Source organism: Mchenga conophoros, linkage group LG12 (assembly GCF_057382185.1).
Source record: "Mchenga conophoros isolate Kocher_MC1m ecotype Shallow Benthic linkage group LG12, M_conophoros_male_GT1.1, whole genome shotgun sequence".
Taxonomy (NCBI): domain Eukaryota; kingdom Metazoa; phylum Chordata; class Actinopteri; order Cichliformes; family Cichlidae; genus Mchenga; species Mchenga conophoros.
Genome location: NC_140537.1, coordinates 29525320 through 29597408, shown reverse-complemented (window position 1 = coordinate 29597408; position 72089 = coordinate 29525320). Strand labels below are relative to the sequence as shown.

The 72089-nt window shown below is 38.3% G+C and overlaps 3 protein-coding genes across 6 annotated transcripts in view; 1 reads left to right on the top strand and 2 right to left on the bottom strand.

Moving 5' to 3' along the window:
* aacs (acetoacetyl-CoA synthetase) overlaps positions 1-26709 on the bottom strand; it is a 49516-nt gene extending 22807 nt beyond the window's left edge. Inside the window, exons 1-10 of the mRNA XM_085295127.1 lie at positions 26401-26709; positions 25281-25384; positions 24479-24599; positions 23397-23510; positions 15807-15904; positions 15104-15218; positions 13210-13291; positions 12976-13129; positions 10506-10586; positions 9651-9775 (exon numbers count right to left, since the gene is read on the bottom strand). Coding sequence (XP_085151253.1) covers positions 9651-9775; positions 10506-10586; positions 12976-13129; positions 13210-13291; positions 15104-15218; positions 15807-15904; positions 23397-23510; positions 24479-24599; positions 25281-25384; positions 26401-26539 — 1133 coding nt within the window. The 5' untranslated portion in view covers positions 26540-26709. The remainder of the gene's footprint in view (positions 1-9650; positions 9776-10505; positions 10587-12975; positions 13130-13209; positions 13292-15103; positions 15219-15806; positions 15905-23396; positions 23511-24478; positions 24600-25280; positions 25385-26400) is intronic.
* Positions 26710-30993: 4284 nt separating this feature from the next.
* On the top strand, positions 30994-58939 carry gak (cyclin G associated kinase). Of its 2 annotated transcripts, none has more exons than XM_085295123.1 (29): positions 30994-31343; positions 35635-35696; positions 36531-36590; positions 36998-37112; positions 37534-37676; positions 37890-38015; positions 41023-41112; positions 41279-41414; positions 41867-41979; positions 43739-43817; positions 45776-45893; positions 48790-48839; positions 48979-49127; positions 49359-49481; positions 49591-49724; positions 49830-50024; positions 50136-50253; positions 50344-50423; positions 50598-50791; positions 50977-51138; positions 51261-51427; positions 51570-51831; positions 51928-52122; positions 52241-52378; positions 52494-52580; positions 52681-52947; positions 53339-53487; positions 54660-54836; positions 55021-58939. In XM_085295123.1, exons 1-29 carry the CDS (start codon positions 31202-31204, stop codon positions 55120-55122), a joined length of 3933 nt encoding a protein of 1310 aa, XP_085151249.1. In that variant the 5' UTR covers positions 30994-31201; the 3' UTR covers positions 55123-58939. The 2 variants fall into 2 exon arrangements, with proteins under 2 accessions (XP_085151249.1, XP_085151248.1); XM_085295122.1 differs by having other exon boundaries at positions 52494-52592.
* Positions 58100-71100, bottom strand: LOC146562886 (uncharacterized). Of its 3 annotated transcripts, XM_085295125.1 has the most exons (13): positions 70968-71100; positions 70818-70873; positions 68098-68529; positions 62774-62821; positions 61750-61794; positions 61177-61551; positions 60899-60931; positions 60697-60747; positions 60470-60574; positions 59525-59623; positions 59300-59413; positions 59039-59138; positions 58100-58939 (listed from the first exon to the last, which is right to left on the bottom strand). In XM_085295125.1, exons 2-12 carry the CDS (start codon positions 70860-70862, stop codon positions 59076-59078), a joined length of 1410 nt encoding a protein of 469 aa, XP_085151251.1. In that variant the 5' UTR covers positions 70863-70873; positions 70968-71100; the 3' UTR covers positions 58100-58939; positions 59039-59075. The 3 variants fall into 3 exon arrangements, with proteins under 3 accessions (XP_085151251.1, XP_085151250.1, XP_085151252.1); XM_085295124.1 differs by having other exon boundaries at positions 70818-71089; XM_085295126.1 differs by lacking the exon at positions 60470-60574 and having other exon boundaries at positions 70818-71089.
* Positions 71101-72089: the final 989 nt, after the last annotated feature.

Sequence of the window (72089 nt, the reverse complement as noted above, 5' to 3'; positions counted from 1 at the left end):
CAGTTTGCCAGAAGTAGCGAGTGTTCTCATATACTTTGAGAAGAAAAAGGAAAAAAAAGAAGAAAGAATTTGCGTCAGTGTTGCCAACACTGACAGTCATTGCAAAAGGCCTCCTACATACATGTACTATATTCTGCATTGTGACAGCAGGAACTCCAAACAACAGAACCAAGCTAGCAGACTTTATGAGTGGGGGTGGCATAAATATTGTTGCCAAGTTTCACTGCAATCTGGCTGGCTATTTTGGAAAGATGCTGCTGGACAAAGTGATGGATGAATAAGTGATAGATTCACAAAGCTGCCAATGATCCTTGTGACATCACAATCTTTACCATCACTGGGATATTCCTGAGTGTGTCAAACACAATTAAACATATCCTGTTTTAGTTCTTGGATGCTTTTGATTAATATCTTTAAACAAGAGACGCGGTGAACAACTGCAAATATTAAGAGAAGCATTTTTAAATTCTCAAGGAGTTTTGTATATAAAACCCTCACAAATCTGTGACACCTGTTACACCAACAGGCCAGTAGTCACTGTCAATGATGAGGATATATACATCCTGGACAGGGAGGAACGCTGATTTGAGCAAGGAGTCAAGGAGGACATTTACGTGAAAAGGGAAAGACCATCTCTGAATCGAGGAGGGGGCGTAAGGGTACATCTTTCACCACCTTACAATGCTGTTATTGCAGTAATTCACCAACTCTCTATGAATGGTACTCATGGCAATTGATCAATGGTCATTGACCAGTGGCCATGACAATTTTCAGATTATTGATCATGAAACGGACCTCATGGCCCATTGTTAGTCAGTGGTGCTAGTTTCAGTCATTATGTAAATGTAATGTTTAAAAGGTTGGGAAAACCTGCAATGAAAATGAAGAAGTCACTTGGATGAGTGACGAAATGTTTCTCACACTGAAAATGCTGCATCCAGATGAAGAGAATCAATTTTTGGGGGTCTCTGAATTCTAAAAATGTGACACTTTAGATATTAAATAGTATGAAGATTATTTAGATACAAAAACATTGTACATCGTTTTAAACCAACATTTCTTGGTTAAAAAAAAAAAAGGTTAAGCTTATCTTCTTCGTAACATTTGCCAGATTGTTTGCAAGTACTCTACTCTTTATGGGTTTCAAAACATTTTTCAGTTGTCCCATGAAATCCATTGCCAAGAAACACAGGCATGAGTGCAATAAAGCCCTTATATATCTGTATTAACATCACTGTACATTACTTTTAAGGCAACGGTCAAGTAACTTCTGAATACAATATTTGTGATACTTGAAAGACCTGCCAGTCTGCTTAAGACTTTGGTGCTGAGACTGAACTGTAACATGGCTTCACTTGTTGCCCTGAATCTATGCAGACAAGGCATAATTTCATTGTATCTGCTCTGAATGCAAAAACATAAAAAGGGCAACAGTTATTCAGCAGACCTTTGCCCTTAATCCCATGTGCTCCAGTGGAGCTGCTCAGTAGTCTGGTTGGACAAGGAAGCTCCCAGCGGGGGAGTGTGTGCCACTGTGTAAATGTAAAGGAAGGTGATGTTAAAACAGCTTGTGTGCTCATCCTTCTAGACAGATAACATTTTAAAAAGGAAAGAAAGGGGGAAAAAAAACTGGCATGGACAACTTTCAACTGGGTAAATACAAAAGAGAGCTGAAAAAAAAAAAAGACAAATTGCTTCTTTTTTAGATGTTTCGCAAGAAAATTGTTCAGATGAGAATGTAACAACACAACGGTTGCTCACAACAATTCTGGGAAAAATAATTTTAGAAAGTTTTGTCTGCGTGAATTGATGTCACCCTGACAGCTGACAACAGTTGGGAAACGTGGATGGTAAGAAGCGACAAAACGTCACTTTTGTGTTCCCCTGCAGTTTTAATTTTAAAACAAAGGGCCTTTTCAAGCCTGTCTGTAAATGGGTTTATTTGTGTCTCAGTCTATGTCTTGCTGTCTTTTTAAGTTATTTTTGTTGACATTAAATCAATCAAATTTCATCCATCGCTATGGTAACCATTTATGTCAATCATAAAAAGGGCTGTCTCTATAAGAACAAACAAAACAACAGCTTGATGAACAATAATCAGGAATTGTTTTGCAGTGCAAGATCTCCTTTGCTCTCGGTGGCTCGTTTTGATTAGTGGTGATAGGGGTAAATGAAGAGAGTGAGGATTTGATAACGGTCTCAAGATGCAACATGAAGTATGATTACGCAACTGTTGTCAGTGCTCTTACTGCCAACTCACACTGAATCAAGTGTTTTATCTTGTTTTACCTTGTGAGTCTAATGTTATATCACACTATGTGTAACATTAAATGTTAAACCTATCTGACGTGATCAGACCTAACCAGACTTGGATGGCCATTTTCTGCAAATCCGGGAAAGAAGAACTGGGACCAGTAACAATGGTTTATGACATTCATACAAAAACTGTGTTTCACTCTTGTCGTCCTGAAAGCATGCCAGTGTTCAGTGTTTTGTGGACCACCCATTTGGCACAGCTATAATACCTCAAGGGCACCAACTGTACATGATGGAAAACCAAAATGAATGCTAAATTTTCAAAAGGTCCTTCTCCACCAGCATTTGATTTAAGATGGAAACTTACAAGACTTTGGGAAGACAACAGAGGAACGTAAAGTATAGAAAGTACAAAAGTAGAACTATAGTGTCTAAAGTGCCTACGCCTTAGACGTGTGCTTTCAAGCTGTACTTCTCATTCACTTACAGTGTGGTTCATAATAAGGTAATAATATATTTCATGATATTAGAAATCTAAGAAGATTCAAACAGAAGAAAATATTAGAAAACAACATACTTTATAATACTTATGTATTATTTTGTCAGTATTTAATTAAGTTCTTTTAAAAATCGATTTTTTAAATTCATAGAATCTGTACTTCATCAAATGAATTTACAAAATAATTTCCAGTGAAATACACTGCAAATGTATCAAATCCTTTAAATATTAAATATAGTGTGCTTGTTTTAGTGTAAAGGAAAAAAGAAGAAGATCACACACCAAGCAATTTAGACATATCGATAGACTAATGGACGTTTTTTCTGCATTTTGCATGCAGACCCTTTTTTGTTCTCTAAACCTACATACAGACAGTCATTATCCATCCTACCTATCATCTCTGATCCGCATATGAAATTTTTGGTTTCTGGCTACCATGGAAACAGTCTCTCTATTCTGATTGGAGGCAGGTGGCCAGGTGTAGCTGCTAATTGGGTGCTTAGGATGGAGGGTGGAGGAGAAGCTGTGAGTCTCTGTTTGTCAGAGTGTGTGACAGCATGTGCAAATATACCCGTGTCTGTTTCAGGGAAGACATGTTACTGGACGCTACTAAGTCAATAAAAGACACTCAGGAGCAATCAGACACAAGAGCACCTCTGAGCAATTATCATGGTAATGTGTCCCTACGCGTGTCGTGATGTAGCAATTGAAGCTCCACTTGTCAGTGGAGTTTACAAATTATTCTCACACTTGTTCTCCATCACAGTAAGTTGTTTGAATATGTTAGAGATATGAAGCATTGTCCTCTTCGCATGTGCGTTAGACTAGAAAGAACAATGAGTAACTCCTGTTTGACAGTACATTTGTTTATTCAAATGTGAAACTTTAGTGTAATTGCTATAGTTTACACTCTAAAGCTGCTAAATCAACATAACCTGGTAACCTGGATTTCAAAATTAAAGTCGTGACATTCTTTATAAGGTAAATATTGCATTTTGGATGTAAAAGAATTGTTAATTATGTTAATTAATTATGTTAAAGATTTGAAGATACCAGAAAATCCCATTACAGATAAGCTTTGAGTGCTCAAATACAGTAGAAAGCTCTGTGTACGAACTATTTACCATGTACGATAGATAGATGGATCCAGCTTGAAGAAGTGGATATTTTAATTGTTAAGCCCACATGTCTAAAACTGTAGCTGAGCTGGCAAGATGCAATCTGTTAAACTGTCTGTACTGTACTGAATCTCTTCCAAAGAATAAAATTAATAAATAACTGAGAATTTCATCTGGCAGTAATTAAAGATAAGACTTCCACACGGCAGTCGTTGGCACAAGCGTGGAGGAGGAGTTTTCCTGGACATAGTAGTTCAAAACATAATGAACAAAAGATTGAAGGGAAAACCCTTGAATAAATCTTGTGGCCACTTCATACATAGAACCCATTGAATAGAATTTTTTTTTGGCTCTCCTCAGAAATAATGCTAATTCAGTTTTCACTCTGGCTGGTAAATCAACTAAAGTATGACACCTTACTGTAATACATTTAGTGACTGACTTTCTTCCTTGAAAGACTTGGAATGCCTTCCATTCAATTAAATGTTTGTATTTCTTGCTTGTCTGAATGTTTTACTTTAGAGATGACATCCAAATGAACATTTTCCATCACTGGGTCCTTTTAGGTATTCAGATCCCTTCATGGCTTTTGGCAGTTTTTACCACTGCCTAAGTAAATACAGCTTTCTGCTTTTCATCAAAGCCCCATTGTGACCCATTACTAGTGGTAATTTTCCCTTCCAAGCTCTAAAAATTCTTGAATTTTATTTCATTTCATGACCATTGATATTCTGATCGGTTAGTAACCCAGCTGCATAACTGCACACCTAGAAAGTTTGATTGCAATCAGAGTATTACCTTTGGATTAAGATAGCAAATGTGATACTAGGCTATGAAGATCTATACTTGGCAAAAGATCTTAGAGCTATTTGTGTGTGTGTGTGTGTGTGTGTGTGTGTGTGTGTGTGTGTGTGTGTCACTGCCACAACTAAAAGATAACATGAATAGCTTTTTAATAAGAATTTAAATGTCTCTGATATTTGCCTGAATCCCAACACTGAAATTAACTCAGAAGCAGAAAGAGAAGACTTCTAAAAATACTATTATCTCTAATGAAGCTTACAGGATGTTTCTGAGGGACAGCTGCAGGGAAGAAAAGAGGAGACATGAAAACATAATACTCTTTTAATAATATTGTGCGGTGGAATTCAGAACTAGTCTTCCAGCCTTGTCAACCCTTTCCAGTTTATCTGGATGTTGCCTAGCAACACAAACAGAAATTTAGAGGCCCAGAAACAATTTCATGACATTTAAAATAGGAGACTGAGATCAAAATTGAAGCGAATTAATGACAGATATTTTTATGTGATTTATATGTGGCATTTTGTGGACTGGATTGCAACAATGTGGTCTCGAAGTATTGGTGGTAGATTTTTTTCTGCCTCATAACCATAACAATTTACTTGTACACAAAGTACAAGTAAATCAATATGTGCAACCAATTAAAATAAACATCTCTACAGAGATGCTCCACAAACCTCAGCCTCCCCTCACCTTTTTTTTTTCTTTCCACATCATAAACACAGCAAATGTGCTCCAACTGCTAATCTTTTCCTATAATTTAAAATTATTTTATTCAGCATAAATTCAGCTGTTAAATCATTATCATGAAACACTAACCAATAAAACTCAAGGCAAAATGGGGATGCTTCAGTGTATGTTCCACACTTCCTGGGGCTCTAGCAGATTTAGTCCCAATTAAAATGTCCACCTTGAATTGAGAAGATCAATCTGTGAAAAAATTCATGTCAGTCTTTCCCAGAGGATTTTTGTTTTAAACATAGCACTAGAAACTTGCTAATAGCGCTGACATCAGCTCTTAGCTGATCTTCACACAGTTTAAAAGGTTCTATCCATCTTTCTGTCATGGTGGTAGTCTTTCATTAAATTACGTGGGTATTTTTGCTAACCGCACTCTTACCTTGCTCATTGAATCGTTCCATGACATACAGGGCCATAAGCATCTGGACAATTCTACTTTTTTGTCATTTTGCTTCTTTTTTCCCCAGAACTGTGCGGACACTTTTAGATGTTTTCTGGCAAATTATAATCTGCTCTTCTTGTTCTTGACTGTAACCAGTGGTTTGCACTCTATTTATAGCCATTAAGACATCTCTTGATTGTAGACTCTGACAATGATACGCTTCAGAGTACCAGTATTCTTGATTTCGGTTTTCTTAATAAAGGAAATAATTCTGCGATTATCTGCTTTAGTTGTGTTTCTGTAGTCTTTCGGGCCTTTTGCCGTTAAAATTTTTCTATCTCTCTGATTTATTTATTTTAGGTTTTAACCTACAGTAATAAGAGCCTTCTTTAATTGCATCAATCTCTTTAAACCTAATTTCCAGTATGCTACAAATTCTGCACTTTTGAGTCAACTCCAGATCTTTTATCGGTTTAATTTGTGATGGAATAATGAGGGCACAGGCCTCATCTGGCAATGAAGCTGCTTGTGTGTCAATTGTCCAGTTACAACTATGAACAAATATGGCTGCAATTTCTAAACAGCTAATGCAATACATTTGTTAAAGCTCCTGAATTAAAACTGAAAATCTGACATCTTGAATGTTTAACTTAAAGATTATAGATCCTAATATATCCAATCATTGAAATGACTACTAACAATGAAATTTGGTGTCAGGACCTACATACTGATCCTGTTAATAGTTTCTGCAGGAGTACTTTTTCTTGGCACTTGAGCTACTCCCCATGTGTCAAAATGTTCTCCCCATTATTCCAATTCTTGCTGAAGGCAATATGCCATCTCTGAAGATGGGTCTGCTACCTTAAAGGGTTTTGCTTTTGCTGACCACAGTACATTTCTTTTTCAACTACAGCCTGGCTGAGCATATAAAATAACGCACAGTTACAGTCAGGAACCCCACATAACAAAATATATGACTGTTGCTCGAAATTGTGCAATTGCTCAAAAATGCTAAATACAGGCTAGTAAATATAAGCGACATTGTTTTTTAATTAAATGCAATTCACAATCCATGTAGATGGACTGCTACTAAGTATAAGAAAAGCAAATATTTCTGGTGTAATAATAAACCATTAAGTGTTACTGGGCATTTCTTTGGGGCAAGTTACATAATACAGTTTACTCTATCATCTTTATCATCTCTATCTTTCACTTTTTGAACACTTTCTAACTATAATCTCAATTCTTTAAAATTGTGGCAGTAGGTTATTACAGAGAGACCATTATCATATATTATTTTTAATGAATAAATTACTGTATTCAGAATCTATCAAAAATACTCAATATCAGTTTTGTTTCCAGTGGATGATCAAATATACTGCTGGTCAAAATAGCATATCATACTACTGCTGGAAACTTGTATATTGTATTTTGCAGGCAATTATCCCCTGCTATTTTCCACTTTCTCACAGACCATTATGCCATGTCCTAAAACTAGCATTTTAATTGGAAATGCTATGAGTATATCTACTGGAGCAGAGCACTTGCATAGCTTTTGAGAAGATCTACATAGCAAACAATGAGGAAAAATATGTGCTGACCATCTTCTCTATCATATTTGAATCAATTAATTGCTTCTCTGCATGCATACACTTGAATCCTTGGTCTTTATCCCTTCTGCAGTCAAATGATAACAGGGGTTTAAGGTTGTGCTGGTGGATGATGATGTCAGGGAGTAACACGGGTCAAAGCGATTGGCAACTGCTTGCCAATTTATGCATTAAATTAATACAAATATTATAAGATCCATAATAAATTTCCTCTGCCTTGCTGTAGTTTCATGTTGCATATCTACAAATAACTGACACGTGCAACACAGATGTATCTCTGTGTGCACAGACACTCGCACACACCTTCTCAACTTCATGCCCAGACTTCTGCATGCCTTCAAATTAAGTTTTAGAGTGGAGCAACAACACCGATCAATAAACATCACCATCATCATTATAATCATCAAATGAGAGAGAAACAGAAGGATATTTCTGACTGCTCGTTTAATTTTTAAATTGGAGTGTAATGTGTGTAGATTTGCAGATACATTTGTTTATCACTTCTTAGCCCCGCACCATTTTTTTTTTTCATAAAAAAACCAAAACAAACTCTGCTTCAGCATCAGAGTACAATGCAGAGTGGAGGACAGACAGATGAGATATTTTACACAGAAAAAAATAAGTTGACAATGTAGTCAATTAGATCTAAGGGAAAAGTAAAGAGCGTGCATAAAAAGGCTAAAGGTGTTACCCTAATGAGTGTATGTTAACCTCTCTGACGCCGATCCTATTGGTTATCGCTGATGTCACAGGGCAACGACAGAAGAACTGAACTACGAAGCAGATCATCCAGTTCTACAGAGGATCAATACCCAGTTTAACATTTAGTATTTTTGATTCTAATAGTGGTGGTGGGAGGTGTGTTTAGGACATTTACCAAGATAGAGGATTTGCTGGAAATATTGACATTGTAGACTAGACAGTTTTAACAACGTCAAACTCTCGAATCCCAGTAGCAAACTCACCTTTAAATCTTGTTTTAAATTATCAATTTATCTTGTGGAAGCAAATTTAGAGTGGGAAAAAAAAAAAACATTGAATCTCTGAATTTGATAAATCTTGACGAGCTTCTAAACCATGTTTCCAATGTGGGCATGACATTCAAAAATGAAATGAAATTCCTGTCTTAATATGATCCACATTGTGCATCCTTTGAGGTGAACGTCCTCTGAATTGAATACCCAGATCCAGGTTTCGGTATCTGCGTTTGTCTTGCATGGGTTTTTAGGTTCATCCAAATGAACATCACCATCAATCTCCACATCAAAAAGCTTAAAGGACTGCTGACCCTGCTGACTTGGAACAGCCTGTTCAGCTGAGCGCAACACTTCACTGTGCACTTTCAAAATGACAGCAAGGCAGCTCATTTGTGACGATCAATAATGGAGTTCGGGGTGTCTTTTGTAAGTTTGAGCTGGTTTCTTTTTGAGATATGTGAAACTATAATTATGTTTGGTCCAAATACCGATACATCACATGGTAAAACTGTCACATAGCTGCTGCCTGGTGGCTTGTGACATGACAAGTTTTGGGAAATATTAAAAACCTGTTTGTTTTTTGTTTTTCAAACATATTTTTTTATTCATATAAATTTGTTTAAAATATTCCAAAAATATAACAGTTATCTCAATTACCACTATATGTTCCCTTCATTTCTTCCATTTCCTCCTTTACAAACAATCCTTCGTTTTGAGATGATTTTCCTTTATCTCTTCTAATTTCATAAGTAATAAGTTATATTAATTGTTAAATATTAATGCTGATGTTAAATATTGTGTGAACATTTACAAGGGTCCCAAAAAACAAAACTGTATGATTTTCTCTGTATTCTTAAGATCTATTTTCTCAGCACTATACAGTTAAAGGAAAACTCACTTGTTCTTATCCCTTATTAAGAATGCTGTGTTTCCCAGACTTCAGGTCCAGTAAAGCTACAATAGATGTCAGTACGATCTATTAAGAATTTGGAGTGTCCATTTTTTAGACAATTAAGGCACAATGGTTTATCATTTCAGCCCTGGTGCCAAAACCTAAAGCTTCACTTACTAAAGTACAGTCTCAGCAGGTCAAAACATTGAAAACGCTAAGAAATATAAACAAAAATGTTAAAAACAACTTATATAATAAGTACAAAGAGCATATCCTCTTTCAGCACAGTTAGCCACTGTCATTTCCTTTTTTATCCTCCCCATGCGTGCATGCATGCATGCGTGCGTGCGTGCGTGCGTGTGCGGCTAACTCACCCCAACTGGTCTGTCAGGTTCCACAGTACATTGGGAGTCGGCATTAGTGGTGAACCATCATACAAAACAACAGAGGCTCCCACTGCCAGTGCAGATACCAGCCAGTTCCACATCATCCAGCCAGTCTAAGACCACACATGCAAACACAGTGGTCAGTTTATCTGGTATAAAACACCTTTCGTCTTAACACGGATAAAGCAGAGTGTAGCAAAATGGACATCTGCAGCAGACTGTGATTCACCTGATTATTTTTCTCATTTTACTGCATGCTGAGATACTGCTTTGGCACCTGTCTTCACATGCGAATAAAGTGAATTTTGGTTCTGCTGCACAAAAACTGTCAGTGAAGAGACTTTTACAAAACCGCTGAAACTGCTGAAACTCAGTAAATTAATCAGTTTAAAGAAAATGTCTCAAGAAGTTTAATTTATTTTACGCCGGTATTGCCAAACATTTGATGAGTTGTTGCTTTTCATGATGTTTATCTTCTGACTTGCTCTAAATAATTATCATTTGTCCTTCTGACTGCTTTTTAGGAATAAAATACGCTATTTAGATACATCGACTAAAGATTGTTATGTATATATTTCAACAGATTACTTGAATCCAATAGCTGGAACTTCACTGAAATTTAAGTTGGTGCACGCTTGGACACCACATCAAAAAAAAAACTGTCAGATTTTCACATAATCCAATGAATACTTTAAAAAAAAAAACATGAGTAAAAGAAAGTAATCTCAGACTTTTCAACCCGACTTGCACATGAAAAGTTAAACTTTTAAACATTACACACCAGCTGGTATTTGAAAATATTCAAACCATGAGTGTGTCACTTTGAACAGGTTGTGAGCTTACCGTAGTGTAGTAAATGATGACATCACAGCTGGTCATATTGCCATGGAGAATGTGTTCTTTCAGGTGCTGGATGAGAGAGCCCTAAAAAGACAACAAGTATTAGAGACTAACGAGTAATCTAATGATCTAATGGTCGATTTATCTCATTATTATCTGTGAGTAAAGTTTAGTTCATTTGAGCTGACACAAATTTGACACGTGTCACTCATATTTAAAAAATTCTATGCAACAGTTCTGACAAGGCCTCGACACATGACACTTTATTTTTAGACTAAAAGGGAAGTTTGTGGTTAAGTGTTACAGTCTCCAGCACATCACAGCTGGGTACATTATTATTGCTGGTGAAGGGTACGCAAGTATCTGACCGTGTATTTCGGTTTTGAGCCCATCCTTACATAGATACAGGTGCTCCAAGTATTCGTGTGTTTGTGTGTGCATATAGTCTTTAGCTGGACTCAGCTGCCATACCCATCCTTTGGTGCGTGCCATCTTGTTACTGACAGCATGTTAACAGAGCCGTAACAAAGCAGAAAGCACAACAGTACCCAGGCTAATTGGCTGAGCCAGAGAGGACTGCCAGCGTCACAGTACGAAATGTTTTCACCAACGCATTACTGTCCAATTATCGGCTGCAAGGGGAGAAAGGGGGGGTGGGGGCAAAGGAAAGAGAAGGGGACAGAGCGAGAGACAATAAGGGAAAGAAAGAAAAGGAAGCTATACTGTAGGAGAGAGAAGGGAAAGCAGAGGGAAACTAACCTGATGAGGATCTTAAAAGAAGAACTAAGAAAAAGGAATGCAAGTTTAGAGCATAAAACCAATGTGAAAGGAAGGTGAGAGACTAAAAGCCAAGTTGGAAGCAGCAAAAGGACGAAAGGAAAAAAACTGGGTGCAGAGAGGCAAAGTATGAGCCCATTAAAAATGTAATTGAATTTTTTTCTTTTTTAAGAACCACACAGCTGTGTCTCAGGTGGTAGAGCGGGTCATCTACTAATCGGAAGGTCAGTGGTTTGATCCCCGGCTGTCAAGTTGGCCTTGGGCAAAATACCAAACCCTAAATTGCTCTTGATGCACCCATCAGGATGTGAGTGTGTGCATGACAGGTAAAAGCCTTTAAAGAATAAAGTGCTGTTGGAATGTGGCTTGTAGTGTACCTGAGCCCTCGGTAAGAAACCTTTCACATTCTCTCAGAGTATGCTTTCCATTTCTTCTGGTTCATATGCTGAGCCTAACTCACTGTTGTATTCTTATGTCGCAATTATTTTATTACAAGATAACGGAAAAAGTCCTAAAAAAATTCTGTTTTTGGGGGGAGACTTCCCTCAGACAGACAGAGTGCAAGACCAACTGTTTAGTGAAAATGCATGAATGCATTTGTTTGAGTGGGTTAAACCTTTTGAAATGGTGAGTGCTCCAGCTTTCCAAGTCCAGTGGTCTTTTTGAAATCAAATATTCTTCTCACACTAGCCCTACCTCTGATGTGGTATGTTGCAGGGAAATGTCATTCATGCACTCTCTGGAGAGCAAGTAACCTTTTTTAGGATCTGCTGATGGAGGTCTGCTGCCACCTTGTGTTGGGAAGCGGAATGAAACGACAGACCACTTCAGCAGATGTCTTACTGGAGCTGCTTTGTTAGGATGCTAAAAGTGATCTCAGTAAGATGTTCAACAGCATTAAAAAATAATAAATTGGATTAATGCCCTTTCAAAAAAGAACAATACATATAAGACTATGAAGTAATCTGCACTCACACAATGAATATCATAACATTAATAAGCCTTCATATTTTGCCAAGTCATAAAAACAGTTTTTTCTCATATTAAGCAGGATGTGTGTAATCGCGGACATTTTATTTCTATAGCACACATCACAAATCATCCAGCAACTAAATGATTTTTTTTTAATTCTGTTTTAAAGTTTAACAGCATAAATGAGAAATGCTTTCAATGTTGACAAGATGGAAATCCAGCAATCCATAATCTCATGACAACTGGGCATCAATCTGCAATCTGCTGACTGATGCGCTGATGTTTGACTAATGATGATGTGATGTTTTACTGAACAAATGCTTCCTTAAGATTTTCCCTATTTGTCTTCTTGAAAACATTAATCTAGTCTTTTAGAGAGGATCAGACTCTTTACACATGGGTCAGCCCAGGAGAGCTTTGCAAACAGATGTGACCAGAGTGGGTTTTTTCTAAGTAAGTGAGACAGCTGCCTCTGCCTCTACCCCTTGTGGAGCATTAACAAAGCATGAGCTACAAAAACAGCAATTATGTTTTATGTTATACAAGGACAAACAAGCATACACAGCAACCCATGGGCTTTAATCAGTGATGGCATTGTGATTTTTTTTATTATATAGTTATCAGCAGTGTGCTTGTGTTTATGTATGTGAAAAATACTGTGTATTTGTGTATTTAAACTAAAGACTTTTAATTCAGAGCAAGTGCAAGCCATTGTGTTTCTTACCCCAGCAGAGTGGACCATACATTTAGGAGCTCCTGTGGTTCCAGAGGAATACATGATAAAAAGAGGATGATTGAAGGGAAGCTGCTCAAATTCCAACTGAGGGAACTGGTCACCCTCGCCACGCCCAGATGCCAAAAAGTCATCCATAAATACACTGTGAAAAAATAGACGTAGAGCATGTCTCTTTTTGTTTCTCAGTTTAAAAACAGTGTAATTATATTTACAGACACACACCTGTTGGGGATTTTGGAAAGGTCAGTTTCATGTTTGGTGCGAGCGTAAGGAATCACAATGACTTTCTGCAAGTCTGGCAAACCTAGAAGAAAGAGCGAAAAAGGCTAATGTTTTATATTCTCTTTAATCCTCAAACATAGTTAAAGCCAGCAAGTTGCGCAGAAATTCTGATTTGTAACTACTGTCAGTAAACATACATACATACATACATACATACATACAGTGGGGCAAAAAAGTATTTAGTCAGCCACCGATTGTGCAAGTTCCCCCACTTAAAATGATGACAGAGGTCAGTAATTTGCACCAGAGGTACACTTCAACTGTGAGAGACAGAATGTGAAAAAAAAAAATCCATGAATCCACATGGTAGGATTTGTAAAGCATTTATTCGTAAATCAGGGTGGAAAATAAGTATTTGGTCACCTCAAACAAGGAAAACCTCTGGCTCTCACAGACCTGTAACGTCTTCTGTAAGAAGCTTTTCTGTCCCCCACTCGTTACCTGTATGAATGGCACCTGTTTGAACTCATCATCTGTATAAAAGACACCTGTCCACAGCCTCAAACAGTCAGACTCCAAACTCCGCCATGGCCAAGACCAAAGAGCTTTCGAAGGACACCAGGAAAAGTATTGTAGACCTGCACCAGACTGGGAAGAGTGAATCTACAATAGGCAAGCAGCTTGGTGTGAAAAAAATCAACTGTGGGAGCAATCATCAGAAAATGGAAGACATACAAGACCACTGATAATCTCCCTCGATCTGGGGCTCCACGCAAGATCTCATCCCGTGGGGTCAAAATGATCATGAGAACGGTGAGCAAAGATCCCAGAACCACACGGGGGGACCTGGTGAATGACCTGCAGAGAGCTGGGACCAAAGTAACAAAGGTCACCCTCAGTAACACACTACAACGGCAGGGAATCAAATCCCGCAGTGCCAGACGTGTTCCGCTGCTGAAGCCAGTGCATGTCCAGGCCCGTCTGAAGTTTGCCAGAGAGCACATGGATGATACAGCAGAGGATTGGGAGAATGTCATGTGGTCAGATGAAACCAAAGTAGAACTTTTTGGTATAAACTCAACTCGTCGTGTTTGGAGGAAGAAGAATACTGAGTTGCATCCCAAGAACACCATACCTACTGTGAAGCATGGGGGTGGAAACATCATGCTATGGGGCTGTTTTTCTGCCAAGGGGACAGGACGACTGATCCGTGTTAAGGACAGAATGAATGGGGCCATGTATCGTGAGATTTTGAGCCAAAACCTCCTTCCATCAGTGAGAACTTTGAAGATGAAACGAGGCTGGGTCTTCCAACATGACAATGATCCAAAACACACCGCCCAGGCAACAAAGGAGTGGCTCCGTAAGAAGCATTTGAAAGTCCTGGAGTGGCCTAGCCAGTCTCCAGACCTCAACCCCATAGAAAATCTGTGGCGGGAGTTGAAAGTCCGTGTTGCTCGGCGACAGCCCCAAAACATCACTGCTCTCGAGAAGATCTGCATGGAGGAATGGGCCAAAATACCAGCTACTGTGTGTGCAAACCTGGTAAAGACCTATAGTAAACGTTTGACCTCTGTTATTGCCAACAAAGGTTATGTTACAAAGTATTGAGTTCTATTTTTGTTATTGACCAAATACTTATTTTCCACCCTGATTTACGAATAAATTCTTTACAAATCCTACCATGTGAATTCATGGATTTTTTTTTCACATTCTGTCTCTCACAGTTGAAGTGTACCTCTGGTGCAAATTACTGACCTCTGTCATCATTTTAGGTGGGGGAACTTGCACAATCGGTGGCTGACTAAATACTTTTTTGCCCCACTGTACATACATGTATATATATATATACATAATTTGCTGGTAAATGTCTTTCTCCAATATGAAAACCAACCTTTCACAACACTAATTAGCTTTTCCATGTGGTCGTGTGTTTTCCCATTGTACACTACAGCAGCAACAGAGAAGATCAGTTTAGGCTGAATTTGAGAAAACCTGTCAAGGACACCCTGAAAAAAAGAGAAGGACAGAGTTCAAATTTAGGAATTTAACAAATATACATAAAACCCTTATTTCTGAGAAAAACACACACCTTCCAGAGAAAAAACAAACATATAAACAAACAAACAACCCCCCTAGAATAATAATGGAATACAATAATAAAATAGAATAATAACATACATAATAAAATAAAAACATTTTATAACAAAAAGGAAACAAGAGTAGAGCAGAATCCAAATCCACAGGTTTGTTTCATGGTTGCAATGGTAATTCTCGGATCTGCCAGTAGGGGGAGTAGAAGCTCAAAAAATACCGAGACCAAAGGCAAAAAAAGACTTTTGGGAAAGAAATCTCAAAGGCAAGGTTTACTTCCCGATCCTCCAATAAGAGCAGATGAAAGACCAAGAGGAAATATAATACAACAACCCTAATACTGCTACAGGTATACTACTACCTAACTTACATCCACAAATATATAAACTACATCTAAGATGTCAGATTAAATACAGCTGGTTTATTACAGCTTTAATACAGCAGAGGGGAATAAAAGTCTGACTCAAATATATATAAATTAAGAAATAAAGGAAAGTCCTTACATTGACTCCAAAGTCAACAGATGTTGAGCTCCAAATAGCTCCGATGCTGGCTGCTGCTAACATTGCCTCCACTGCGTGGATACCATTGGGTAGGTAGCCTAACACGGGAAGAGAGAGGATGATAATACAGTTCAGTGCAGAATTTTAAATGAAGGTTTCCTTATTAAAAAATTTGCATCAATATGATGACTTTTAAAAATATAAAGATATAGAAAAGTAGTAAAAGTACACAGTGAACACTTCAGAGACAGAATGCACATAGATTAATCTGATTTCAAAGCAGCAAAAATTAGCTTTGTTTGTCAAGCTCTGTAGTCATATGCTATCCAAAATTAGTACAATAAAACAGCTGGTCTTTTGTAGTCTTATCTGTAGTCATACTGAAAAACTTCACAGTCAGTTCACATAAATGACACACTTAAATGACAGAATATTGGAAAACATCAAAGAAATGAAGAAGAAACACGTGTAGAGAGAGAGACAGTGAAATAAAACAATCTGGATACAAAGAAGAGCGAGGAAATACTCTGGCATATTTCATTCTGAACAAGTTGAACTGAGACCATAACTACTGTCTTGCAGTGACATATTCCCAGATCAATAAGTGAAATGGTGACTAAGTCAAGCCCACAGAGAATAATTAAAGAAGAAATAATTAATTTTGTGTTTTTGGGACAATCCCACTGTAAACTGTTCAAATTAACTTCCCTCCAGCCTCCAGTCATCATAAAAGTTCAGAAAATTACCAAATCTACTGCATTTGATTTTTGGTGATCAATGTTTCATTTGAGCAGGAAAAAAGCTAGATCATTATGACATGCATGACAAAGTAGCAATAAACACATGACTGGAGCTACCATGCTACCTTTAAACATAGAGCTGTTCATAATGTGTCTTATCTAAACTAATAAAACAACTGGTAGTTCCTGCTAGACAAGCTGACTGGTCAAAGACAAATAGCAACTATATTGATAATCTCCATGTATAAATTGATTTTTATGGTTGTTATGCATACTCTTGCTGCAACAAGGATGCTGATACTGCCTGATAACATCTTGGGCTGACAGATCACCACCCTGCTACGTTGGCTCCTAGACTAATATCTCCTTACCTTAGCCGGGAGCAAATTACGTCACGGATCATATTCTTACTACAAAATCCTGTTTGACGACCTCTGTGGCTGTTATTATGAAAGACTACTTTGTTACACTGTGAGAGTATTGCTTACGCATCAGTGTAACACACTGCCCTACCTGTTTATTCATGCATGCTAAGCTGTCAAGTATACGTGCATGTTGGCAATGAATTAGAGACAAATTTCTCCTCATGTTGACAATAAGCACTTTAGTGTGATGCAGTTGTTTAACCACACTGGATACTAGGATTCGATGATGCTTTCTTTTCTAAAACAAAAGAATTATTTAAGTAAATACCTGGGTAAAACTGAAAACTATATACTGAATACAGCCTGCAAGGTTTTAAATAAGCTGGGAATTGCTGAGTGAAGTGATTCCCGTTTTTAAGTTTTGTAGATAAGTGCTTTTTAAATTCATTTTATTGCATCAAAGCTTTTTGACTTTGTCAGGAGTCTCAAATTAAACTTTATTTAAACAAAACAAAAAAAGAAAAGAACAATTTCATTAAATTATAAAATCCTCTGGTGAAAATTAGGATATTTGTGTTGTCGGTTTTGAACCAGTTATAATATAACACTATAAAAAAAAAATCAAAGTGCTAAAACTGAAATCATGAACACACTCTGAGCTCACCAACACTGTCAGAGAGAAGTTAGGGGCTTCTCTATTTACCTGTTTGTCTCCTTCCCTGAACAAACAGCCCCCTTTATCCCCACTGCCTCACTGAAAATCTCCAGATGGAAATGTACAGATATGTAATGTACGGACCAACTCAGTTTAGTTGGTGACTTGCAGAGTACAAATCTCCAGGCTGTAGCATACAAAAATAAGAAGATTTACAACAAATCAAGCTCTGGATCATATCTTCTGCATCAACAGCAATATGGATGACCCTCTTTCTGAGCAGGACGACGATTTAGATAAATATAGATACATCTGATAAGGAGGTAACAGGTGCTGAAGCTGCTCCTGCTTCTGCTGAAACATACAAATCCAAGTGGTTATATCTTTTGGATCCAGTACCTCCTGGCTTACATGGCAGGGCAACATGTAAGCCAGGAGGTACATGTACCCCTGGGTAATGCCAGGGGTACAAATGACCCCTGGCATTACCCAGTTTGCTGTGACAAGAATAAGTGACACCAAGACATGTTTTGATCGGTTTATGCTATTGTCACCAAAGAAAGTCACCACTGCTATCACAGACCTTGAAGGAAAAAAAGTCAATGGCGACATTTAGAATGACAGTGATGATGAATAAAAGGGCTGTGCGATATGACCAAAATCTCATATCCCGATATGAGACATTTATCGTCCTGACAACGATATAAATCACAAAAATGTAACATTTTCTGTAAATTCTGTGAATCTCGGGCAGCTCGACTTGCATGAAGTGTTTCCAGATGGGCGTCGTGTAGCTGGAGTCGAGTGTTTTAACTGATGCATGATGAAACTACACATTTTTAGACATAGGTTGTAACGGCCGCCGTTTTCTTTGTGAGTATTTATTACACGGTGTACTGTGGCGAAAGGCCTGTTCTAACGTTTGAGTCTATTTTTTTAGCACTTGACGGCTCTTTTTTGCTTCTCATCCGTAAATTCTCTGCATACTCATTCACCGGATTCAGTTTATTTTGAAAAGTCTCAACAGGATCTTGAGCTTTATAGTGAAAGGTTTACGTGGAAAACAAACAAGCGGACGGCGGAGCCACGCGATGGTTTTACCATCATTGTTGCTAACGACAACACGTAAAAACAGGTGCTTGTCCGTCTGTAGTGTGGTTATATTAAATATAAGAAAGAAAGAACTTTAAGAAATGAATATAGCCACTACAGTTACGATCAAAACGATGAAAAGATATTGCTGTAAACAGTTTATTTGCAACAACACGAAACTAACGATAGCGTGCTAGGAAACGATAGACATCATCCGATATATATCGTTATATCGAACAGCCCTACCTGAAGCCCTATACTGGTGTTCCTTTTGATGGAATGTACAGATCCAGCAACGACACCACTGATAATCACTGGGAAACATCAACAGGCAGAACTATCTGGTCTTTAAGTTTGAGTTCATGAGCTGTTTCCGGATCCAAACTCCGCTTCAGGTCCCAAAGTCAAACAAACACTGCAGCATCACTGAGAGTTAAAAACTGTTTTTCACCTTTAATAAAAATGATCAGTGAGGCTGCTCCACCAGGTGTAACGATCAAGTTTAACATCCAGGCATCCTCGAAAACAGAATTTCTGAAATTTAACGGAGTTAGACGTTAGCAGGGAGTTGGATCGCTAGTTTTCACCCAAACATAACATACAATGATCTGACTGAGGGATTTCTTAAAAATTTAAAACGTACAGCTCTGATATTGTTTCCAGCATAAATGAAGATAAAAAACTAAACAACGGTGACGTTCTGTAGGGCTACCAAAGTTGAGGTAGCTGGTCTATAATGATGTGCTACATGGTGGATAGCTACACAGCTATGGTAAGCATTCATATAAACACAGTGAAGCATGAGGATGAACACTAACTTTTTTCCATTCAGTAAAAGTTAACGTGAGGGTTCCCGATGGTTAGGGACAAATGTAATTGCATGGCAGGAAAAAGATGCTGTAAACGGACTAAAATTTAGTCGGGAGAACAACTGAGATAATCCATCCACAAGACGAGGTTAGTCATTCATTTACTGCTGCATGGGCTGGGCTGTAGTTACATGGTAAGGTTTTAAAAACTGAGCTTTAAAATGAATAGTGGTAATAAAAACCGAGAGAGGCCAACAATGATTACTGCCTTTTTTTAGGGGCTTGTTCAGATTAAATAGAACAAGATACAGAGCATTAAAACATGTTAAAAACACAACAGCCTTAATAAACAGAGTAGTTTGGACCCAGAAGCAGTGTTCATACATCATCACTTAAAGACCAAATTTTCCAGGCAACAATATCACTTCAGACCTTTAGAATAATATCAAGCGTCCTCAGATTTTACAACAACAGCAACATCTGACAAGCTTGCTCACATTAGGGATATACGGAAGAGATGGATCCAGCTCCTTTCACTGATGTTCAACCCAAGGCCAGAGGTGACAGTAGATGAATATTTTGCCCCTTTCCATGGAAAATGCTCCTTCTGGCAATAAATGCTCAGCAAGTCAGGAGAATATGACATAATGTGATGCAATCAAAAACCAGCTATGCATGGAATTGAAGAGGACTGGAAGTTTTGGAAAAGGCAAACCTGCGAGTGGCATTCCTTGAGAAAATGAAAGGAAAACGTCTAGTCCTTGATATGACTACTGGACTGCAGGGGTCACAATATCACATGTAACAATTTGTTTGCCATCTATGATGTTGGACAAGAACTTCTCAGGAGGAAACGTACCATGGTGAGCAAAATAAAAACACAACCAAGCAAATAGATTTTAATCTGAGCTGCCCCCTGAAATTTTGCAGGTAAAGGACACCACTCCACTTTCTTCAACATGTGTTTTTATAGACACCAACACTGGTGTTTAATATTGTCCAAAACAAAACATTTTTTAAAAAAAATAGAAACACTTTTTTTAAAAACCCTTTTCTTGAAGTAAATACGCACGAGTCAAAATTGATCTGTAAAACCAGAGACGTTACTACAATTAACAATAATAAAATAAAAATAAATAAAACAAATTTTATTTTAGAGATGTGATCTAATACTTCTCAGTAGTAGTAAGGTAACAAAAGAACCTTTTGTTTTTTTAATATTAATATTAGTATTAAAACCAACCAAATTAAAACCAAACTATTCTTGGACAAGGAAGTCTAACAGGGTAGCCAATAGCAATTTTTTTTAAACCTTCTGTTTGTTTTAGCTTAATACATAAATGCAACTACACTGCAATTGCTAGAACTGAAACACACTTATTCTCCGTATACTTAGTTTAGTTTTAGTATGTGTTTAAATAACACAAAAATCAAAAGAAGTAGCGGCTGAATGGTGGTCATGCAAGACAGGGGCTTCTTAACAGAGTGTAGGATTATGCTGAAGTTAAAGCGACCAAGGAGAGCAATGAAAAGCACATGAAAGGGAGAATACGTGTGTGTGTGTGTGTGTGTGTGTGTGTGTGTGTGTGTGTGTGTGTGTGTGTGTGTGTGTGTGTGTGTGTGTGTGTGTGTGCGCGCGCGCGCGTTTGGCCCAGGGTCCACTATAAAGCATGCCAGGCTTCATCAGCTAAGTGCTTATATATCTCCTGGATTACAGACACTGACAAGACATTTCAGTCACAACTTGGGGGACAAGGACATTTCTGTCTTAAACACTTTGAACACACACACACACACACACTCTTGTTTAGACATGCGAGGAAAGTAATTGGAATAAAGGAGAAAAAAGGAATGATGTAGCTGGTCTCTCTCCTTTTCCCTGTTTCTCTAGCCCCCCTCTGCCTTTCTCCATCCTTCTCGTCTTTCTAATGAGATTCCCATAGAGAACAGGTCATTTAGCTAATGGATCTCCCTACCGCAATATTCGTCTTCCTTCTGAACACACATAGCCAGAACCTTTCATATACACCCTGACCGTTCCTCAACAGGACCAGCTCAGAAACCAAACAATAAGCTCATAAACAGTCTTAGAGATTTACCACATTGTTGCCTTGTAACAAAAGCAGAAACCCCTCCTTGATTTATTTTATGACTTTGGATTCTAGCACCCTACTGATGATGGTCAGAATATTTTGTTACACATACTAAGATCTGAAAAATCCTAGCATAACTGAACTCCCTGATAATACCACAGTATAGACATGTTAATAGACACTCATTTCCATGACATCTACCAGTCTGCCACATCCCAAACATCCCAAAGGTGCTCTATTGGACTGAGATCTGATCTGATGGTGAATAGAGTGAATTTACTGTTATATTCAGACAGTCTTAGATTTTTGAGCTTTGTAATATGGTACATTATCCTTCTGGAAGCAACCATCATATAATGGGTACGCTGTGGCCATAAAGGGATGGACACAGTCAGCAACAATACTCAGATATGTTCTGACATTTAAACAATCTTCTATTGTCCAATTTTTCTGAGCCCATGCACACTGTAGCCTCAGTTTCTTATTCTTAGCTTCCTTCTTAGACAGGAGTGGGACCTACTGTGGTCTTCTCTTGCTGTAGCCAAGCTGCTTCAAGGTTCCACGTTTTTACAGATGCTCTTCTGCATATCTTTGTTGAAATGAGTGATTATTTGACTTGCTTTGCCATCAGCTTGAAGCAATCTGACCAGTCTCCTCTGACCTCTCTCATGAACAAAGCATTTTCACCCACAGAAGTGACGCTCACTGGATGTTCCCTTTTCCCCCCCTTTTCTATGAAGACCATTCTCTTTGAGATGGTTGTGTGGGTGAATCCCAGGAGATCAGCAGGTTCTGAAATACTCAGACATTCTCAGGAATACCTTTTGGCACTAGCAACCACGCCATGTTCAAAGTCACTTAAAACAACTTTCTTCCCATATCTGATGCTCAGTTTGAACTTCAGCAGGCTGCCCTGGCCATGCCTACGTGCTGAAAAGCACGGAGTTGCTCCAGTGTGATTGGGAGATTGATTAGATATTTGGTTTAATAAGCAGTTGAACAGATGTACCTAAGAAAATGGCAAGTGCCGTGTCATTGTTGGATTTTTGTTACATACCACATAATGAAACACAGACAGTGACTGATAAGGCTCAGTGTAGCGAACCATGCTTCACCTTTAAAGTATGAACCCACTGCAGGTGAAGAAATGACGAACAATTCAAAAACTTTATGGTGGCAAAAAAAAACCAAAACAAAACAAAAGGTAGTCTCATTATTTAATGATACTCATCTGGATCTTGTAAATGTAATTTTTTTAATTAATCATAAGTACTACAACAGCTATAATCAGACTGGAATGATGCTGATAATAAGTTCGCCACACACCAAGTCCACAGTCTGTGCTTGAAAACTCCAACGTATCTAATCGCCAGATAGCCCAGTGTATGTTTCCGCAGCCAGCAGCAGTGATACAGACAAACTTGCAAAAGAAACCCAGATTGTAAAAAATAAAATACTTAATTTAAAAAAATGACTTGAGAGATGTAAACAACTGCATTACAACTTTTAAGATTACTGTTCACTGGAAGGTTGAACTCTTAACTCTATATGAACAAACTTAATGGTGGTGGCTGAAAAAAACCAAGCACCTCCCTATACAAATATGAACTTTGAAAAAATAAATGGTGCCATTCAGAAAGAGGCTGCAACCTGAGCCAAAACAGCCAGCCAACCTTCCCAGTGAGTACATGGAACACACTGACAGAGAAGTAAGGGATGAAGTGAAGAGGTTGTAAAGGACAGGAGTTAAATGGAAACAAACTAATACATCACAGTGAACTAATTTATGAGCTATCAACCAGTGTGTGGCTACCAGGCTTTAAACACGAGACTCACCTACGACCCTGTCTCCAGTCTGGACTCCCATCTTCCTCATGGCTGCAGCAAACAATGCCACATCACGCCTCAGTTCTCCAAAAGTCACCTTCACAATTTCCTCATTTGCCTCCTCTGATAGACAAAAACACAAAGTAAATTTAAGACACCTACACAGAAACAAAAATACATTTTTGTAACATCCAAAAAGTTAATATGCAAATCAGTAAACAGGAATTTAATCACTTGATTTTTGATATTGTTGCAATAAAGTTGCAAGAGGAGTGGTGCACATATTGCAGGTTTATCAGCTTCAAAAGCCTTTTTCTACCACTGGTTGAGTTTAAGCACTAAAACTATTTGGTTAGGTTTAGCCTCTTACAACTGCTTGGTTAGGGTAGAACAAGAAGATCACATGCCCCTTTGCACCTGTTATCCTTCTCATTCAAAAAAAAGTTGGTAGTGACTGCCCAGTGTATCTGATGTCACAACCTGGCATCTCGCACATTCCAGAAAATTGAGTTATATGGGTAAGATAAGATTTTTAAGAAAGAAAGAAAGAGCAACATCATCCAGTACCACAGACAGGAAGAGTCCTCTTATCTCTCCAAGTAATAGTTTACTGACATTTAGAGGCTGCACAGCATTGTGACCAATGGGGCTTCTTATAATTGTGTTACAGCTCCTGAGGGAGCTTGCACACAGGAGCAAGGGCCCACTTCGCCTCATATATATATGCACACATAGCAATAAAAGCAGACCTATCCATTAGTACCTGACAGAGAACCGTTAATCTAATAACAAAGTGACGTATGAAGCTTCATGCACAACAACGCATCAATCCTGTGCCCAACTACCCTCCCAACTCTCCACAAAAAAAGCTCAAACACACACGAAAATCAAATAAATCACTAAGTAATTACAATCTGTGTGATACGGTGCCTTGTGGTGTCATTTTAAAAATTCCCATTAACATGTGTGGAGTTGGCGCCAGGATTAGGGAAGTTATCCCCCATTAAAGCATCATAAATCCCGGTGCAGAACTGTCCTTTTTAATTTCTTATACCTTCATCAGCATAATATACTCTTAAGTATATACATACTTGCAGCGTAGAGAGCCACTTTGTCATGGTCTGCATGTTTGAGCAGGTTCTCAGCGTAGTTGAGCCGAGCTCCTTTAAACCACTCGGGAACATCTGAGATGCGTTTGGATACATCCACCACCTGATAAAAACACACGGAGGGGAGCGACACATCAGAGAAGCTCTGATGCTTTCTATCTTTCTCGTGAAATTGTCCAGACAATAATGTTTCACAACTGCTATGCTCTCCTTTTCTGTTTTTTTACTGTATTTGCAACAAAATTTAAGAATTGCGGACAAAATTTAAAAAGTAAGATAAACAATTTCCTAGAAAACTCCAAGGCAACACTGGGATATAACAGTGCAGCCCACAGTGCAAGACTGTAACAAAACGTTTGATTGACTGGCTAATTGCTTGCCTGTCCTCTATTTATTGTCTGCTTAGACAAAAGAGTGAAGAGGAAACATTAACCATGTGTACAGAAGGGGCGTGTGAACTACACACTACGGTGTGAGACACTATTTATTACCTCACACACCCACGTCAGAGGGTATATCCTGGAACTAAGCAGCATTAAGACGATGAAACAGGAAATTATATAATTATCATAATTTAAAATCACTGAACCTTACTTCAATTCTAGTTGGGTTTTCAGTTTAGCATGACCATTATATTGATGTACAGTAAAATATCAAATATTATATGTTTTAGTGACCTAAACTGTTTAGAAATGTAGTCTTTGGCTTTAAAACTGGGATAAGAAATACACACATGTTTCTATTCCCATTTTTAGGTTATGCCATACATGAAGGTTGGACTCACCTCTTCATATGGCTTTGAGCTCACGACTCCACAAAAGCGCCAAACCTCTCCCCAGAACTCTGGGTAGGAGTCCACTGACCACTGGTACAGGTCACTGTAGTTGGCTAGAAGACAAAAGATTCGTCATTATTTGAGAACAAAAGTTTCCAATTATTATTGTATTATTGTAGAGATAAGAGGAAACGTTAGTGTAAGCACCCCTTAGGCTTAGACCAACTGAAACATGTTGATATGAAACATTTTGGTATCTCTTCTTTCCTAAATCCTTACTCAAAATAAAATTGCAATTTATCTGGGAAAACCTTCAGCAGAGAGAAGTGGTCCTTATTCCTGAAAACTAGATCTTTTTATTTACAGGAAAGGTTTTGCTGTCCATGAGATCTACTTAATCACTGTAGGAATACTGTAAGGATCAGAACACCTGGTGAAATTAGGAACACCAGATTAAGGAAAATAGAAATCTGGATATCAGCACGTTGAAAATAGGATGATACTATTTTTATTGTTTCAATTACACATTCCTTCCGGCTATCTACACTGATGTATCAGTCCTATCCTCGTCTCCTCTCTACTTATTCATTAGCCGGCTGACCGTGTTTTTCAGCATTCCTTTAATCCTGTTTCTTTAAAATGTCACGGTACTAGAAAGACCATTGAAACAGGCCGCTCTCTTCCATCCTGGCAGCTCTGCAGGCGCAGTCTTTCAGTTCCGAGCTGGAAGTAATTCAAACACCACAGGCTTGTAAACGGCTAATAATTACTGAACAGGGAGTGTCAGAGTGGTTGTAGGTCATCCTTAATAAAACTCTTCTAAGACAATAAATTCGTAGATTTGTTTATGCTGATTCACCGCCTATACATGTTCTTTACATGTGTTCAAATGGCAATAAGCTAGCTTGAAATGCTCCACGCAAGCCATCACTACACTGTGCCGATTGTGAGGTAACGTACTGCCTTTAAAACATGAACTGACACATAGCAAAAGGGAGAGATGCTGCTCGTTTCTGTTTTTCTATCTGGCTGAGTTATGCAGCTTCGTAGGCTCAATAATCCGACTTGTATTCTCTCCAGCACACCTACTCTGGAGCCTGTCTGGCTCCCTCCCTCTGACCCCACTCACCCAGATTAAGCCCGTAGTCCTGGTTGACCTGTATCCTAAACTTATCCATCTGTGTGTTCCTCTTAGAATCCGGGTACCACAGAACCTTGCTCTCCATATCCATAATTTTCTCACTCTTTCCTTCCGTGTCTTTGGACATCTTTGTCAAGTCCCTTTGTCGCCTGTTAACAACGAGTTAAAACTAGTCCCGAGCGTCGTATAAAAGCTAAGTGCTCCTGAGGTGACTGCTCTGGGTAAATTAGATCACAGGCTAACCTCTCAGATTGAATGGCACCACACTCCAGTGCGTGACAGTAGCTACGCTCACTGTCAGCGGAGAGCGTGGGGCTGCCTAGGAAAACTGAGAGGCCACGCCCCGGCGTCGTCACGTAGCAGGGCAAGTTCGGTTCAAGATCGACTTTGGTTGACAAGTGTTTGATAGTGTTACGAAGAATGCAAGCAACAGTTCCTAATTCGTTTCTTTCAGACGTCACAATAGGCATATATGCACACTTTTAATCCTATCTTAAATAAATAACGATGATTCTGAAGAAGGAGGCCTTACACCTGACCAAAATATTATATTTTTCATCAATACATGTTAAATAAAATGTTGATATGATGCAAATATGCAACAGTAACAAGCAAATTCTGAGCAATATATTGGTGATCACCTGTAACACATCATCATTGACTGACTGTATTTATCAGATTGCCACGGTCCTTCTGCTGTTGTTCATGCTTAATCATTTACATTATTGTGTTGATATTTTTTAATGATGTTTGCAGACAAAATGTTGATACTTAATGAGATGATCAAGGAGGCCGAAGAAAACCATGAGAGGTGGAGGTATGCACTGGAGAGGAGAGGAATTTAAGTCACCTTTAGACAGCCAGTCAAAGATCCAAGGATTAAAATTGGTAGAAAACTTATCTTAAAGCCATTAATTCCACCATTCAAAGCAGTAGACAGCGCTGAAGAGGGATACTGAAGAGACAATGGGCAGGGTGGAAGATGAGTGTCAAGGGGGATTTGTGATAGAAGGATAGCACCAAGGGTGAAATGGAAAGTTAACAAGACAGTACTGAGACCTGCTATGGTGTACTGTTTGGAGAAAGTGTCGCTAACAAAACGACAGGAGGTAGAGCTGGAGGTGGCAGAGATGAAGATGTTAAAATTTTGTTGGCTGTGTGCAAGACTGAGAGAATTGAGTATGTTAGAGGGACAGCTCGGGTTGAGCAGTTTGGAGTTGGAGAGGTAAAGCTGACCACCACCACTGGCCCTTTATGCCTCTTTTCATTAAAAGTTATCATTCTTTAACCCGCGCACAAAAGCTGCAGTTGCAGAAATCTTGAACATCTCCCGCACGCAAAGCGAAGGCTTTCGATTGGTCCTCAGCGCACTGGCTCCACATCAGCCGACAGATCGCTCTATGTGGGAGGCGCATAGCTGTCAACGGACTGGCTTCTAGGCGTCAAGGGAAGGCTGTCTTTTAGGTTCACGATGTGGTTTCAAAAGCATTTGAACCAGTCAAAGAGCAAGAATGTTGGGGTCCGGTTTGAGGGGTGTGCCCAATTAGAATCGAGAAATAACGACACTCCTTATTGCGTGGTGGTGTCATCCAACCTTGTTTTCATTAAGTGATGGAAAAGCTACTATATAGTTGTATCATGTCCTGACTGTTCTAGTCTAGATTACATAATATACCAATAGTTTTTTTTCTGTTACTATATTAATACTAATTTGTATATTGATATTAATCCCCAAGCCCAAAATGAATTGTAATCCACTGATGTCAATCTATAGCCTTAAAATATCCATGTACACATGATAGTGAGCATGAAGTCAAAATCTCTAGTTCCCTAGCTTTGGAGTCCAGATTATAATACCAAAGGCCTCATGGCCATTCTACCTGGAGCCAACAAAGACAATAAAATACTTGAGGAGCTCTGAATAGCCCCAGTGTGTCTTTTGATTTGTTGCATTTATATCTCAGTCTCTTAGCAACATGCCTTGAGTATACCTTGATAAAAGGCAAAAACAAATAGGGAAGGACAACGAATGTGTCCTTGTGTGTGTGTGAATACATATGTGTTTATAAGTCTGGTTAAAGGACGTGTTGCTGAATTTACACATTTTGAGAAGCATGGATATTCATTTTTTCCATGGCAGTTTACAATTAGCAAATGGAAATTTTCACATACTTTGTCCATGCAGGCCTGGTTAGGTTTGGATAGATGTGCGCTTTAAAACTGCATCTTGTATTTACTTGGGTTGTCTTTGTCTAATATTGAAATTTGTTTATTGATCTGAAACATGTAAGTGTGACAAATATGCAAAACAAAAAACCAAAAGAAAAATTCTTTTAAAAATCAGGAAGGAGGGAAACTTTTCACAGAACTGTATAAGACTTAGATTCAGCTTGCATTGTGGTTGTATAGAAATGTATTCGTAAACCTACAAAGTGCTTTATTCACATGGGGAAAGTACATGAATCAAAGCAACAGCATAACTTATACAAACATTCTGTGATCAGGGGTTGCTATTCAGTTGAACATATTACTGGTTTGGGAGCTTGACTGTAGTAGAATTAAATGCATAAATGTCACTGCATTTGGAGACGGTTGTATTTAGATGTAACTTTTTCAATATTTTCCTAATAGATTGAAAAACTGATGTCTAAAAACCCATATGAAACATATATGTTCCATAAAATCTGTAATATCCCTCATTCATTTTTTTAAATAAATGATATCAAATCATGACCAATGATGAACATTTTCATTCAGACTTAAGAAAAGTCTCCCAACTTCTATGTAGTTTTTCTTTTCTTCTTTTCTATTTTTTTTGTTTGTTTTTGTTTAAATTGCTTGTTTTAAAGGTCAAAATCCACGATCAAGTGGATTTTGGCTTTGAAGAGGATTTTGTCCAGTTGTAAAATATTGTGCCAAGATATCAGATTGCCTTAAAGACTTGAAAGAGTTGACCTTTAGGTAGCTTGCTTCATTGTTAGTCAGACAAACCTTCTGTCACTGAATTTGACCCGAAATGGACTCCTGTCATCACGCCACAGTCAGTGTTTCCTTTATCTACGTAATCACATTTTGGCTCTGTATGTCTAACGTGGTCCAGCCATATTTTGTAACAAGCTATGACCACATCTGTAATTTTATTTTTAATTATTTCACAATGACTGGTCTTTGGATTGTGCAACATAAAATTTACAAGTAACACATTCCATATAGTTATAGTTAACTACAGCATAACCAACCCTAATTTTGAAAATATTTTTTGTCAAGTTAACGAGCTTAGACTGACATAGGATGACATAGTGTATGTAGAGCTTTTACAATGAATTTTCTTAGAGTGAAGTACAAAAAAATTGTTTGCTTTTTTCATGTGTAATCTTCAGGTTTAGCCATGTGATTTGGCTGGTTTGAGTTGCATTATGCATGTCAAGTGAATATATTATGATAAAACACCTTGAGCATTTAGCTTTTGGATTTCAAACTGTTAGGTCTTAAATTTGAGTTTATAAGCCTCCTTTTAATGAATATCACGTTCCAAAGTCCACTTGGATTACAAGACCTTGGACAAACTGAGCAGCATTTAGTATGCTGCCAAAGGGCAGTTTGAGGTTTGTTACATTGATTTAAAGTTCAATTTGAAATCATTTTATAAGGATTAGAACAAATATTTGAGACTTGTAGTCAGAGATAAGAGCTATAGGAGTGCATCATATCAGTGAGAGTCATATGAAAGAGAGAAATGTCCAAATTTTCATTCTTTAGCTATTACAAAGGTAAAGAAATATCTGCACAATGCAAATTGCACGTTCAAGAAAGTGCCCCTCTAACTGGAAGCATCAAATTCTCCCACCTTATTCTAAAATGGAATATAAATGCAAAGAAGTGCCACCTATTGGCCAGAAATAACACGATGACAAAACAACAATTGTCCAAATTACATACAGAAACCAATGGGCAGTAAAAAATAAAAAATAAAAAAAGCCTTTTAATAAGCCTGTTTCACGTAAGGTTGATTTCCCATAAACTGTGAACGAATACAAAAAACTTTATTATCTTAAAAGACATTGCTCCAGTAGATGGCAGACTAATATCATGAAGTTGTATCCAGTGATAATCCTATTATTGTTTGTGTGAATAATATTTATATATTCCTTCATATTCATTTATTTATACATTTCCCCCGAAAATAAATGAACTTAACAAAGGCCTGTTGTGCATACAAGAAGAAACATTCTAAATGGTTTGCTTACAACGAGCGTAAATAAGATTACTAATAGTTTTGTTTGTAATAATTTTTTGTTTAACTTTTACAGTTCCCCCCCTCATTTTGGAGAAAGCTACGTCTTTTTATATGGCCGCTTCATTTAGCCTACTCAAAATTGTAATTCCATTCATGCAGAACGTTTAGGGACAGTTTTTTTTTTAACTGATTTATATGGGGATCTCAAAACAAGATAATATAAATATTTTTTCCATTAAAAATTAAACAAATGTTAATTTTACCAGTTCTTAAAGGTTTCTTACGACCCTTAAAAGTCAAACCTACCTTTATTTTCCTTCTACGTCATATGACTGAATCGTGTCACGACGTCATCACCCTTCACGGAAGTCGGTGCGGTGATGATGGTGTCCCCGTTTATGTAGCAGCAGGAAGAGGATGTTTGCTTCCATTGAAAGAATAATATCACCTGCTTATACATCTTTGTAACGTAGTGAACTGCTGTAGAGTCTTTCTGCGGACCCGGTGAAGATTTAGACAGCTCACTCCCTCTCCCGGAGGCGGCCCGAAAACATGTCTCTATTCCAGTCGGCACTAGATTTCTTAGCCGGGCCCGGCTCCTCCGGAGCGGCCAGTCGGGACCAAAATGATTTCGTCGGACAAGTCGTTGAACTCGGTGACATGAAGCTGAGAATCAGGAGGGTGATCGCGGAAGGTGAGATACGTGCGCATCACAACAATAAATTTTGGTCACGTCTTCAGCGGCTAGTTAATGCTAGTTAGCTGAATTTGCTAACATGTTAGCATTTGTGAAATACCTCTAGTGGAGTAAGTGATAATATAGTTAGCAAGTGCAGGACAGTGAGCCACCGAGCAAACGCCAGGTGATAATTTGGTTTGGACTGTATCTAACAAGCGCTAAATCAATTTCCAGAATTAGGTACTTCAAGGAGACGGAATAGACATTTCAAAGTTAAACTTGACGTGTCTGCTTTGTGTTACCGCTTTACACCTCACTGAATGCTGTGTGTGTGCAGGCAGAGCTGCGCTTTACGTGTCCACCTTTACCGTCTGTCTTTCTTGGAAACACGGCACTTTTTGCTTCATGAGAAAGACTTGATAAAAGTGTGAGTCAGGCCTGCCGGGCCCGAAGATATGAGTGATGACGGTGTTGTTGATTACCAAACCAATTGATTATCTGTAACAGGGCAGGCTGGAAACTCTTTACAAGTTTCAGTCGAAACAGAGCACTTGAAAAATTCTGCTGGATTGTTTCTTCTGACGTCAACAAGAGCGGCATTCCTGTGCCAGCACTGGTGCCTGCTTATTGAATTTTTTTTGTTAAGTATAAAAATATCGTCCCACGTTTGTGGTTAGGGCTGCAGTAGAAACAAGTGAATATCACAGATGCCATAAGGAGAAACCTACTGGTAGGTTTGTGACAGCAAGGAAGGGTCTTGCTGCCTGGATTACTGCTTTTTGAGCGTGTAATAAATATATCAGAGTAGACCAATTATGTACCAATTTGGACTGATAGTTTAGCATTACAAAGCACTTAATTTGGTAATTGTCAACAGTTTAGTGTGATCTGATTAGTCGATTAGTTTGGTTTTTTATTTCACAAACTAAATAGAAATTGTCTTCCGAGGCAAAAAGGAAAACGCTGATCTGGTGTTCCTGATTTTTAGAGGTATCACTGATTATTTGTTTTTGCTGTGTCTGGAAGTGGTATATTCTGCTTCTTGAGAGCAGGTGAGAAGAGAACATGGCATACCCTGTCAGGTTACACAACATGATCTACTCCAACATTTCACACAAACAATCAAATAATATATTTAGATCCATGATTACTGATGTGATCTCCACCTGGTGTCTTGCAGAAAAGTGCTTAAAATTTTGGCTGATTATAGCTTCAATCTCCCAACTGTATAACTATAACCTCCAGTTGGAAAGCCAGCATATCATTTCTTCCATAGCAATTTCCCAGACATCCAAAAACCCTTAAATCTACATAGGGCATCTTTTTATTTATATTGAATACACTTTTATATTCTTAAAAGTGTCTTGGAACACATCTCTATATATCTGTTTTAAAAACCTACTCTTTGACCTACTCTAGTAGAGTGGTCATGGTATATTATTTTATTTTGTATGATGCCCCCTGAAAGCTGCTATAAATTTAGAAACTGTGGAAAGCAGTTCACTCTGAGGGTTAAGGGTGGGCTTCAAATAAACATGCTCCACTTTTCCTTTAATTATCTTTTTCTTTTTTTGTCTTGCCTCCTGTATGGTGTGCACCAGCAAACATGACTATGTTGCCAAATAAGATGGCATTTACTATTGTCTACGGCTGATTTCTACGTGTTTTGTCACATCGATTTAAAGTTGACTGAATATGCAAAGCTAGTGTGATAAAAGACTTTAGTTAAGTCGTAGTTTGTCTTGTTTTTTAATAGAGAACATGCAAAATTCACACAACCAGGAGTCCTCTGGCTGTGAGGCATCATTGCTAACCACTGTACTACTGTTCTTCAGATATACTATCAACTTTCTCTCTTTATTAGTATAATTAGTATTGTGATTTCACTTCCTGGTCCACAATAGTTCGATTCAAACAGGTTAAAGGAAACGCACAAGACCTTCCAAATGAAAGCAAATGGAGTGGAGATCATTTTACACTAAAGCGCTGCCTGTTTCAAACTCCCGTCATGCAATTTCAAAGGTGTCTTTGTTAGGACCTTTTGCTGAGACAAAAACAATGGATTGCTGTAACCAGATGGTTCTGTTTTTTTGTTTTTGTCTACTACACCAGTTATAGTCCTACAATTGTATAACCCAGGCACACATATTGTTTCAGAGTGAGATTGAATAAATTAGTGTTTGATAAAGAAGGATTTAAGGTATTTTTAAATACCTTTCTGTATTTTTTTCTTAGACTCGTTTGGAAATTGGAGCAGAGAAAATTACCTTCTGTTTTACAAAATTGTGTAAGACATTTAATCTCCGCAGGGAGGTTATCAAAATGAGTTGCATAACACAACATAACCTGTAAGGAACAACACGCTTTGTTGCGGTATTTTGTGTGAGTTGAGAGTTGAAGCACAGGCAAATAAATAAATAAATGTAGGCAGGCACGAGGTCCCTGGTGAGAGTCCCAGAAAAAGAGGTTTTATGAGAACTGGGGAAGTGACCACCATACGCGCATGGACCTATGCAAAGCAACCTGTTAAAGATTAGAAGGCTGGTAGTTGATTTACTCATGTCTGTGGTAATCTTGGCATTTCCTTGTTTGGCTGAGGCTTGGTAAGTAGAAGTATTTGAGACACACACACCCAGACTGAAGTTTCTCCTTTACTAGTCACAGTGACTCGGGGAAAAGAAAATCAAAATAATGCAAAAATCGCCCCCCCCCAAAAAAAAACATTGTTCCACAAGTGCATCTGCTGTTTAGACAGTTAGCTTTTATTAATCCCAGATTGATAATGTTATGTCAGTTTAAGTGACTGGCTTTAAGCAGCACAGAAGTTTTTTGTAAAATATATTATGATGAGAATGGTGTTGTTCCCTATGACAGTAGTGTCTACAGAGCGGTATACTACGAAGGAAGTTCAACACCGTCAGGCTTTCTTAGCATTAGCTGGCTCAACAAAACCTTAAGCCATAGCTGGAGATAACGGGTCTCACAACAGTGGTTATCAACTTTCTCTTTTAAGCATGCTTTCCATTTCAGGCTCTGTGTGTGCTCACATAAAAAGGAGTGTTTTCATAGGTCACAACTCCTCCACACAGGCAGAGATCCTATCAGATAAAATGATAATCTAAAAAGAACAGCAATAGGCGAACAGTAAATTGATAGGATAAGATAAAATAAGATAAACCTTTATTAAGTCCCACACATGGGAAACTTTAAATTGCAACACTCTTGAAAATAAGACAAAGTATTGCTACTGAAAATCATTAATCTGGTGACTTTGCCGATTGATTCTAACATGAAAGGTGCTCTTTAGAGCTCTGATAGTTTAAATTCGATACTTTTAAACATTAAATTAGGTTATTTGACAAAATCAATTTGTCAGCACATCAGATTAAAATACATTTTCTTGATTGAATACGTATTCTTGGTGTGTTCTCTGTTTTATAATTGCTGCAATTCTAGCAGTGTAAAAGAGAGTTAGCAACAGATTAGAATCAAGGATAACAAGGTTTAAACATTTCCTGCATCACCAAATGAATACATGTTCCAGTGAGAATGCAGGTGTCCAGTTTGCATTGCTTTAACTTTACAGCTGGGCTTCATTTGTGATCTTACTAAGTTGCAGCTTAACAAGCTGCAGAAATGACACATATTCCCATAGGAGAAAATCTATATTACAGTTAAAACTTGCTGTAAATAAAAGAATAAGTAAAAACTTTAGACCAAAACTCTGAATGTAACCTGTGCCACTTTTTGTAACACAGAAAACTCATAGCTGTTAATGTTTTATTAATTGTAATTTATAAAACAGCCCTCTACTGTGTATATATGGAGAGCGATTATTATAGAAAAATGGATTTGACGACATTATAAGCAGTCAAGGTTTTAGCTGCATCTTCAATGAACAGGATACCCAGTAGGGCTTACAGTCAGTCAGTATTGCATGAAATCAAGTGGTGCATGTTGTAATGGTTCCATTCCCAAGTTAAAAAGGAAAACAAGCACTTGAACACAGCATTAATACAAAAACTAATAATGAATTTAAATATTAAACATGTTTTCCCACGTGGTTTATTAATTAATTATTAAGTGATTTTGTCATTTTAATTTCAGAATAATTTAAACATAGACGTTTGATAATAATCCAGGACATCAACTAGACAGTGTTAGAATATATCCTGGTCAGTATCACAAAACTCTTTCAGTATCCTGAACATTTGAGAATCGTCAACCCAACACTAAATCATAAAAAACTGTAAATTAAATCCTCATCTTCTTCTTTTTTTTTTTTTTTTTTTTTTTTCTTTTTAAGGTGGATTTGCTTTTGTATATGAAGCCCAGGACATGAGCAGTGGTAAAGACTACGCCCTCAAGGTAAGATGAGGTGTACTGACCCATACCCTCATTGTTAAAAATGTTCCACTGTTACGTTTTGGCTGTGTTGCTCATCACTGAGCATGTATTTGTTAATGTGCATGTCATTGTGTGCACTGTATTACCCAATGCATCAAATCAGGCACATTAGCTCTCCTTACATTGATTTTTACATTCTTCAGCACCTGCTTTTAATATGCAAAACAGACAAAGTACTGCAGGTTATTAGTACATGCACTTGTCAGCTTGTGTAATGCATTATTGTCTGCATTACACTGCTGAATCAAAACATGCCATTGGACGCGTCCCTTAACAGAAAGATTTTCCCTTTTTATCTATACAGCTGTACTAATGAGACAGTAACTTAAAAAAATGTGGGCTTAGCAATGTGGACGGCCGCTTACCAGGTAGTTTGTTGTTCATATGCAATATGCAATTATTGCAAGTCATTTTGTGCAGAATGATGAAGCTCCAAACAATTATGTTTGCACCGTTTCCTACTTACTCAATTCTGTTCATGCTGTATCATATATATATATATATATATATATATATATATATATATATATATATATATATATATATATATATTAGCTTCTCATTTAAGTATAAAAACCTCAAATGCTGAACAATTAAATTGTCCTTTGAGTGTATTTATCAGATAACCACATAAATTATCTTTAAAGTAATTGTAATTTTACTATTATTAATATTTATTTTGTTTGAAGCTAATGCTTTATAGGCCGTCTATTGCAGTATGCTAGTTCAGTCCTGTTAGGCATGTATTATGTTGATCACAGAACAAAGCAATGGTCTGTATGCATTTTTTTCCAGAGACTGCTGTCTAATGAAGAAGAGAAGAACAAAGAAATCATACAAGAAGTCTGCTTCATGGTATCCTTTAATTATTAATGAGTAAAGCACAAAAGTGTTTCTGTAAAAAGTTGGTTTTTTTTTTTTTTTTACTTCACACCTAATGTTAATATATAGCTGACACTAAACACCCATAGATCATCTGCCATATCTCTCTATTCAGGATTTCCTTCGTCATCACATCTCTCTTAAAATGCATCTGGTTAATTTTTTTCAGCTTTTGAGTAGTTTGCTTTTTGGACACCTGCTGTAATCTAAAACTGCGGATAGCTTAAACAAAGTAGGCTGACATGCGACAGGTGAAAACCAGCAGCTTCTGCCACTAGAAACTGGTTATGATTGTGATTTATGAAATGGCAAATTTAAGGCGAGGCTTGTCACAGCAGCAGTGTTTATTCTGTATGTTCCTTCACCTGCTGGCTCTATAGAAAAAGCTGTCCGGTCATCCAAATACGGTTCAGTTCTGCTCTGCAGCCTCCATCAGTAAAGAGGAGTCAGACACCGGGCAGGCTGAGTTTCTGATCCTCACTGAGCTGTGTAAAGGTAAAAACACACACTGCTACACACAGAAAGGCACTTTTCCCAGTTTTGTTTCTTTAGTGCTGAATCAGTTCTTACTCATTCATGAAATGCACATGCAGTAATTCAGGGGTGCTGGAACTGTTTCTGAGTAACTCCCACTGAAAGGCATTCATGATGAAAGTTTCCTGTCTGTAGCCTTCGTTTCCTGCTCTGCTTCCTTTTTGTGTAGTTACAGCAGACAAGGTTTTTTTCATTCAGCAGTTTTTCAGCTTTCTGAGCAAATACCTTACTGCTTACCACAATAAGTATGTTAACAGAAATAAATCACTTGTAGGATGTGTACATAGCACTTTTTCTTTAATTTTGTAATTTTATTACTAAATACAAGACTTTTATCTACAGTTTCACATTCTTTTGTGTTTTTGTACCTCTTTCACCTCAGGTCAGCTGGTGGACTTTATTAAGAGGGTAGAGCAGAAGGCTCCTCTATCATGTGACACTGTGCTAAAAATCTTCTATCAGGCGTGCCGCGCTGTTCAGCATATGCACAAACAGAAGCCTCCCGTGATACACAGAGACCTTAAGGTTTGTCCGCCTCTGGTATTTAAAGGATGACTGATGTGTCAGAGAGGAGAATAAAGAAAAATGCACAATATACAGTGCAGTTATTTAGTTGGTGCTTTTACTTATGACCACGTTTTCATCATATCATGTGCTGCTGCCCTTGTTCTGTCTCAGAAGTCTTACTTATGGCAATTAAATGAAATGCTAACTCACTGCTTGGTTGATGTGTTGCAGATTGAGAACCTCTTGATTAGTAACCAGGGCACCATCAAGCTGTGTGACTTTGGCAGCGCCACCACAGTGTCACATTATCCAGACTACAGCTGGTCCGCACAGAAGAGGTCAATGGTGGAGGATGAGGTACCTAAGCATGCAGACAGTTCTTGGTGATCTTAACAGTGACCTGCTTATACACAGTGTCGGGAAGGTTACTTTTAAAATGTATTCCACTACAGATTACAGAATACATGCCCCAAAATGTATTCTGTAACGTATTCCGTTACGTTACCCAATGACAGTAACGTATTCTAAATACTTTGGATTACTTAATATATTATCATGCTTTTTACAACTACGTGAATGTACTATTGCTGTGTGATTTATTACTATTACCGAAGGTCCGCGGCTCCGAACCGCAGTAAAGGGACCTCTGACTAATACGGCAGGTTCCATGTCGGGCTTGTAGCCGAAAAATAGCTTTACTTTGTTGTGTGGGTCAACTTTGCTTGCGAGAGACAGAGAGAGGCGTTGAAAGACTGCTCCAGCGGAACTTATTGTTTTCGGAGGAAAACACGAACACAGTGTACAGTCGAGTCTTAATAGGTGCAGTGGTTATTATTATATTTACATGCTTCCAGCTCCCGTTTTTGCTCGGTGACAGCTCGTACTTTTCCACTATCCTTTTTTTTTCCCTCCTCTTGCTCACAGACACATAATGTGTATGGCGGTCCATTCTCCCTGTAGCACGGACTACACTGCCCATGAGGCTACGTTCTTTAGAGCTATGCCCGTAGCATTCTGCCTATTAGCTTAGCACAACAACAACAACAACAAAAAGGCACTCTCTCACCCAGGAGGCACATAGTCGCAGAGAGAGAGCCTCGTCCTGTAACCATGGCAACCGTAACGCTGCCGCCTGGAACAACAGAACGTAGCTGTCAAACAAACCCAAACAATCCTGACCCACCACCGCAGTGTAATCCATTTATTTCAACAAAGTAACTGTATTCTAAATACCACCTTTTTAAACTGTAACTGTAACGGAATACAGTTACTCATATTTTGTGTTTTAAATACGTAACGGCGATACATGTATTCCGTTACTCCCCAATACTGCTTATACAGTACATGCGCTGTTAAGCTGTATTGGGTATTATATGAGATGATATTTTCTGAGTTTCATTAATATTGAAGTCTTATCTAAGATTTTGAACATATAGATGGATTAATATATGAATTCTAAAGTTATTTGATTTAAGTCACTTATTATAAAGCAGATTTAAAACAACAGGAGGAGGAGTCACCTCTCATTTCCTGAAATTTTGTTTCCATGGTGCCAGACTTTCTTTTAATTTTTTTAAGTGATCTTTAGCAATAGTTCTCTACAATAGTTTTCCAGGCTTTCTGAAGGTCTGTCTTTGGGCATTGGCTCCTTTCAATCGGAAATATATTTTTAAGCCACTTAACACTGATCTACAAGTCATTCATGCTTAAAAAAATTACTTAAATATAACATAACTGACAACTTAGCAAAGAATCAACTTAGGCAATTTGTTACCAGCAGCCTGTCTCAATAGCACATCATTTGTTCTCATTTCTTTAGTTGACAAAAAAAAGTAAGAAAAAACCAAAAAGCTATCTTCAGGAGATGAACAGTATCTCAAAGTTGTGTCCTTGAGAAATAAGAAAAGCCCTTGCACAGAACCTGAGAGATGCATCTGTCTCCTCAGTTGATCTCTCTACTGTTCGGTCTCAGTGGAAGGGTGTCTGTCAAGAAGCCATTCTTAAGAAAACCAGGAGAAAATGGCAAATTAAACAAGAGCTAGATTGAAAATCAGTTATGGAATGAAAAGGCCAGAAGAAAGGTACAGCAATGAGTGTCTACAGTCGTGTGTAAAACAGTGCAGACTGTAGGGGTCTTTTATAAATTGATGGAATTATGAAGGAATAAAAGTATGGTCAGATTTAGATTCACCATGTAATACCATCTGAAAAAAACATGCACTATAACTGGAACACTATCAGTCATAGCTTGGCCTCCCCAGAGCCCGAACCTTAACATTATTGAGGCAGTGTGGGATCTTTTTGACAGAGAACAGAACAAAAGGCAGCAAACATCTAAAGAACTTTGGTTTTCCAGGTTTCATGAAGGAGATTCCAATCTTGAAGATTTCCTAATGAAATTGCAAGAAAACTTGATAGCATAAATAAAGGTGGTCATAATGGGAAATGCACGTTTCAATAAATTGCTATTCAAACGTGCATTTCCCATTTTCTTAGCAATGCAAAGAAATGAGGGAAGCTCAAAATATTTGCACAGTACTGTAAATAAGGAAAGGAATCAAAAGTATCCATAAAGTTTAAAATTAAAAAAAAACATGACAGACAAAGAAAAATGCTATTAAAGATCCTCAGAGTGAACTAAAAGCAAGAGATAAGCAGCGAATGAAAACGGTAAATAGTAATTTCATCACTGATCACAAGATTGTGTTGATACCCTTGAATATGTGATTAGAGATTAAAGGTTGAAATCTGCTTCACAGGTAGACATTTTATATGGTTTTAATTTTTTAAAGAAAACATAAAAGGAAAACCGCAGCCACTTTGATTTCATTTTGTTTCCTTTAGTTGCTTTGTAAAAAGTAGGATGATTAATTGAGAAGACAAAAATACACGTACAAAGACAGAGTGGGTCAGTGGCAGTATTGATATGGTGTTGAGCATAAACCAGAAACCTTTAATTGGATTAATAGCCAGAGGTCCAGGAAGCCCTAAACAATCATGTAAATTATATTTGTACCATAACCACACAGCTGCCCACTTACACACTGGAGCTTTGCCACAGATGAATTTCGAATGCAGAACACCAGAGGTCTTGGCTTGTAAATCTAATAGACTTCTTGTTTACCAGGCACATGTTGCACATAATAGAATAGAATAGAATAGCCCTTTATTGTCGTTGTACATCTACAACGAAATTATGGAGATGTGAGTAATGTACTCATCTTGTGCACTTCTTGTACAGCGCACATGGCTTTTTCAGTTCTGTCTAATCGGGAGAAAGAATTTTACAAAGATTTACAAACATATGACTTAAGCTTGATATTTGCTTTCATGTCAATTCATTTTAAAAAATGTTTTTCTGTAGATAACAAGGAACACCACTCCTGCGTACCGAACGCCAGAGATGATCGATCTCTACTCCAACTTTCCCATCAATGAGAAGCAAGACATCTGGGTCAGTCATTTTCAGACATTAGTGTACCTCCATTTATAATTTAGACACAACTGACTTTCTCTTCTTCTGCCTTTGTTTTGATTGTCTTTTGATGCATGTTTTTGTGTTTTTGCTGTAAACAAAGGAGTTTGATTATTGTACTGATCATGTGTCGTCTCACATGCAGGCTCTGGGATGCATCCTCTACCTGTTGTGTTTTAAGCAGCATCCATTTGAGGATGGAGCCAAGCTACAAATTGTCAACGGAAAGTACTCCATGCCTCAGAACGACATGAAATACACTGTGTATCACGACCTCATACGTATGTACTGCCCGTCAGGCACCAGTCCATTTATTAATCGATACCAGCTAAATGCCTACAAGATAAATCTGATGCCTTAAGCCACATTATACCTTTACCAGACTGCCAGATGTTTAGCACAATAGCATTCATGTAGAAATGTCATGCAATTCAATGCAGTACAAAAATGCATTAGTGATTTAAAAACTTTTAACAATGTTAGTTTGGTTAAACAGTATACAGTTTAAAGTAAAAGTCGGATTCTTTTTCTTTGTTCACCTTAATTTCTGTGTATGTGATTGATGACCAATCGGTTATTAATTAATTTTAATCAGCTTTCTGCCATTTTTATTAATATTTTTACAATTGTGTTGTCCACAAACATCAGTTATGCTATCATAAATTTTTATTTGTATCTTTTTTATAATCATACTAACTTCAACCCACATTCTACCCATTCTCCTCCTCTTCAGGTTCCATGTTGAAGGTGAACCCAGAGGAGCGTCTGTCTATTACAGAGTTGGTCAACCAGCTCCAGGAGATAGCAGCAGCACGCAACGTCAACCCCAAGTCCCCCATTACTGAGGTAAATGCGTGTTCTAAAAGTACCCTCGTCATTGATGTAAGATGTGATAATACGGAAAAAAACACTGCACATTTACAGTAGTTATGGTAAGGCTTGCATGTCTAATCCTTTAATACGTGTAAAGTAGCTCTTGAATCTTCATCTTGAGTTCATCAGACGAGTTGGTAACAGTTAAAACGTTTCTGCTCCAGGTATCGGTTTTGAATTGTTGACAGCTTTCACAAGTATTTTAGAGTAAACAACATGATTGGTTAAGGGCACTGAGTCTCATCCTCAGTGTGTGCCAGCCTGTGAAGAGGCTATTGACAGGCCAACCACACGGCTTCTTCCTCTGTGTGTGTTTGTGTAAATGTGCACATGTACACACACAACTTGAACACTCTCAAATTGCTGATGCGGTTACATTTGCTAAGCCTCACATACACCACACACAGACGCACAAACACACAAGCACAAAGGAGTCTGTATTCTCTTTCCCAGCGGCCTCTCTTGCCAGCTGGTAAGGTCTTAATGGGCCAAAAAAGAGGGAGAGAGACACACAGAGGTGAAGACTGAGAGAACTGAAATTTAAAGCAAACATGAAGTGATACCAACAGTTCAGTGGTAACACTGTGTTTTCATTGGCATGGTCGGTGTTGCTTTTTGTCACCTGCACCACAGTAGCTAATTGAGCACAATCAGATTTAAGATTTAATCAGGGTTTTGGAATAGAAATCGTTTTACGCTGCATGATGGCTGACCATATTCAACCTATCAGCCCCAACTCATTACGATTCTTACCGCAAATCCTTAAAAATCCAGGTACTTATCACTAAATCCTCGGTCATTGTTGTGATTGACATAAAGCTGCTTTCAGTTTCAACATTTGCCAGGTTTACACTGATTTCATTGCATTTTCCTTGTTTTGTGCTGAGTTGGTCAGTGTCAGTATCCTGAACTAAATTTATATTAAAGTACCGTTTAATCATTAGGAAATTAGCAAATCAAGGCAGATAGACTTTTTTTTACATTTCTACAAATTTCTCTCTAAACTGAATCCTGATAAGGCTGGTAAGTGTGTGCAGAGTGAAGGCAGATTTGGCGATTGCTGATCTGATTAGGGTTAAGAAGGGGTTTCCCTGCTGGATGTAAGGAGATTATAATCCTCGGACTTCTACTCCTCCTCTTCCTCCTCTCCCTGCTGCAGTTCAGCACAGACATATGGAGAGGCTGAGAGGAGGGAAAGGAGAAAACTTGTGAGGGAAGTGAGACACTGAGAGGGAAATAAACAAGACAGTTACGCAGAGGCTATTTGGCTGTTGAACACAAACCCCAGATCGACAGCGATCATCTGGCACAGCCTGTTTTTAATTTGTTGTAATTTATCGACTTTTTGGAGTTACAGATTTGTATTTTATTGTTGTTTTTTTTTTTCATTCAGGGACCTGACGTGTGCTTAACACATTTTTTTTCCTCCTCCTTTGTTTAAGGCGCTCTGACTGTTCATTTTCTATCAAGTTCCATTTTTATTTTATATATTTAAAAATTGTATATTTTTGGATTTTTTTTTTTTTTCTTTTTTTGGATATTTTCGATGATGTTTTTCTTTCCCGGGGTGGTTTAGCCATTGTGGGTATTTTTTTTTTAAACACAGACAGTCCAGGTCACAGAACATCTTTCTTTCATCATAACTTTTTAAAATATTGTTGACCTGCTCGTTGCAATGTTAAGTACGTATTACTGTTGGCGTCCAGTGTATGATGGATATGAATGTCTGCAGCTGCTGGAGCAGAACGGAGGTTTTGGCAACAATGGAGCACAGCCATCAATGCAGATCCACAACAGCCATAACAATGCAGGTAAATTGTTTTTTACATTTATTTTCTTGTTGTTGTTGTTGTATGACAGGGTTTTGGGTCAGTGTTTGTTAGTTTGTGTTTTTATTTTGTTTAGTGTTAACACCTGAAACAAATAAAGTATAGGAGACTAATACTGAAGTTCTTGAAAACACTATTATCGATATTTTTATATTATTGATATTTCATTCTTTCCTAAATGGAAATGTCACAACATCTTTATTTGCACATTTCATATTCATGATCTGTATAACCAGCTGTGCAGTGCATTTTAGTAGAGTTGCATTATGTTTCGAGAAACTGCCTACTGCTCATTTACTTAAAGTTGAGTTCTGTACCACATAATGCAAATCAGTAATGACCTACATACGTCAACATCTAGGCAATCCTCTAAACTACCTGTTGCTGATTTTAAAACAAACACAGATTGAGCACCTGCGGGGTTTCTATAAGTCCTTTTTTTAAAAATTTGTTTAAAAAACAACTCTGGCTGGTTTGTTTTTCGGATAGACGTTCACAGGCAAGCCAGTTTATTGGTTTCTGTTTAAAATCCCTGCACAAACAGCCCTAGCACAAATGTACTCAGGTCTCAGGCCTGATTGTAGAAGGCTGAGAGAAAGAGAGAGCACCTGTCAGTCGCTGTTTGGTAGAACACCAGTCAAATGTCTATTGGTGAGAAAATGCGTGACTCCTTTTGTTGAAAAATGCCCCTGTGGGCAGGTACCATTAGAAACTGCTAAATCCACATCTTTCCTATAAAGTTTATCATTGAGCTGTGATTGAACATGACATTTAATTTCTCAACCGTATCCCTGAAAGTCACGCAATAAACACGGTAAGCTGGTATGTTAGTCACCATCCAGCTGTTGACACATTTCATACACATGCCAGGTCTTGCATATACAAAGTCCTGTGAGATCAGTAAAGGGTTCCTCTTTGTCTGAACAAGGGCCCAGTATGATGTACTGTCAGGAAACCAGCTATTTTTAATGGTAGAACAAATCCTCTTACTTGTTACAATATCTGTTCAGGTTCCTGGCATAATGAGTCAGACAGTCACTATAAATGTTTCTCAACAATATTTTTTTCAATCTGTAACACACTAATTTTGATGTATCATTAGCCTTAACCTGCTAAGAGCCTCTTGTGTAGTATAATTAGCAATGTTTATATCACGGCTGATAGTGGTGTGCTCAGATTTCAAGTTGTTTTTTTGTTTTTTTGTATGTGAATCTGTTGCAAAAGATAATTTGATTCAAATGCACCTTAGGAAAAAAATAAACATTACATATAGAGACCATGCATTAGTATGCAACAGTGTGACTGTCCCACCATACAATAACGTCTCATTTAAATGAAGTAAATCATGAAGGATATAAAAATAACTAATTTATGTGTTGTTTTTTTTGGAAGAAGATTTAGATTATTTATAGCATAAGCTCTAAGTGCTCGTTGGGAAAATTATATTTGTGTCTGTCTGTTTATCTCAGTGAGCATAATAGGCTTATTTTTCACATAAATATCCACACAGACTTGTACGCACACAGACACACACACAGACCTGCAAGCTGTCTCCTGTCCACTCACTAAGAGGATTTCTGCACTGCCTGTCAACCATCTGTCGAAAGGCAGAATATGTTTGCTCTTTCCTGTGAGGAGTGGCTCCAACTGCCTGTTGTTGCACCTCGGCATCAGGCAGCTGCATTGCAGCTAAAATAAACTGATTTTATCTGAAATATTAATTGGTAAAACGCTTCCTTTTGAGCCCTTTTGATGAAGCCCAGAATGTAATTAAGTATTTATATGTGCATGATCATTTGTCACAAGTGTCATTCCTCTTGCAGCTAATAGGTGCTGGGTGTGCTTTCACCAGCCAAACCGATTGTAAGTGCTTAATCTCAGGCATCGCTCTAAAGTCATTATATTTACCATATTCTTCTTTTCCTCACCATTTCTTATAGGTGTATATGACCCCGATCAGTCTGGCAGTGGCCTGTTTGATATCTTAAAGGGAGGAACAGAACGCTTTTTGACAAACATAAAGGATACTTCCTCCAAGGTCATCCAGTCAGTAGCTAGGTAAGAAGCCTCTCGTTATCGGGAGTATTATTGCTACATTTATTTATTTTGCACTTTTGTCATATGTCTTTCAGTTAATCTTCATCATTATGTATGTATTTTTTATTTTGGGAGTTAACATACATTTCAGTTAAACTTTTCACATTTGACATTGGTTATTATAACTTAAAATAGTTCCACTACGGTATTTACTTTGGCACTGACAAATTTGAATTTCCCGTAATGAAAGGATGCACTTTTGGTCCTATAACAAATTTTTAATTCAGACATCCAGCAAATGGCAACCATTTTTAAGCAATACTGTTTCTCAGTCATGTCATCATCTGTTATCATGTTTCATCATAGTTGCAAAGGCCTAATGTGAAAGCAGTTGTCTGCGTATGTCTCATTCTCACTCATACCCTGATCCCAGATTTACCTTTAAAAGGAACATTTTGTTGTCTGCTGGTCAAAAATGTGGTTCTACACTCAGATTTCATGTGTAAGGTCCCAGGAAATGACACACAGTTCATCTGTCCTCCCTTTATTGACCATTGCTATACAAGCAAGTCACTGGATTTTCTGGGCTGCTACACTTGGCTGCACTGGCCAGTGAAAATGGTAATGATTGCTGAAGGTATAGAAAGATTAAACAGCAAAGTGTTCCTTTCATAGTCCCATTATCCGCATCTTTAAAGATTTGCCGTCTCATTTGGTTTTGCCATTGACTTTTTTTGATGATTTTGTTTTGTTTTTTTGTTTTGTTTTTGTTTGTTTTTTCTTCCTCTGTCTCAAACCCTCATGGTCCCACTATGTGTCCATCTCCTAGCAACCCAAGGTAAATATGGGTCAGCGGAATGCGTCAGTCCATGCGTTACTCTGTGTTCTGTAGTGTGTGCTTGATTTAGTAGGAAAGAAATGTTGCACATCTTCTGTTGCTCAGTGCCCACCATCCTAGCTTTCTGATCCTAACATCACACATTCAGTAATTCAACTGAGTGAATGCAGAGCATGATGTGAATGGACAAATTCCCATATATATTGGTGAAATAACTGGAAAATTATATCAGCGAATGACACAGTAGGGCAGACTCACTGTCCGTGAGTTTTCCAGGAAACTATTTTCTGCAAATGTAAACTCATTTTATGAGAACTTTGTTTAAAGATAACTAGAATTGGTAGCATAGCAGTGATGGCCTTCGATTAAAAGGGTAAAGTACTCATTAACTTCAATTAAATGGCCCTTAATATAGCAATCATATTTCTTGCTATAAAGTTTAAAAAATATGCATTTTTCTTTTCTGTCTGAGGGAAACAACAACAACCTTTTGATTTTTGCTTGTTATTTTTGTCAAATCAAGTGTGATAGCTCATTTAGTTCAATTGATTTCTTACTTTTAGATAACTTTTATCTTATAACTCCACTAACATATCCATAAAAAAATTCACATGTTAAAAATAATTTAATTTTTACATATCTGTATAAAACTGATGTCATGGACTTAACATTAAGCAGTAATTAAACAAACAATATAGAGCTTAAATGACTTGTTAAGCCTGAGCCTTCGTCTCTGATTCTTCAAACCATGTGACAACACTTAACTATGGACTTGCTGAGTAACTATGTCTGGAACTGAAGATAATGAATCCATACAAAAGTAGGCCAAAAGAAGCATCCAGCTTGAAATATTCCATTTACTGAAATGTAATGAAGAAATGACAGTTACAAGGAAGGTAAAGAAAACCATCCAATACAACTGCATATTTGCTGGAGAACAAATGCAAAGTCACATGACTGCAGGAAGCTGTCGTTTTGACACTGGAGTTTTGGTGTAGCTTGACTCAGCTGTGCTTTTATGATCTACATGGAGAATCCCATGATATCCAGTATTACTTTTAATTTAACTTCAGCTCAAAAATCAAAAAGGCTATTTAATTTACATTTGACTGTTTTCATCTGTTTCACCTTTTTATTACATTTCTCTTTTCAAACCCGTTTTATCTGCTATCTGAATCATCACATTTAATTAAGTTGTCATTCAGTTGCATGTTTTGCTATTGCTTTTGTTTTTTGGCTGTCTTTTTCCTTTTAGGGTTTACCTTAACTCAGAATGTCCATATTGTTTTAATTAAAGTAGCTTCGGCATGGGTTGCAAATGTATAATTGCAATCGCAACTTTATATGTAGGCTGTGGTATACAAGTATGAGTGACTGTTTGACTGAATGTTGGAAGTTTTATTATGGTTCCACTACTTACCTAATATCATTTTCACTTATATGTCTTAATTTGCATCATCTATTTATCCTAATACTGATTAATACAGATGAATTTAATCATCATAGATGGGCTAAGCAAAGAAACTGAGCTATGGTTTGTTTGTCTGTCCTAAACTGTGCAGTAGAAATCAGGCTGTGTTCTTTTACCTGTTGTCATTGTTCCAGTATGATTGCATGTGCAGTAAGATCCAATGAAACCTAACTACATAAGTTTTTACTGCCAGTATTACTTAATACTCACTATTTGTAGTAATGAAAGTTGCCGTAATGAATGCTGACAACAAGCATCTGCCAAATGCTTGTGCTATAATAAAGACTCAGCGGAAGGATAAACTGGGGACTGTCTTAATCGATTTTGCATAATTATTGAGGCAATATTCATCAGAACTGTTTAAAACTTTGTACTGAATGGCTGCTCTGGCAGAGATTAATATTTTCAGTTAATAATATTTCAACATCTGAGATTCAAAACCAGAGTTGAAAAGTTTTTGTCCAGCTTGCATCCGTTGGATTTTTTTTTCCAGTCTCCCAGACATTAATCACCAGTTTAATTTCCTCTATTTTCTTAAATGTATCATTTATGCTTCTAACTTTGTTTACATACTGCTTTTATAACGGCACTTGTCATTTCTGTTACAGCTATGCCAAAGGGGACCTGGATATTTCTTACATCACCTCCAGAATTGCAGGTAGGTAAAGTGCCCGAACACTTTAGCATTCAGTGACTATTATTTGATTGTCAAGTAATTTAATATTACAGAACAAGCATAGCATCACTGGTTACCCGATTCATACATGCCTGTAATGAACGTGTGTGTGCGCGTGCAGTCATGTCTTTCCCAGCAGAAGGGGTGGAGTCTGCGATAAAGAACAACATTGAGGATGTCCGTCTGTTCCTCGATTCACGTCATGCTGGCCACTACGCTGTGTACAACCTCTCCAAACGATCATACAGGCCTTCTCGATTCCACAACAGGGTATGCACTTTGTGATACAAGGTTGTGTTGGTGTGGGAAATAACTTAAACCAAGGCTAAATTATAGCTTTGTGTTATACTTTGTTTACTCTCAATGATCACAGGTATAGTAGTGTTTCTCTGTGCTTTTGTCATGCATAAGCTTATTATTGCCACAACAGTAGCTATTGTTGAAGCATGTGTCCTTGTTACGTCACTATTTCAGTAATTTGCATTATTTGTGCGCGCGCAGGTTTCAGAGTGTAATTGGCAGCTGCGTCGTGCCCCTAACCTCCGCAGTCTCTACAGCGTATGTAAGAACATGCATCTATGGCTCAAACAGGACCAGAGGAACATCTGTGTGGTACACTGTCTGGTAAGTAAGTCAGTCCTTTGAGCCTGCGCTTGTAGAGAGGAGTACATGGTGTCAAATTGAATGGAGTGTCACCTGTCATAAATTTAATGTGTACCCTTTCTGTGTGCAGGATGGCAGAGCAGCATCAGCAGTGGCAGTTTGCTCCTTCCTGTGTTTTTGCCGCCTTTTCACCACTGCTGAGGCAGCAGTCTACATGTTCTCAATGAAACGCTGTCCACCAGGCATAGCACCTTCACACAAGAGGTATTGAAAAATATTCAAGTTAAAATGTGTAGAAAAGAGGACTGGTGTGTGTTGGTCATCCTTAGTAGGTCATGTATCAAATACTACATGATCTCAATTTTGCAGGTATATAGAGTATATGTGTGACATGATGGCAGAGGAGCCCATCATCCCTCACAGCAAGCCTGTAGTTATTCGCTCCATCATCATGACACCAGTGCCACTGTTCAACAAGCAGCGTAATGGGTGCCGGCCATTCTGCGAAGTCTACGTTGGGGACGAGAGGGTGCTCACCACATCACAGGAGTATGACAGGATGCAGTAAGTTTGTTTTTTTTTTTGGTTTGTACAAGGATGGCCTGACAAGTTTCCCTTTATTTTAACAATCTAACATGTATATTACTCTTTTCCTCTCACAATCTCATGTTTCAGGGATTTTAAGATGGAAGATGGGAAAGCGGAGATTCCTCTCAATGTTACCGTTCAAGGAGACGTGCTGGTGGTGATCTATCATGCAAGATCTACGCTGGGAGGACGTCTGCAGGCAAAGGTATAAATACAGACACCCTTGCTTAAAGCCTCGAGGTGGCAATGAATATGAAGAAATGCACTTTTCAGAGCATTTGTAATTGTCTTTCAGATGGCGTCCATGAAAATGTTCCAGATCCAGTTCCACACAGGCTTTGTACCAAGAAATGCAACGACTGTCAAGTTTGCCAAGTACGTATGTTGTCTTGATCCATAACATACTGCTGCAGGTTATATTTTCTTATTATTTATTAACAGCTGAATGTGGTCTTCATTGTTAAACTTTTACAGCTGCACTGCTTGTAACAAGTAATTTAAACTATACTTTCTTCATTATTTCTTTTTTATCTGCTTGTTGTTTTTCAGGTATGATTTGGATGCCTGTGACATCCAGGAGAAGTACCCAGACTTGTTCCAGGTCAACTTGGACATTGAGGTTGAACCCAGGGACAGGCCCAGCACCAAGACTCCTCCATGGGAGGGCTTTCAAACCAAAGGCCTCAACCCCAAGATCCTTTTCTCCTCTCGTGATGAGCAGCAAGAGATCCTCAGCAAATTTGGTACATGGCTTTACTTGGCCTGAATGTTAGTTTAGTAGTGGAGAAGCATTGGTAAAAAGTGTTGTCATCTGTTTATTTTATTTGTATATTAGATGTTTTACTTCTTACGTGGCTTTAAGGTGCTTTTAAGTTCTTCTAAGTTTGCTTCTACAGATGAAATAAACTTGGATCCTTTATCACTGCAGGTAAGCCCGAGTTGCCTCGTCAGCCAGGTTCTTCAGCGTTTTATGACTCAGAGTCGGCCCAGCCAGCTCAAACCCCAGACAGCTCCAGTGCAACAGAACCAGAGTCTCCGATGAGCAATGATACTAATTCCAGCAACTTTTTCCAGACCCTAGACTGGGAAGGTAATGTACTGTCATATTCTGTTCTGTTAATCTGTAATGTGTAATTCTATTCATCCGTGTAGCATTTTCTTACAAACCTTTCTCTCTGGAAAATCTCACTGACTAGCTTCCTGTGATTATAGATGTACGTAGCGCTCAGGATGCCTCAGACAGTCAAGAAGGAGGATATATGAATGACCAGGAGGATCTGAGTGATCAGTCAGAAGGAGAGTCCTATTCTTACTCTGCCACCAGTGGAGAGCCAATGTCACGTGACCACAGCGAGCCGCTGTTTGATTCTGACTTTCAGGTGCAGAAAATCTTTGGCTGGCTTGTATTATTTTATCAATAAACTATTACCCCGTTTATCACACTGTTAATTACTACCAAAATTCTTTATTTCTTGCATCCATGCATTTCTTTATTTTCTTGGTTTCCTTGTCTCCTCTCAGACGGCTTCTCCTGCAACACAGGAGGCTCCTCCTGAAGACACAGCTGACCTCTTGGGGTTGAACTGTGACCCTCAACCTCCAACCATGTCCTCAACTTCGTCCTCTGCTCCACAACACGGAGATCAGGGAGGAATGAAAGCTGCTTCTAGCAACAGCGACCTCCTCAATGACTTATTTGCACCTCCTGCTGGTCAGACTGGAGCAGTGCAGGAAGACTTGTTCTTCAGTGGGCCAGCCAGTGGAGCCACACCAGACCAAAAACGTAAAAGCTGAGGCTTCACACATGCTTACTGCATTATTCTGAGATTTCTTGGGTTGCACTTAATAAATATTTCCTGTCACTTTGCCTGTGTTGCAGCCATGGGGGATCTTTTTGATCCGTTTGGGATGGGGTCGGGTTCTGGTGTTGGCTCCAGCGTTGGTTCATCTCGACAAGCCTCTGGACCAGACCTGTTTGGAGACTTGTTGGGTTCTGATAGTTCAGCAACCAGTGGATTTGGTTCAGCTCACAGCAATGCCACTCCTGCTTCCAACACCAGCCTCTTCAACCTCAGTAAGTACATCAGTTCCTTGACGTCCAGCTGGATTTCATATTCTTTCTTCTGGTAACATTTTGTATTTACACTGGAAAGAGTCCATTGTTGACACTTAGGATGTTTGTGTTATTACAGATAAGCTTGTAAATGATACCCCTAAAATGACATCATCAGCCAGCCAACCAGACCTGCTGGGTGGGTGGGACAGCTGGGCAAAAGGAACCACTGCTGGCATGAGCACCACTGCCAGTAAACCAAGTTATACCAACACAGGTAGGAGAAACCTTTCTTACAGATCTTTTGGTGACTGAAAAATTTTGAGATTTAAAGCCAAAATCAAAATTGAAACCAGATAAAAGTGTTGACTTGTATATTTTGATCATTTTAGCTTCTGGTATGCCATCCATGTCAAAGGCCAAGTCTCAGACCTTTGATCCTTTTGCTGACCTAGGAAACCTGAGCTCCAACTTGCCAGGTAGGAGCTCAGGTAAGCTGAGGAGTTATTTCCATAAAAGAGGAAGACTGTCAATCTTATAAGCCTTTACATTTATCTCATCTCCATCTTTTTCCTATAGGTTCCTCCAGCAGTAATCTTTCTGGGCCATCCTTCAGCACAAAGGGTCCTTCTTCCTCTTCTTCCTCTGCTAAGCCTCAAGCTCAGCCATGGCAGTCTTCAAGACCCACCTCAGCCCAGAACAAACCTTGGATATCTGGATCTGGCCCCAAAGGGTCTTCAGCTTCTCAGCCTGCAGGAACCCAGTCCTCTAAACCCAACTACAACCTTAACTTCTCCAGTGTGATCGGTGGGAGAGAAGAGAGAGGAGTTCGTGGGCCTGGATTTGGTAAGAGAGACATGATTACAATACTAGTTATCTATTTTGAACAAAACAATAGCGGTGATATTACAAAGTTAAATTAAGTTTTTATAATTTAGAAAATTAAAAATGAGTAGAAAACCGATTGATTCAGTTAGTTTGTCCAGAATTTTGCCTTGCACTGTATGTAATTAGCAGTAAGCAGGGGAGACCATCAGCAGCTTAAAACAGAGGTTGGAAACTAAAAAGATGGAATTTGGAATATTTATGTTCATTACTTTGCTGATTTTCAGTTATTATTTTATATTTCCCTGGTCTTCTCATAAAAGGCTTCTCATTTTATGACTAACCCTAATAAATGCCCATAAAATTTCCATATCATAAATAATTTCGTTTTATCTGTGCTGCTGACACTCAGGGCCCAAGCCAAAGGTAAAGGAGGATGATTTCGGGGATCTGCTCTCAACTCAGGGTTTTGCTTCTAAACCTGACAAGAAGGGACCAAGGACCATTGCTGAAATGAGGAGACAGGAGATCACAAAAGACATGGATCCTCTCAAATTACAGGTAGGTAGCAAACTGAACACATATGTGAAGTCACTTTTATTTATATGCCACATTTAAAAACAGAAGTGCATTAAGATATAAATAAAATCTAAAACTCACATAACCATGACTGCAACCATAAGAGTTAAAAGGTAAATGTGCTAAAAACATGGTTACAGTAAAAAGGAAAGCAAAAATTAGAAGTGAATAAATGCATTTACAAAAACATTCAAATATAATAGAATTAAATTATTAAAAAATAAATGAATGCATAAAATTGGAAACAGTAACCAACTAATTAAGCTTTTATAACATCAACAAAAATGATAGAGACTTGTCTAAAGGCAGCAAAAAATTGGCAGATCTTTAGAAATGGCTTGAAATTTTCAGCTGTTAAATATGATTTATTATGTTTCATCTGTTTCATGTCTGCAGACAACAATGAAAGTCACTTTTTAGGCAGTAGTGGTGGGCTAACAGGAGATGATGGGAGGATGAGCTAAGAGACTTGTGGCAGAATATGTGAAGGGCATGTTGGACACTTACAAACACACAGTGTGTGGCCCTGGAGAAAAATCTAATCCTTGTGAAAAGAGTCACCATTGTCCACTGACACAAAAAGCCAGCCAAGGATGACGACCAAGAATCTCGGTTTCATAGAAAAAAAGAGTCAAGCAATGATAATGTCAAAAACAACCAGATTTTCCAGTGTTTGCAATGTCATCCCATCTATATGCAATATCTGTTTATGAACTGCAAACAGCAGTGCACTACTTTTCTCCAAATCATCATTCAACATGCCTGGGCACCCAGTGAAAATTGTCCCCTTACTGGTGACTTTTCCATCTTTAGCCTGTGCTAATAATGCGGTGTGTACTGTGAGCAATCAACTGATTTCTTGGAAACGTGGTAGAGTTGTCTTTTGTTTTTTTTATTACAAAATCTGTTTGCATTGTTATTAAAAAAGAGTGATTCAAAGAATGGTCAGAATTGGACATCTCTGAGTTAATGAACATTTTGGGCTTGGCCACGTTTTTGCATACTGCGTCACACATGTAGCAGGTGATTTTACTAAACAACAATAAGATTGGGTACAGCTAGGATGCCTTTTGGCAGGTTAAACTCTGCTTTCATCAGCTCACTCATACAGTAGCCTCCAAGTAGTAAAGATTTGTTTTGTTATCATGCTGTAGATCTTGGACTGGATCGAAGGGAAGGAGCGAAACATCCGAGCACTGCTGTCAACTCTACACACAGTGTTGTGGGAGGGTGAAACGCGCTGGAAGCCTGTGGGCATGGCAGACCTGGTGTCAGCTGACCAGGTGAAGAAATACTACAGGAAGGCTGTGCTGGTTGTCCATCCTGATAAGGTACAGTATCAAATACTGTGAAAGTGCTTTAAAACTTAAAAAAAGGTGCAGCTCCTCTGTTTGTGAAACAACAGGAAATGAGATGAATCTCGAGTATGAGTTTACGGTCTTCTTTCAGTATGAATGCTCTTGTTTTTCTGTTTTTAATTCAGTATTAAACTCCAAACCTTTGAATTCTCTTCAGGCAACGGGCCAGCCTTACGAACAGTATGCGAAGATGATCTTTATGGAACTGAACGACGCCTGGTCAGAGTTTGAGAACCAGGGATCCAAAGCACTCTTCTAAAATCCTGGCCTGGATTCCAGCTAGACCAGACCAGACCGGACCAGGCCGGACTGGATTTGGCCTAACAAAACAGGAGACTGGGCCAGATTGGACAGGACTGAGCCCACATTGGGCCTTAGGGGCAAAAAGCCTCTGAGAGGTGTCCTCTCTTCCATTCCCTCCCCCCTCCTTTACTTTCTTCTGTTTCTTCGATCAAAAAAAAAGACCTTTTGCCTCATGTCTGGCTGTAATGAAAGTTTCCTTGCTGGTCTATAAACAGCCAGTTAAATAAACATTGTGATCGGTCTTAAACTCACTGCCTACCTGCATGACTGCCTGAGTGGTGCTGCAAACATCAGGAGGAAGGATTAAACAACAATCACTGAGAAGACAAAGTGGGAACAAAATCAGATAATACAAGGACTAAAATTATCAAGACGACTATCATGATAGTGATATTCAGATAAAACACCCCAACACTAATACATTAGCTGTAGCTGAATAGTTAATTCATTTGTGCTCGACACTTGTGCAAACAACCGGTCCTTAGCTGAGTGGCAAACCTGAACTGAGTGTGGCTGTAAAATAGCTAGCATGTCAGCCAACATGAACGTTTGCAAAATGTTGTCCTGAAAAATAAGTTTTTATGTTTAGTTGCCTCAAAAGAGCCAATGCTGCTGCTGAATCATACTTGCTGTAGCAGGGATTGGATTTTTTTTATAAAGATCCTGCAGTAATGCAGAAGTAGGATTTAAATCTCCCCAGGATTTTTAAACATAAGATCTATTGAAAATGACCTGTATTACCTGTACTGCTGCACCTTCAGGGGTGAAGGCTTCTTTGGAGTTTGTTCTCCAGACAATTGCCTGCTGAACACTACTAGTGCTGCTTGTACCATTCTAATTTATTTTGCTGCACACACTCCTGAGATTGATGTTAAATCATGCTATAAACTCAAGTGGGCAGTCTGTTGTTTTTGAAGTGCTCTTTTAATCCCTCCCACTCAAGCTACACCATGTAGCTAACTGCATGCTCTCCTACACCAGACCTCTAAACAACTTGAGGTAGTATGTTTGATTTTTTTTTTTTTAAACCAGGGTAGTCCACATGGGCAGCAGCTTTTCTTCTTTTTCTTTTTTTTTGGATGAAGTGCTCTTTTTCTTGTAGCAGAAATGGAGAAGGGATCTCCATCGTAACTGTCATTAAGCCCTCTCTGTCTCTTTAAACTTCGCCCACCTCCAGCATTTAGTTTTGTTTTTTGCAAGAGGAGTAACTAAAGGATCGAAAAAGAGAAAATGGTGATTTAACCTAGTTGCTCTGTGTTTTCTTGTTTTTTTTGGGGGGTCCATTCTGTGTCTGTGTCTGTTTGTCGATTAATCATCACTTCAGTGTAAATATGAAAGTACTATCCATCAGGTGGTTAAGAGAGCTGTTTTTTTTTTTGTTTTTTTTTAGCTTCATGGCTGGTTGTGTGAATGGTTGTGTGTGGGTGTGTGGAACATAAAGAAACCTTGTTGGATAAAATGCTTTCTTGTCTGCAACCACATTTTTCTTCTTAATTTAATTCTCAGCCTGTCCCGCACTTTGTTATTATTGTTGGTTCACGACTCTTTCCAACTCATTTTACCTTGTTTTCCATTTTTTTTTTTTTCTTTCTTTCTTTGTATTTCACATTTTACCTCATGGACCAATCAAATCACCTGTTTTCTTATTTATTACTATTTTTGGGGGGGGAGAGGGAGGGAGGAGGGGTTGGTAACATGTATTCGTGCATATTAATGGCACAAATTGACCTAATATATATATATAAGTGGAATGTGATGAGTTGAAATGGGGAAAGTGGTTATTTGATCACAGTGAGCCTCTTTGTTACTGTCATTCCAAAGTATCAAATATCAATACGAATGTGCTTTTACAAATATATATATCCTCTCAATTGTTATGTGCTTATCAGTTGTCCATTCATTTGCCTTTTTTTTTTTTTTTCTCTTAAAACAACTTTTCAAATTTTTGCTTCTGTTTTCCATTTTGAAATTTTGTTACCATTCAAACAAGGGGGCCAGCAAAATGAAAAGAGGTAAAAGTTATTTTGATGCTTGAAGTTTACTTGAGTCTCTCATCCACAATATGACATAACAGTATAAAGAGTGTTGATGGCAAAAAAACAAAAACAAAACTACACATCGCATCGGCAGTGTGCTGTACCAAATTACATCCTACTAATATGAATGTAGATTTCATTGCAAAAACAAAAAAATTAAAATCATTTTGACCTGAGGCAAATATTTGGTTGTTTTCTTTCTTTTTTGGTGGGGTAAGCGGAGCCTTCACATTCAGAACCAAATAGTCTTCTAAATTAGGAAAAGCTCATAAGTAACTTTAATTAGGCCTGGGCATGCATCCAGGATGGAGCTCCAGGAAACACAAGTGAAAGATATTTAACTGAAGCCAGGATTTTATCCGGTTGGAAGAAGCCAACAACAGAAGATAGAAGAAGGGATCCAGGCACGATGGATCCATTGTTTATGCCAGATTTTACATGTTGCAGCAGAAATTGAGATTCAGCAAACCAGGAAGTGTTTTTTCCAATCTTCTGCTATCCAGTTTTGGTGACTGTAACCTGTTTCCTGTTCTTATTTGAGTTACTGTTGAGTTACTGTTGCCATGTTCAAAGACGTGCAGCTCAGGTTGAAGTAGCTTGCAGACTTCATGCTATTTATTGCAAATATTCTTTCACATCTTCTGGCCCAAATGCAATTTCTGAAGCTTTAGTCCCTCTATTATTTGTCTTTTTCAGCTGCACTCTCAAGAGATTAAAAAAAAAAAAAAAAAAAAAAGAGTTTTACTAATAATTTTCTGGAGAAAACAGGCATAAAGTTCTTTAACAGTCACAAAATAAAACCCTATACAGACGTTTCGTTTTTGGAAGATTTTAAAATTGAAGTTCTTGTCAGTCCAGCACTGACTGATTCTCTGATAATAAAGTAAAATGCAGACATCCCAATCAGGTACAGCTTTATTTCAAAGTTTAGGTATGCCCATCAGCAGCCCAACAGCAACCCAATTACATTTCTCCTCCAGAACACAGACTTCAACATGAAACTGTAGCACATCATGTTGTCTAAATACGATGAATTGCAAATAGGAAAAGGTGAAAAGAAAAAAAAAGAATCAGAAACTGACCTCATCCACTCAAAATCTGCCAGTGGCCAGTAAACCTAAAACTTCAGGATGTAGTTTTAGCATCACACTAACCTTAGTGCTGGCCCTTACTTGAGACAGAGACAGTTCAAGGACAGAGAAAAAGCTGTATGTATATATCACATATGGTGGAAAAATACTACTAAGCAGTAAGTCAGTGATTTTGAAACAAGTAACAAAAAACAACACGTTTTGAAAATGGGCCTAAGGAAAAACTGGAGGTGCATTCTTAAATGCTACAGTATTTACATGCATGTGTGGAAGCAGATGTTCTACAGAGATGGAGACGTGCTGACAAATATCAGAGCCTGTCCAGTATGATTTGAGAGAATTATCACCGCTGCGGCACTTCTGCTTCCACTGCTAAAACAAAATCATTGTACGTGGTTTTGGGGGTAAATGCTGTATAAAAGGAGCCACAATATGTTTTATTCTTCTGCTCCCTTGAATGCAGACATTTTTTGCATGTTGACATCTGGTTTGATGTTATAACAGAAACCAGGGCAGGAAAAGGCACTTCAAAGTGTGGATGTCTCTTCGATTTCCTGGCAGTCCGGTCTTAAGCCTTAAAAAATGAAAAGGTCAGCTGGTTGTCTCCCTGCAAGCTTCGAGTCCTCCAAAAGAAAAAATGGGGACTCTGAAAGAGACACTGAGTCATTTGAAGATCAGAAAGTAAAAAATAAAATAAAAAGAAATAATAAGAGTCCAGGTTAATGATGTACTTTGAGAGACTTACAAATAAAAATAGATCTTCTGATCTCTGTGATGTGGCTCTAGCCCTCGATAGAGACCTCTGGAACAATGTGTGCATTCAGCGCCGTCTCCACTGGCATCTCCTGTTGATAGTATTGACAAGACAATGTCAACTAACAACTAATAACATTAAGCTATCGCTCATCTCTGAATACCTTAGAAAAGCCATACTGGAAATGTCTCATTTTTAACTTTAATTCTACTCAGTAAATTTACAATGCTCCTTAAAAAAAAAAAGTATTACCACTGAACTGAGCTGCACAGACTCCACAGAGATTTCCATCTGACATTCCACATCACGGATTTCTGACTTTGACGCTTCTGACTGCCTGTCCAGACATTTTGACTCTGCGGCATCCTGTAAAGGAAGAGAGAGAGAAAAACTAAGGGAAGTTCCCAAAATATATGCTTAAGAAGACAGCGTTCCATACAAAGCTACAGTATGTGAATGTTAAGAAAGTATAATTACCGTGTGTTCTGCAGGTGCAGCAGCAGGTTCAAACTCAGAAGTTGTCACATCCACAGAGTCTGTTTGGGCACTCAAAGTGTCATTCACGGGTAAGATTTCCTAAATGCCACAGAAGAAGGGTATGTTAGATGGCTAAACAAATTGAGCTTCTGAATGAAACACAGTAAAATCCTCCTGCCCATTCCATTGAACAGACTAAAAGAGAAAAATTACTTACAATGAAAATAATGCATCAGGATGGAACCAGCTACCCAAATAATTTAAAACTCAAGTTCAATACACTCCAACTGGGCACAATTTTAAATAAAGGAAGAAAGCATCCTTGTGACATGGTGTTCAAATGTAACAACAGGAACAACGGCAGTTTTTCTGTCTTTATCATGAACATTATACTGCAGGTTTTTGAGCAACTGCTCATAATAATTAACAAAAAAACCCAGAATAATTTTAACGTTTTTTAAAAAAAAAAAATCCTTGTATTATAATTTAATGTATCATTTTAACCATATATTTTTATGTTCTTATTCCTTATTTGTTTAATTCTGTAGTCTCAAGTGTGTAGATACGATTTCAAGAAAGACTTAAATCGGACCCTAAATGTCCACAGTCTGAAAATCTAATTTCATTACCTGGAACTACACTTAATTTAGCATCACGCTATAATAATACTACTACAGTACATAAGCATTTAAATATTTACTACAAGATACATTTAAACTGCACTCCAGCAATGAGATTGCTTCATATGATGGAGAAACATATCCCCACCTTCTTTACCATAAATAACACCCAGGATTAGTCTATAAATGTTTGCCTTTCCTTCTTGTGTCAGTCACTTGTAAGCCTCCTTTAATTTCAGTTAATTTATTTGACCTGATCAGCCTTCAGTGATTTTCTGAACGGTTCATATGTACACTGGTAAATTCCTGTTTGCTTAGCTGTCACCTGCTGGACAGCAGCAGACTCAGTGGCAACTTCTACTGCCGAGACGGATTCTGTCACAACAAACTCATCAACTGCTGTGGCATCAATCAGCATTGCCACAGCATCCTGAATGTCAAAGGAGAACAAGATAAGAGAGAAAACTGTTCTTGTAAAATAATTAAAATAATGGTTTTTAGCATATGAGCAGTACATTTCTGTATTGAGGATTACATTTAAAATCTTTTTACCTCTTTGGGTTTAGCCTCTTGTGCTGTAGCCTCAGGGCTGGTGTCAGGTACCTTGTGAAACACAGGTGCTGATGTCATTGCTATGTCATATATGGAGATTGTACTTTTTTTTCCATGCAAAAGCTGCCAAATAATCTAAAACACAAGTAATAAGGGAATTTCTACTTTACTTTTTTATCGACAGAGAGGGAAAAATACTCACTGCAGCCGCCTCCACAGAATCAACAGGAGTGTGCTGATGTAAACAAACAAAAAAACAAACAGGACAGAGTGTATCTTTAGTCTTTGCTATTAAATTTTGGAAAAAAAAAAACCTTACCCTTGTGATCGTTTGTTCTGCTTATGACAAACCTTTCATTAATATATAGGACACATGCTATACAAACAGAAGATGGCTGCAAAATGTGAAAAAGTCAATGTATTCTTGTAAAGACTAAAAACACAAAAAGAGAAGAAGAAAGTATTTTCATCAGGTGTCACCTCTGTTTTTATAGCAGTCTCAGAAGGGACTTCAGGTGCATTCTCCTCCGCCAACACCTCTTTACCATCTTCAGCAGCTGGGGTTGTAGGACTGACAGCCGCTTCAGTCACTCGTTCGCTCTCAGGTACATCTGTGACAACCTCCACCACTGATTCAGCAACAGTCTCTGTAACCACCTTGCCCAGAGGAGGCTCTCCTTCAGCAGAAACTTGGCCACCGCTAACTGCATCTCCCACTGTTTTTTCAGAGGCTCGTGTCACAGGCTCTGGTACGGCAATATCTTCTGTGGCAGCCACCTCCACTTCGACCTCAGTCACAGCACCTTTCTCTGCCAGGGCCTCAGCTTCTTCCGGTCTCTCACATTTATCCTCTGTCTCCATGTGCAAAATCAACACAGAGCACATTAAAAAACATAAAACACGACACCGGAGAGAAGAAACAGTGACTCTTGGTTTTTTTTTTTTGTCAGTTTAAAGAGTACAGTTCATACAGAACAAAAGTACATTTACTTAAAATATACCATCATTTTTGTCGTTATGATGATGCAATTTTAATGTCAAGACATGTTTTACCTCCTGCGTCTCAGTTTTTATGATCGCAGAATCAACTGTGTGAATCTGGAAAGGAACCAAGAAAAGGACACTTAACAGCCAACTTTCATTATGAATGACTGACAACTGAATTAATCAGAACACGGTTAAAGGTTAAATCTATCACATTTATCATAATGTTTACTCCTGCAGTTCAAATGAATAGTTACAACTGCAGTGTGTATGATATATAAAAAGCCCGAATAACTGTAATCTTGGGTTGTTTTGATTCCCATTGTCTCATTTCTCAGTTCATTTATATCGTTCGTATATTAAGCTGTTTGCAGATCAATGAAACTGTAAAGAAAAATATGATTCTTTTCTCTGAAAACTTTTGTTCTTGAGCCAGATTGTGATCTGAGTGCTTGCATAAGAGGAAATTGTCCTGAAGGAAAAAGCGTAGCTGCTATTTATTCGATGTGAGGCTTAAGTCACAGGAGTTTTCAACACCTTTCTGTTGAAAGAATTGTTTCTTGTTCAGTGACTGCTGCTATGAACTTGTAAAATATGAGTGGAAACTGTGTGTCAGACTGTTTTTATGCATGCCATCATTTCTGCAACTGTTTAGGAGTCAGCAAAACCAGCACATACACAGATCTATGTGTCTGTAAAATGTAAACTTTGTATTTAATCTATGCATTTTACTTTTTAAACTATAAATTTTTGCAACTAATTAACAAAACCAGTGTGCTTTATTTGTCTATTAAAAGTTGACAGAGCATGTTTGTGTGAAAAATGCCTCCAGGGGGACCTTTAACCTAAGAATTCCATTTCCATGATGTGCCAATTCTTTTAGCTCCCACTGAAGAAAAATGTTCTATAGTATCTACATAAGCAACTCAAAAATCAAAGTCTAGCTCACTTGTAAATCATCAAGTTCAGCTTTTGTTCAACTGTTACATGATTAGTCTGCTTCTGGCTTAGCCTAAAGATACAACACACTAGTGTTTGGTTTAAATGGAGACAAAAGAGGGTGTATGTGAATAAAAATACACATTTGATTTACCTCAGTTTCAGAGGCAGCAACCACTGAAGCTTCAGATGAGGGTGTGACCTATGAGCACAAGAGGTTAAAGAGTTTATTCACATGAAAATACACATGCTTCATCCAACAAAACAGAGTGTAGATGGAAAAAAAGAACATAACCTGAAAAAAGGCACTCTGGGATACGTTAACAAGTATATCAGGCAGTTAAAAATATGTGCCTCTTGTTGCACTGGAGCCAGTATTGACTTTTTAAAGGTTGAGCTTTGGGAGGGGCACACACCCATATGCAGCAGTACTAAAAATGTGCCCAGAGCCAAATAATCTTCTATAAAACGGTTCATGTGGCAGATCTGTAGCTGTGATGGGCCTGAGGATAAACTGCAGCTCGAGTCTTTTCTGTACCCAAAAATGGAAATATTTACCAAAATTAGAAGTGGAATTTGGACTGGCTTTCTAAACAAACACAAACACAAACATACGCACTCCCCTTACACTTTGTGTGAGCATAGCTGTAGCTGGGCAATTACAGGGGTATTACAACCCAATGCCATGAAAAACAGTTATTCCCTCTTTTTGCTTCCCTCTGTATAATCCTGTAACAGAAAACACATTCACATCATGAAATCTGTGTTCTCCCTCAAATCCTTTCAATACAAAACTACTAAAATTTTAAATATTAAAAATGTTTGGTTCCATCTTTTTATTATAAACTACATACTGTGAACATGTTGCCACTGGAAAAACAATCAGATATTTTTAATACTGAAATGTGTTTGAATGATTACATGTTTACCAAAATACAATAAATGTCTTGCAGTTTACACTGATTTGCAACCATTTATTATTCACATCACAATATTGTTATATTACTCATAGGCGCGGTTATTTTCCAGACAATGATTCACCAAACAGCTCACATAGTGATAGAATTCATCCATATTTTTCCATCTTGCAGCCATGCTGCCAATGGCCAGTGGCACACCAACTGTGCAACCAAGTGTGTTGAGCTATAGTGACAATCACAGAGAGCGGCGTATAAATATTTTAAATCTTCATAGTCTGACTCAATTATTTAGTCTGTCTTGTGCCAGTTCTTCTTCAATATAGGGCAAAGTCTACTGCAGGCTGCTAATCAGCAATATGAGTGTTTTTTTTGTCCAGAATCACTCAAACTGATCTATTTGGACATTGAGTGACACACGACAACCTGATAACATTCAAAGATATCTTACTACCTCCACGTTTTTCTCCATCCTCCAGGTACTGTCATTTCTTTAACTTTAAAATTTTTTTTATTTCATTAAAAAATAATTTTGTACATTATACATTGCTAAGTGTATAATTATGTCCTTAAAGAAACAGATGCATGCTCATGAATTCTGAATGTATCTATTGAAAATACAAGGGAACTGGCACCGGTTTTTGGAGGTCGCCATGTTGCCCCGCCCGAAATGGACATCGTGTTTCCTTCTAATTTATATATGTGGCTAGAGACTGGCCACATATGTCGTACGCTAAAGACAGAGGAGAAAAAGAACTCGTATTGGTTTGTGCACCTTCAAGGCAAATTTTAATTCATATTTCTATCTTCAGACTCAAGATATGAAGAATCGTACCTATCTTTTACCTCTTTAGAAGGGGTCCCCTCCACCAAAGAAGCGACAAGATGACCTGCATAAAATGTCAGACTTCTTTCTCATCTCAAGCCTCATCTCCTGAACTGGCCAGCACTCAAACGCTCAAAAATGTGCATTTTTATGTGTGCAGATATTATAATTACTTATTGTCAGCAGATTAGATGTGTGACCCTACTGTCTGTCAATAAGCCAGGTAAACAACAACAGCAGCTGGTTGTAGACCAATATTATCCAAGTAATGTCCAACAACAAGTCCAACAATCATAGATCCACTTCAAACAAAATTCCACTAACAGTGGCAAATACAGCAATGCTAACGAACAGAGAAGTTCATGTTCATGCTAACTCACCTCAGAATAATTATCATCAGAGAGGAGTGAGCTTCAAGTCATATCGGACTCCTTTTACTGCCTCCTCCACAGTAAACAGACATAGGCACCAGCAGAGGTAAACAGGGAACTGACAGCCTATGCTCACTACAGATGATCTACTGCCAGAGTTGTTTGTCCTACAGTGGCTACCATAGCTAGGATTATGCATTTGAACTGGGAGAGGTAAGAAAACAGAATTCAGATGACTTCAGTCTCCATTTTACTGACATCTAGTTGTGAGATTTTGAACACAGTAACTTTAACAATTTTTTATTTAACTCTGATAGATTATCAACCTAGCCTCTGAGGAAAGAAAGCAGTGGTTGCACAGTGTCTATACATGCCGAACAATTTCTTCCAGCAACAAAACAGCAAGTACTAAATGGATTTGCACAAAGATCAAATTCAACAGTCTTTCTAAATCAATTAGAAATGATTCATAACAGATAATTTTTATTTTTTGGAACTGTGAACTATGCAAAACATCACTAGTGATGGAACGAAAACATGAAGTTAGAATTGAGCATAATAGGTCCATTTACAGGGGATGGGATATTTGTATGTACAATATTTTCTTCATTTTAAAGGTCAAACTACACACATATACAGACACACTTCAAACAGACAAATTTCCTCCCAGCATTGAATTAAATATTCAGTATTCTCCAGCTCTCAGCCCACCCAGCAAAGAATCAATTAGACATGGAACATGTAAAGGTTCAAATCACACGAGTTCATAAGGGATCAAGCTGACACAGAATACTAACAGAAGTGAGGAGAAGCAGCATGCAGAAAGGAAAGGAAAGAAAATGAGAAGGAGAATAGAAAAGGCAGAAGAGGATGAGAAATAGTCATAAAGAAAGTGGTGAGAGGCTAGAAAGTGTAGAGGCAGAGCAGATTTATGAGGAAAAGAGGGGTAGCAGATTGGACAGGAGAGGAGTGGAAGAACATAGGAGAGGAACCAGGTACAAAATGTTCAGCCTACACAGAGGGTGAGTTGCACTGACTGTTGCTTCAGGCCACAAAAATGTAAATGCACTCAGTCAGTCTGTAGAATCCGCTGTGAGTTTATACTTTCTGCAGCCACATCCAGAGGTGGTGGGGCGCCTCTTGGGCCCAAGGGGCACCTGAGTTAAAGCCCCATTGAACCTCTTGGTCAGTCAGCTGACCAACTGTCACCATCTGTGGACTTGTGATGTTACAGATAAAAGTCATAGTTTTAACAGTGCAAGTGAAAAAGTTGTCTGCGAACAAACGTTGATAAATCTCAACAGAATAACTTGCAAATTGTCTCAAAATGTAAAAAAGTTCATAATATAGACATTAAATATTACATTATTAGAATGACAGTCAATGATGATACATTTAAAATTTTGCATAAATGTCCAGTTTTTGTTATCTGACCTGAATCTGGCATGGTGAATGGAAGCAAAGTCCTGAGACAGTGGAAATGACCACAGCACTACAGTATAACTACACAATGGCAGGCAGTCATTCTGTAGAGATGTCTGTATGCTGCCTGTAAGGTTCAGTGGGCATAACCCATAGAGGGTTTACAAATAGAACTCCTAACTGAATGGCACAAGTGAAGTGAATAAGATGGACCCACTGGAAAACTGGGAAACAGTGTAACTCTGAGTGAAGTCTTAACAAAAGGCCATGCTATAAATACTGTAGCACTGCCTCTCTCCTCTTATTTTAGGCTAGGCACACATGTGAGCATATACATGTACACCATTGGTTGTTATCTATCCAGACATTTTTTTAAAACTGCTTATCTAACTAGGGTAGAGTAGGGCTGAAATCTAGCCCAGTTAATACTGGGGAAAAGGTTTTTGCTCAGTTGCTGGAAGAGAAGCCGCACAGATTTGCATGCATGTGCAATTTACTGACTAAAACAGAACATCCTGTTCACAAAATATGTGCAAGATGGCTACAAGGCACAAAGCTCAACTTACAATTTAAAACTGCAAATAGTAAATTATAGATGAGCTAGAAACAATGTTGAGAAAACATTACTGCATAGAGGAAAACTGCAGAAAAAATTGCAACTATTTAAAATTAACTGACAACAGCCATCCATATACTGTAAGCTTTTTAATTGTATCCACAATCTTCTCGGACTCAAAACCACATTATGTGATGGCAAAGATAAAACGAATGCACACGATGTAACGTTTTAAAGATTTTCTCACAACACGATAGTAACCAAAAACAAGTAACTGATAACAAACTCAATATCTGTGATAACAAATAAGCCTGTTCAAAAAACAACAACAACAAAAAACATGCATGCTCAGAGTCACTATTTTGTTTTAGTGTAGGTGATAATGGCCATTTAAAAAGTTGTTCCCAGTGTTTCAGTCTCTCTCCTACTTTCCACCTTTTTGCTAAATAGAACATGTTGTTCCCTTCGCTTCACTACCTCCAACAATTCCAGCTCCCTTTTCCCATAAGGCCCCAAACACAGCAAATACTATTTGACCTGGCAACATCAGAGAAATAGAGAGAAACCATCTACAAAAACAGCCTGTTTCCATATAATCTCATACAAACAATATGTAATTTTGATCCCAGTGACATTCATTTAAAGGAAGCATTCATTCACCTATGAGTGGACCTCATTCACTCATATGTCCATAGAACTATATTTCTGATGAAACGTGCACACTGGTAAATTTGATTCTTACTGCAACTTACAGGCTTGTAGAAGATGTTGACAGTTGCTGATTGCTAAAGCCCCATTCACTCAGGCCTAGAGATTGGTCAGCAGCTCCCAGACAACTGCTGGCCTGTAGGGAAATCTGTGTGTTCTGCAACCAGTTGGCAAATGGTTGCTGGCAATGGCAAAGAGGTATATGGTGCTCGACCAAGATTGTTTTAGTCCCTAGCAGATTGTCAAAGCTACTAGCAGTGTGCATGGAAAACGATCACTTGTTTGTAAACTACTCACCAAGCAGTAGTGAAACTAAAAAGTACAACACAACCCATTCACCTTTATAGTAAAAGTTTTAGAATTAGCAACCTCCAGAAATCACTTTCCAGGTCGTTAAACACAAATTTCACCCAAAGTTGCCAGAGGGTCTCGAGGGCTTTGTGACTGAAGCTTAATGTATAATGTCTGACGTTAAAACCAGAAAAGACAAACGATCAATCTTTCCCTAAGGTGGGATAGCTGCAGTAGCGGAGGCAGTGATCCCCATGCCGGGTGAAACATTAGAACTGTTGACTCTGGCATGCGAAATGTTGGAAATATTTGTAGACATGATTTAAGTTTAGATTTCTGCATACAGAGGCACATGGGAGACTTATGGCTGCGATATCTGTTTCTTACCTCAGTTATTGGTTCTGTTTCAGGAATCTTGGGTTCAGGCTCTTGCACTACATTAGCTTCAACTGTAGAGGGCTTCACTGATGGAGTCTCAACAGCTCGTGCTTCTACAGTGACAGGTGTTGGGATTTCAATCTCAGCTGTCACTGGAGTCTGCTCCAACAACACAACCTCAGACTCTGGTGCCTGTACTTCATCTGGAATGGGCTTTGCAACAGGTTCTGCTTTTGGTTCTAGTTTGGGAGTTTCTACAGTAGGAACAGCAGCAGGAATGGACCGTGAGATCTTTTCTGGAGCAGGAGCAGGAGCTGGAGGTGGAGCTTTAGCCGCTTTTTTTGTGGTTCCTGCAGGGGGTGCACTCACTGCAATCCCCCGGCTGGCTTTCACCGGCGGATTGGCAGCATGTTGTTCTTCAAGTGCTCTTCTCTGGGCTTGCTGCAGGGCAGGAAAGACACAATAACATCTGATTACCGTTCTGATAGTAGTATGAGAGGCATTATTTAAGTTTTTGGGCATACAGTTATCTTAACCCTGACATGTAGTTGGCTCATGATAACATGAACTGATATTTTCTCTCAAAAAAGTGATTATTGGAAAATACAAAGTTTGCGAACATTTGCCTTTCCAAGCAAAACAAAAGTGACACTTCATTTATAATGGCTTCAAAGACATGTTCAGTATGTAAAACAAGATAATAAAAGATAAAAGTGAAATACAAAGAAAGGCAAATGACAGTGTATGAGGTATAGATGTTCTTGAGGCTTTATCGTGTTCAGATACTGATGTTATTGTCACTTTAGCACCCAGGAATACCAGGCATGCCATACCAGCCATGTCCAACATATTTTTTAGCTTTGGACAAAACCCCCTCAGGCTTTGATGGAGGTTTTAGTAGTACAGACCACTAGAGGGAGGGGGAAACTGGGAGTAGACACAGCAAAGCTAGTTAGATAATGGGAGCTAATTAGTTGAATCAGACCGGTCCTGACAGGTTTGGTGAAGCGGGAACGGAAACCGTGCGAGTCAGCAGCACTGATGGGTGCCCCGCGGGCCAGACAGTGGGGCTAATCACATCATAATCAGGTTATAATCAGGTTACAATCACTCCCTGAAAATGCTTTTGTTAGGCTGAAGGCCAGTAAGGTATTCGCAGTGCTGCACCCATGCTGTAAGCCAAAAGCTCATGTGTATGAAAGCGCATATATCTCTGAGTATCTAGCTAGACACAATCAAAACAACTTCTGATTTTTGCCCATAAATCACCTGTAAACATCCCTATGACAAAGTAATACATTGTTTCCAATGATAAAAAGTTTTAACCATATTTCTCAGTCTTTGTGAAACTGACACACATATGCACACATACAAAGGCATATGTGACCTGAGTATCATTCAGCTATATGTCTGAAAGTTCCAAAAACACGTTCGCTTCCTGTGCTCTGATACCTCTGAGGTAAAGCAATGATAAAATTGAATTGTGAATGACTTTAAGGGTCATTTTCATCTGTCACTGCCAGACTGTGGAAGAATGAGAGAGACAGAGTCCACTCTGGCTAAAGTGGGGCAAGACATTCCTTCAGTCAACACATTACCAAATACAGATGTGTGGTGTTCAGAGTCATGCACTGGTCAGCCAGCCAGAAGCTTAAGTTTGGTGGGGGTTAGGGGCAGAGGCAATGAGGAAGGATGCCAGAAGAAGTCTGCACTGAAAAGGCTTACCAGAGCTGGATGACTGGGCTTCAACAGTGTATCAGTGCATGCTTTTATTTTTTAGTTGTTGTTTTTTTTATTAATATACATTGTTAATGATTAAACATATGCTAAAGAACAGTATTGGGTTATGGAGTATGGCGTCATTGATCTCCCTCCACACCCACCCCTCCAACACACACACACACACACACACCTTTTCTGTCACACCCCTTTTCCTCTGGGCACTGAATGTTGAAAAGTTACATGTCTCCAGTCATTCGGCTGAATTAGCGTACAACTGGCAAAGCGAATTCATCATACTGAATTACAAAGAGCAGCACTGTATTGAAGTACACTGTGTACTGCACTGCATTGTGTGGCTTACTGTATTTTTGGTCCAGAACATGAAAAACAGGCAAGTGGTCATTTCGTAGTATATTTAAAAAATACTAGAAAATGGAACTTATCGCATTTTATGATAAGAAATTCAAGATGTGCATAAACGTTTAATCTCTATCCGTAACCTTAACAGAGCGCACCGAGAACATCCATTGCGCACAGGAGCTGAGCACAAAATCAACAATTTCTCTGTCTCTTTCTTCTAATATAGAAACCAGAAGCATGCTCGTCAAAATTAAAAATATGTGTGAAATTTATATGTTATTTATTTAGGTCCAGTTTTGGTACCTTTTTGGTACGGTCTTTTGTCGTTGCCAGATTTTACGCACGGGTTACGGAGCGTCTGAGAGAAGCAACGACAAAGTGGAAATCTGCCAAACAATCACCAAACTGACTTAAGTATAACAAAAATAAAATAATGTGCAAAAAAGGAAAGAAAATGTAAACGAAATTTGTTTTACAATTTAAGCACTCGCTTCATTCATTTTTTCACAGAGGCAAAAAGGCGTATTTTACATTTAAATCCATGTTTTTGCAGACCATTATTTTACAGTGAATTGAACAAAGAAATCCCATAATACTCTATACTTAATTTAAGAATAAACGCCTGACGTGCGCATGCCACCACTTACCACCCTTCTCATACGACGCTTGTTCTTCTTTCTCTTGCTGGGCATCTTGGTGCGTGCTGAGGAGAACGAGGATAAACCAAAGAAATGGAACAAGCAGAGAGGCAGAGTGAACAAAGTGGATGTTTATAAAGCCGACTGTCTTTCTGTTACCTCTGTACCGAACCTATAGGAGGACTTGGATGAAAGATAGGGGCGTGGAGAAAGAGAGAGGAAAGAGAGAGAGCGCGCGCGCACGAGAGCTCAGTCAGTTGTTTGTATTGGAGTTGGTCTGCCTAGCTGGATGTCGAGTTCTGTTATGTAACCACTCCATCAAAGCAGAGAGAGAGAGAGGTGCGAGGTTGTGCGGTGCCACACCCCCTCCTCTCGATTTGTTAGAAATACTTTGACGCAAATGGGAACACCGACGCACTTGATCTATAGTTTTCTGTCCTGTGAGACTTTTAATGTGTCGCTTCTGGAACAGAACATAAACATAAAAAGAACAAAAAACATCAACAATCATTATAACCTAAAAGCCATATTTGTTGACAGAACAACCACAAGAGGAAAATACAGTCAGGCTTGTGCAGAAAACAGTGAAAACAGCCTCTGTCAGTCTTTTTTGAATACATTAAAATCATGAAGCCAAATAATAGTGTTCATTGTGCTCGTTTTTCATGCAGAGAATAAAGAGAAACAAAGCTTGTACATGTGTCTATGCCCACCACCCCCCTGGTCCCTGCATCAGTTGTGAGAACCCATTGTTTCCAGTTCCTTGTGTAGCGTTGTGCCAGTTATTGTCCAATTTAATTAAATGCATAAGTTCCATAAACATATTTTATACTTCCCGTATGTTTTACACTGATATGGATGTTTGCGTTCAGTTTTCTTATCTGAGAACGATTTTAGTGTTTGGCCGATGCTAATAAACTGATAAAGCAATTTGACAGCATACACTGTGGCAGTTTTTGCTGAAGCCTTGCTGCTTGAGTTACTCCTCAAGAGTGTGCAGAAGAGTGCAACAGGCAAAAAATTATTTTATTACCAGAAGCATGCCTATGCTAATATTTCCATTCAAGTTGCTGTAGCTCTGGAAAACCTCAGTCAGTAAGGTGGATTTTCTCGACCTTTGAACAGGAACCACCAACCAAACAGCAAATCTTACAATAATCTGAGATTATTAAGTGTAGGTGAAAGTTTATTACATTGACTAAATTATATATATATATTTTTAAAAAGCCCAAGGGAATAATAAATATACTGTGCTTTTCTTGTATGTTTTATTTTAGGTTT

Coding starts and splice junctions, on each gene's coding strand:
- gak (XM_085295122.1), top strand. CDS start 31,202: ATGTCTCTATTCCAGTCGGCACTAGATTTCTTAGCCGGGCCCGGCTCC. Junction 36,591..36,997: donor TACAAGAAGTCTGCTTCATG/GTATCCTTTAAT, acceptor CTGGCTCTATAG/AAAAAGCTGTCCGGTCATCC. Junction 48,840..48,978: donor CATCACCTCCAGAATTGCAG/GTAGGTAAAGTG, acceptor GTGCGCGTGCAG/TCATGTCTTTCCCAGCAGAA.
- LOC146562886 (XM_085295125.1), bottom strand. CDS start 70,862: ATGCCCAGCAAGAGAAAGAAGAACAAGCGTCGTATGAGAAGGGTG. Junction 60,575..60,696: donor AAGAGGCTAAACCCAAAGAG/GTAAAAAGATTT, acceptor TTTGACATTCAG/GATGCTGTGGCAATGCTGAT. Junction 59,414..59,524: donor CTGCACCTGCAGAACACACG/GTAATTATACTT, acceptor CTTCCTTTACAG/GATGCCGCAGAGTCAAAATG.